Source organism: Microtus pennsylvanicus, chromosome 18 (assembly GCF_037038515.1).
Source record: "Microtus pennsylvanicus isolate mMicPen1 chromosome 18, mMicPen1.hap1, whole genome shotgun sequence".
NCBI classification, from domain to species: Eukaryota; Metazoa; Chordata; class Mammalia; order Rodentia; family Cricetidae; genus Microtus; species Microtus pennsylvanicus.
In genome coordinates this window covers 21,054,454-21,126,542 of record NC_134596.1, presented here as the reverse complement: position 1 = coordinate 21,126,542, position 72,089 = coordinate 21,054,454, and positions in this window count along the sequence as shown.

Below are 72,089 nucleotides of genomic sequence, written 5' to 3'. Positions count from 1 at the left end.
ACGCAGGAAATGCGAAAAGAGGGTGGAAAGATGTGTTTGTGAGGCGTTTAGGATGAAACTATTGAAAATAAATTCTCTTAATTATTAATCATTCCTTAATTAACTAATTCTTTCCAGGAAATATGGAAGCAGAAACATCTTTCGCTTAAAGTAAAATAAATTGCTTTGTGACTGAAGGTTAATAAAGCTGGGCTGTGTATGCTCTGGGATCGAGTACACTCTCTATTCCTAGGGAGCCCTTCAGAACTTATTTTTCTTAACAAGTGTGGTAGCTTCATCAAAGGGCAGATCTCCTAGGGATAGCAATCAAATGTGGCATATCAAGTTGCAATAAGACAAAGCACCTCCCTCCTATTAAGAGTGGACGAGGCAGCCCAGTAGGAGGAAAGGGGTCCCTGAAACCAGGCCAAAGAGCAGAGAAGAACAGAAGTGGGTCTGGGGGCAAGGTCAGGTGGTGGGGGAGACGTGGAGGAAAACATAGAGGAGAAACGCCGGTTGGGATGTAGTCGATGAGAGAAGGATACATTTTTTTAAAAAAATTGTGATAACTGTCAAATGATCAAAATCATATGCAAAAATCTTTCCAAATTCAAGCTTAACTCTGGTTCAGGGTTACAGGCATAGCCATCTGAAGTCCTCAAATCCCCAATACATGTCTCCAAGGAACCAAAATATACCTAAGTCTCCAAAGCTTAGGCCGTTAGAGATCAGGAGATTCTTTTTTCCCCCTTATTTTTAAAAGCAGAAACTCTTTAGGAGACTTGGGGGTTGTTTGATGGGCAGACACTATTATTGCCACCAATGCTATATATGGTTAGAGAGGTTTTACATCTCCCTATCTATCCCATTTTTCTGTCTGCCAACCTCCCTATGAGATAGGAAACAAACATGGACAGGAATCCCTTACGATTGTATTTCAACAGCCTGTGCTCAATACACAGGAACTGAGATAAATTATAAAATTACATTTGTATTCCCTGTGAAGAAGTGGGGGATGGGAAGAAGCTAAGAAACGAGGGAGGGTGTTGGAAAGTAAGGCAATATTGCAAAGGAAGACTATGTTTTAGTCGCTATAAAGTATTCTAGTTACTGCTGGTGTTTGTCAGAGTCCCTTGACACCTGACCCTGTCTTGTGACCGAGCAGAACAGTAACTAGAGAGCAGCTGAATGGGATTCTCTCCTCTGCCCTCTTGAACTCCATGGCCTTAAGCAAGTGCCTTAACCTTGCCTGCTTCCTTTCCCGACTTAAAAATCTTAATCGAGAGGCAAGCCAGCTGACATCCCTACACATGGCAGAATGTGGCCCTCTGAGAAACAACCAAAGAGAGTCAAAGGACTGGACAGACTGGGGAAAAGCTTACAAGAGGCCACATGTCTTTCTTCTCAATCTCTGACCTGCAGGCACACACCTGGACTCGGTCAGGTTACACCCGGCTCCTTCCCGCCTTCAGGTCAAGCCCTGGTAGACAGATGATAGACCCGCGACCCTTCTTAATTAAGCATACCAATCACCTAAAGCAACAAAAGGGTATTAGGGAATATTGAATGTCATTCGGTTTCTCCTAAGACTTCCTTTCCCTTTAATTATTTCAGAAGAGAAATGCTGTTATTTTTTAAGAAAAAAACATAAAAACAAAACAAAAAAAACCACACACACACAAAAAAAGCCAAAGTTTCTTAAAGGGGTAGACGTCTGTGAAGATAAAGTAATAGCTTCCCGGATTGTGGACTGCCCTGTATTTGCTGCTAAGTTTGACTAGAGGCTGAATGGAGGCAAGTACTGGGTTTTCTTTTCCTACTCACTGGCACCCACAATGCTGTCCTTTGGAAGAACGCAATAGTCAGTCACCGTTTGGCTCCTGAATGCTTTGGCAAATGATTGATTCTTCCTCGCTGAGCATTATCTTGTTCGTGTTGCCATCACTTCCACTTCATTAACACCACTTTCTCATTCAAGGAAAGATTCCTGCAGAAATGTCCTTAAACCACAAAAACAAACAGGAAGGGCAGACATCTCCTGTTGCCTAAAGGGATCCCAGGTGTGTGGCATGGGCTTCCTCCAGCTACAGCTGAGACAAACCAGCCACAAACTTAGAGTCTTTTTCAAGTGAAATGGGTCCAGAAGACCTAAACATATCTGATATTTTCCATCCACATTCAAAAGATAAACTTGTGCAATTTTATTTCTGTGTGTGTGTGTTGTGCATGCATGTGCATGTGCATAATTGCCTTTGAACATGTGTGCACATAGTGAAACCATAGGTTGATTTATGAAGTCTTCCGCTATTTTTCTCTATTTTATTCAAGACAGGGTCTCACACAAATTCTGGAGCTTATAGATTAGTGTAGGCCACCTTGCTAGCAAACCCTAGACGTCCTCTTGACTCTACTTCCCTGTGGACTTACAGATGTGCCATCATGGCAAGCTGGGAATGTTGATGATGAAGATTCAAACTCAAATCCTTATGCGTTCACAACAAACACTCTATCTGAGAAGTCTCCAGCACAGCTAGGATTTTCTTTATATAATATGGTTACTCAGTATTGTTCTCTATGAACTCTTTTGTCCATTTTCTTGGTAAGGAGGGTAATTCTATAAAAAAATTTCTGAGTGGTGTCTATATATCAGCCTAAGATTACCACATAACATGTCAGCACATCTTTTTTTTTTTATTTCTATCTTCCTAAGGTAATTGCTCTCTACTTTTAAATAGTAAATCATACCTTCACTACAATGTGACCACAGTATGCTCACTCTAGGAGTTTTAAGGTATTTGATCCCCATAAACTCCTAAGGAGTGGCACTATTAGGAGATGTGGCCTTGTTGGAGGAGGCTGATGACACACACCTTAATCCAGAGCTTGAGTCTGGAGGGCATACCTTTCAACTGGGCCACACCTTCTGTCAGAAGAATGTCATGGTAGGGGTGGACTTTGACGTCTTTTTAATCAAACTTTACTCAGTGTGACAGTCAGTCAACTTCCTGTTGCCTTTGAGTCAAGATGTAAGCACTTTTACCTCCAGCATCATGTCTGCCTGCAGGCTGCCTTGCTCCCTGCCATGATGGATTGAACCTTTGAACTCCAAGTAAGACACCACAATTAAATGTTTCCTTTATAAGAGCTGCCATAGATCCAGGCAGTGGTGGTACACACCTTTAATCCCAGCACTGAGACAGAGGCAGTGGATCTCTGTGAGTTCAAGGCCAGCCTGGTCTACAAAGCAAGTTCCACAACAGCCAGAACTATTACACATAGAAACCTAGTTTTCAAAAACAAAAACAAAATAGAACAAAACAATCCAAACAAACAAACAACAAAAAGAGGTACCATAGTCATAGTGTCTCCTCATAACATAAAAAAATGCTAACTGAGATACTCACCTAAGTCACATTGTGAATCTTTGTGATTTCTTCTAAATGGAATCAGCCCCGTGAGCTCACTTTTAAGTATTTGGTTTAATCCTAATATGAGCCACTCTGCCAGTGCAAAGAACTCCAATCAAACCAGATTAGACCGAATTAAAATGCTCATGTTTAATAAATGCTGCACTCTCAGCTGGACAGCATGGAGGGAAGAGGAGCCACATAAAGATGGAATATACACAGAAAGTCTGAATTACATATATTATTTTGTTTTCTTTGAATTTTTTGACTATGAAGGAGCTAAGTAACTGACATATATACTTTAAAGGTACTTTGTCTTCAAAATTTGGGTCTAAGGATATGTTGCTCTGGAAAAGATGTTCTTCTTTTGTTTCCACAGAGGATGAGCACCTGTGGAATCCTTCTAGACTAATGTGGTTTGATGGACCAAGACCCCCAAAAGGTTGCTGCGAACACCCCAAAAATACTTTATCCAACAATAAGCAGGAAGCAGTTTGGGGAGAACTACGCCCATATTCCCAAATATTGTTTATAAATGTTTATTTACATTTAAAGGGAGATATGATATAGAGATGAATACTTTTCTATGGTATAGATCTTGGTCTATTAATATAAATTTAAGGTCAATTTTGTTTTATGTATATTTCTGCTCTTGATTAAGGTATTGTTTTGTGCAGCTCATTTAAAAATGCAATGTATAATTAAGAAATATGGGTTAATAGATAATCATCTATAATAGTAAAGCTTGTAGTGATGTTAGTTAAGTTTTCTAGATATCTAGAGATGTATTTCAGTTAGATAGGTATTCTTCAAATCTTTCAGAGACCTTCAGAATATGGTATTTAAAATGTTTTAAGAACTTAGGACTTTTCATGACAGTGAGACACATCTGTTCCTCGCAGCACCAATTACTTCAAGAGGATGACAGGCACTGAAGAAGCTCCTTATGGTATTGGTTTGCCATTTGGGCAAGAAATTGCTCTTGGCTATACTGCTTGATATTATGCTGTGTGAGCTGGACATGCAGGACCCATGGAGAGATGACTGTTGAATCTGCCTAAAGAAGGTGATATAGTCCTTAGGGATCCTGCTTCATGAAGAATCTGCTAGACATTCAGCAGGACACAGAAGAAAGTGGCTGATGAGCTGCCAATATAGGTGAAACTGTCTTTGAAATTTCCTGCTTCATGAAAAAGTCTGCTGGATACTATGGGCATGTAAGCTGAAGATGGATGTCCTAATGTTACAGAAGACCTATGGGTGACTATCCAGGCAGTAAGATGTCTCTGTTAATTCTACAGTTTTGGAAGCTGCTTACAATGCACTTCCTGTTTACTTAGGTAATATTATATCCTTCTAGAGTTTTTGATGAAGTTGAAGAGTATATAATTATACTTTTCCTTAGCTATGATAAAAGATAAAGTAGATATAAATATTGTAACTATATTTCTTACTTGATACCTGTTTTGTTATATGAAATTTTTCAATGTTAAAGTTAAAAACGTCCTTTTTATTTAAACAGAAAAGGAAAGGTGATGTGGGATTTTTTTCTGTATGCTGTGATTACCATTGATATAAAGAAATTGCCTTGGACCTATAGCAGGGCAGAACTTAGCTAGGTGGGGAAACCTAAGCTGAATCCTGGGAGGAAGAAGGCAGAGTCAGGAGAAGCCATGTAGCCCCACTGGAGACAGACACCGGAACTTTACTCAGTAAGCCACAGTCTTGTGGTGATACACAGATTAATAAAAATGGGTTAGATTAACATGTAAGAGTTAGCCAATAAGAAGTTAGAGGTAATGGGCCAAGCCGTGATTTAATTAATACAGTTTCTATGTGATTATTTCGGGAGTCTGGGCAGCTGGAAAACAAACAAGTGGCCTCCCACTACACATGTCCAGTAGACAAAGATGTATCTGAAGAGATGAAAGCCATAAGGAATGCACTGAGGGCCATGGTCATGTCTGGGCCTAGGTGATGCCAGGACCCATGTCTAGCTCCATGGCCCTATTGCAACCATTTATTTGTGTTGATGTCCCTGGCTTCTGATACCACTGAAAGATGAGAGGAAAGGGTTGTACAGTGTTGGCCCAGCCCCCTCACTGACTGCAACACTAGGAAGAACTGGTTGTTTCCTTAACCACCTGCAGCACTCAGGAGAGTGGGTCCTACACCTCACCTGGGCAGCATAATAGAGCCGACCCTGTTGGCAGGGGAATGGATGAATTGGCCCCGAGTGATGAGAATTGTCCTGTTCCCCTCATCTGCTGTGAGGAGGTGTGGGTAAGGAAAAGATGCCTTCTTCCCTCTTCACCTTTGCTGCCTGCTCAGGAATGGGGGTGGGGGGCAAGGGGGGAGCTGGCCCAACACCTCACCAACTGCAGCACTCAGGAGAACGAGTCCTGCACCTTGCCTGGGCAGCAGAGTAGAACTGACCTTGTAGAAAGGGGTGCCCTGACCTGAGGGCATGAGAGGGGAAGAGATGATACTGTCCCCATTTCTGAGGAGGGGTGGTTTGGGTAAAGGAAAGATACCCTCCCCGCTTCACTCCAGTCAGTTGCAGTCAGGAAGGCAGCCCCACATCTCCACGTCTAGGCTGGGCAGCATAGGAGAGCTGACCCTGCTGAAGAGCTGGCCCTGAGAATTTGAGTGCAGATTTGGTTCTGCCCCTCATCTGCCTTATGGTGGCAGGGAGGAAGGAGAGCGCCTTCCCTTTGCCACTTGCCTTCCCCTTGCTGCTTAGGGCTTGTGTTGGGTGGAAGAGCCATGTTTGCCTCTCACCTGCATCAGTGATTGCAAACACTGGATAGCACACTCTGCTGCACTTCACCTGGGCATCACGGTAACGCCAACCCTGTCAGTGAGGGGCGGCAGAAGGAGCACAGGTGAGTCAGTCCAAAAAGTGTGACCATGAGAGATCTGGCCCCACTACTGTACCAAGAGAGAGAAGCCTCCCTTGTCTCTAGTCCTTCAAGGCCTGAACAGATGAGGTGGTGCAAGAGAATTGTCTGTGTTCTGTCAATCATGTTATAAATAAACGCTGATTGGTCAGGCAGGGAGTATAGACGGGAAAACCAGAAAGGAAGTAGAATTGATGTCATGAGAACAGGAGAATTCTGGGAAGGAGGAAGCTCATTCCCCCACTCCTACCCAGACTCCAAAGAAGCAGCAGGATGTGATCTGCCCCACTGAAAAAGGTACTGAGCCACATGGCTAACATAGATCAGAAAAAATGGGTTAATCAAGATGTGAGAGTTAAGCAGTGAGAGGCTAGAGCTAATGGGCCAATCAGCTTATAATTTAGGGAGACCTATTTGTGATTTTCTTTGGGGCTAAACAGTTGGGGGGTACCGGGCCAGAATGTGAGCGGGGAAAATCTGACCCCACCTCTCAGCTACCATTTGGTGTTGTGGATGGAGAGATACCTCTCTCTCTCTCTCTCTCTCTCTCTCTCTCTCTCTCTCTCTCTCTCTCTCTCTTTCACACACACACACACACACACACACACACACACACACACACACACACACCTCATAGTCTGTGGCAGTTGGAAAAAGCTGGCCCTGAGGTCCTAAATACCAGAGAGCTGTCCCTGCCCCTTAGAGCTGCAGCACTTGGGAGAGTGGGCCCTGCACCTCACCCTGACAACACAATAGAACTGGCCCTAAAGGTGTAGGTGTGAGTGAGCCAAGCTTGAGGGTATTAAACTAGGAGAACCACCCTGCTCCTTACTCGTTGGTGCCTAGGATGAACTAGCCCTGACAGTGCCAGAGAACCCACCCTTGTGGTAAGAATGGTGTCAGCTGGTGGGCTAACAAACCCTGTAACTACCCAGACCCAGAATCAGGGTTATGAGTTGGCCCACCTCAACATCCACTGCGTCTCTGATCTGCTGGCGCTTGTGATGGGGTACATCCTACAGATACAAAGCTGCAATATCTCCCTGACACAGGAGCAGGATACCCATGAGGAGCCCCAGTGAAGGCCGAGTATAGATGGTGAGGCAGAAACCAGAGGTCTTGAAACAGACCAATGACTCACAGCAATGGACATTTGCAAGTAAAGATAGATAGATAATGGGATATACTGTGTGACTCAGTGTGTAACCCTACAAATTACACAATAAGGTTTTTCTTTTCTCTTTTTTCTTCTTATATATATATGATCAGGTGTGAGGTTAGCAGCAAGTTCCAGGGGTATAAGATCAGCTTAGGCCACATAGTGAGAGCCTCTCAAAAAGCAGAAAAGCAAGAGAAGAAGGCAGAGGAGAGGATGAGGGGAGTAACAGGGAAGGAGAGGGAGGAGGAAGGAAAAAGGGGAGAAGGGGAGGAGAAATGACTTATAATCTTGAAAATGTTCAAACTTTCCATGTTGTGTGTCCTCCATGTAGGCAGTTTGAATTAAACACCGAGCATTAGCAGACATTGAGTTCGGCAAGGCAGAGGCTACAAGTGTAGTCTAGAAGACAGAGCTTTTCTCTAGAGCAAGTCTTTTCATAGGCTGACAGTGATGAAAATGAGCTAACACCACTCTTCAGGAGAGATACGGGGCTCTTTGTCTCAAGAACTACCACTGCAAATTCAAATTGAGCTTGCCACATGTCAAGCAAACTTGACTTTAAACCTTTGTAACCCTTATAATGAAAGTTACAGATTCAGTGAAGGAGTTGTGTCTATTAAACACTGAACTTCACTGGCATAATTAAGACTCATTTAGAACAGAATTACTCTGACATTCAGCAGGAGAAGCAGCAGCTAATTCCTGTTCTTTATTAGCTCATAACCTTGTCTGTACTGGGATCTTGCAGCTGATGGAGGAAGCCTGATACTCCCTACCTACGGTCTTACTGTGTTCTGTGGTACTGTAACAGAATAACTGAGGCTGGACACGTTATAAACTCTAGTTTATTTGGTTCATGGTTCTAAAGGCTAGGATGGTTGAAATCATGTATTATATATTTTTGTTTGATTGTTTTATTTTACTATAATAGGTCATATGGGCAAGCTCACTCATGAAACAAGAGGCTCTGTTTTGTCTCTGCTCTGGAAGTAGCAGAATTCCATGAAAGCACAAGGCACCAACTGCAGCAGAGAAAAAAAGCAGAACTGTTGGTCACTCCATAAGTCTCTCTTGTTTTGTAGGGCTAGCAGGGTTTATTTATTGAGGGTTGACCCTGTGACCTCATTTGATCCTAACTGCCTCTGAAAAACCCCATGCCTAAACACCATATCTGTTAATTTCTATACTGCTCAGATTTTGTAAAGGGATTTAGATTTTAGTCTAGTCAAGCTGTATCAAACCCTAGCATAGACATTATCTGACTTTTTTTTTTTCATTGAAAGTGATATACTTCAGTCTCAATGCTATCTAATATTGCGAAGATGGGCACTTACAAATTGTATGTTATCCAGCAGAAGAGGAGTTTATCTCCTAATTTCTGCAATGGTAAGGCTCTATAGCAATTGAGAGATGAGTTGTCTAACTAAGCATAGACAATTAGATACACATTTCACGACTAGGGACAGAGTTAGGTCCCTTTCTCCTCTGACACATGTAAAAAAATTATGAAAAATTATATTTGGTGGGAAGATTAAAATACAAAAGAATTCTTAAAATTAATGAAAGCATTAAACAAAATTCAATTGGATTATACTTTTAAAATGTTTTTCTAATACTAATATTAAATATTCATGAAATTGGAAAAATATTTCCAACTTTTAAGTAGCCAATATATAAACATGTGTCTTTGGGTTTTGCTTGTTTGTTTTATTTTATTTCATTTTTTGAGGCAGAATATTTGGTTACAGCACTGGCTCTTTGGGAACTCAGTATGTAGTCCAGGTTGGTCTTGAACTCATAGAGATCTGCCTGCCTCAGCTTGCCAAGTGCTGGGGATAAAGGTGTGCACCACTATATCAAAAATGTTGTGTGTAAATATAAGTGATTTATAAAAATAACTACACACACACACATACACGGAGAATCACTAACCTCACCTCTTCATTTTATCAGAAATAATTAACTTCAGAGGCAGTCAAAGAAATATATGCCACTATTGATTTGTTTTTCTTCAGATTTGATTTCTACATAAGAATGTACGTGTGTGCCTGTGTGTGTGTTTGTGTGGTGTGGTGTGTGTGCATGTGTGTGTGTGATTTGTGTGTACTTTGTTTCAGTCATACAGTTTGTTTTGTGAGGTTGTTCCTCCCATTTTATTCAGTTTTAAATACTTTCAATGATGAGACTATGGTTAGGTGTATATAGGACTGGCCTCATTTGCTCAGATCAAAAACTATAAATTTGGGCCGGGCGGTGGTGGTGCATGCCTTTAATCCCAGCCCTCAGGAGGCAGAGGCAGGCAGATCTCTGGGAGTTCGAGGCCAGCCTGGTCTACAAGAGCTAGTTCCAGGACAGGCACCAAGGCTACAAAGAAACCCTGTCTTGAAAAACCAAAACCAAAACCAAAAACAAAACAAAACCCTATAAATTTGGGTGACATGAAAGATAAGCATTTCTGCACATAAGTAAATTTGCCAGTTTACTTTTTTAATTCTTCACAATTTTCTTGTCAGCTATGGTGGGTTACATTCAAGTGCTGTTGGCTGTGGTCACTACACTTGGTCTGTGACTCAGCCTCATGGGACCAGCAACCAAAGACATGTGCTCTGCTGTGGACGGCAGAATAAAAGCGTATGGCCAGCAGGAAAATCACATTTCAGTGCCTCTTACTTGGTTGGTCTTTGTTGAATCTGCCCAAAGAACCAAAGTTTAAAAGGTAGGTAAGAAAAAACATCTATCATAAGAGTATACTTCAAGCATCTGTAACACAGATATGGCAGTAGATGAAATGAATAATTGGGATTAAGAAGCCTTATGTGTATATGTGCATGTATGCATTCATGTATGCGTGCACAAGCATGTGTGTGGGTATGTGTGATGTGTAAATATGTCAGTGTTACTGCATGTGAGTGCGTGTATGCATGCCCCTAAATTGTATATGTAACAACCAAAGGATGGCTTTGTATGTAGGTCTTCAACTCCCACATTGCACGAGTCTCACCTTGGTTGCTTTCTATTGTGTATGTTAGATCAACTGGCCCATGAGATTCTGGGATTCTGCTGTCTCCACCTGCCATCTCACCCTAGGATTACAGAAAACTACTACTGTGTTTGGCTTTTACATGGACTCGAGATTTGAACTTACATTTTCAAGTGCAGCAATGCACAATGTCTCTTGTCCTGGCTCACTTATTGCCATGAAATGACTTTTCAAGTCTTACAGAGGTATTCAAAACTTTATGTCTATGTCTGCTTATTGAAGTATTGCCAATAATAGAGAAAAACTGTAAGTAATCCACTCTTACTCTGAGATAGCCCTTTTTTTTCTTACTTCATTTAATCTGAACTATGATTATCAATGTTTATTATTGTCTGTAATTTCTTAGAACTTTGGCCAAACAAAAAAATTATTTTTATATGAAATCAAGTATAACAACCTACGTTTGATAATTAAAAAATCATTTGAGTTTTAATAATAAAAAGTCAGGCATTTTATTTCTTATCTGGAGTTCTTCAATAGATAGCAGGCATCTGGAGATACAATGTTTATAAAAGCCACAATAGACTGTTAGAAGTTCAGTTATGAATAAACATGTGTTCTGGATATCAAGGGGAACAGACTTCAGGCAACTCTTGTTTGTTCGTTTTTATCTCTTCTGGGATATCAGGGTAAAACTTTCAAATAAAGAAGCTGAAAATCTTGGCTCTTGGTCTACATGTATATAGAAATGATAAACTTTGAACAGGAGGTAATTGGGTTCTCAAGAGATATCTCAGGTGATAAAGTATTTGTCATACAAGCATCAGTACCCAAATTCAGATTCTCTGCCTTCATGTTAGAGGAAAGTGTGGTGGTACTGAGTGCGGTGCATACCCGGCACTGGACAGGACACTCCTCAAGGGTGGCTGACGCACTAGTCTTCCCAAATTGTATAGCTCCAGGTACAGTCAAAGATGCTGTGTCTCAAAGGAAGGTGAAGAGAGATGGGGGGGGGAATGCTTGATATCCATATCTGGCCTACGCACACACACACACACACACACACACACACACACACACACACACACACACAGAGAGAGAGAGAGAGAGAGAGAGAGAGAGAGAGAGAGAGAATGAAGACATTTTGAAATGCTTATAGATTAAGATATTCTCATCTCTTCCCATGATGACTGTCCTTGAACTCACAGAGATCTGCCTGCCTCTGCCTCCCAAGTGTTGGGATTAAAGGGACGTGCCACCACACCCAACTACTCTCTTTTTTAATTTAAGGTCTTTAGCCTTTTTCTTTTCTCTCACAAGCCTACATATATTTTTAAACACACTGTAAACCATTTAGAGGTTTTCTTCATCAGAATCTATCTTTACTGTACATCTCTCTTTTTCAGACCACATGAGTCTTTAATTTGCTAAACAATATAGCTAGGATTAAAGCCGTGGCTTTGTCAGCTGGACCAACCCAATCCTTAGCTTTCTGAGAGCCTAGCTTCATGACAGAAGTACTGGCTGGAGCCATGTTTATTGCTACAAGTCTAGGGAGTTTGAAGGTCCCTGACACCACCAAGAAGCATGCTGTTGGCAATTCATAAACACCACTTAAGTGTTTGGTGGCAGGACCTCTTAAAAGAGCTGCAAAGTTTTGCAGCTTAAAGCTCAGTCAGGAAGCCTCTCTTAAATGAGATGTACTTGCCTCTAGCCAAGAGAGCAAACTCGAGAAATTTCTGCTACCAAGAAGCCATGCTTAATGCTGTTATTTTGTGTCTAGAATTACTTCCCAAGCTCTTTCGGTTTTTTTGTGGATGCAGTTGTCCACACATTGGGCATCATTCCACTTCTGGGGAGGGAAGAGGGTGCATTTTCTCCATTTAGAACCTTGACAAATGGGCAGTTACTTTGGTCGAGTGATCCTGAAAGGGGATAGGAATAGATTCTACCGACCTAACTGATGATGATAAAGTTGCAAATTTGCTTCTTATTCCAGCTTCCAACTCAGCACTTACTTTGGTTTCTTGTTTAGAGTTCCAAATAAAGTTCTGTAGTGAGGACAATGTTCACTTGTCAGGAAAAGAAGCTAATCACAGTTTAAGACTTTTCTCTTGTTAACATCCAAACTGTGAGCTCATGGAAACCCTACTTTATGAGAGTCCACTGTTGATGGGGGAGGCTATGCCCAAGGCACTGGGAAATTCACATGCTATGTGTTTTATTCTTTCTTTTGTTGATTCATGTGTTAATTTGTTTAGCAAATGTTGCCGAAATATTGGAAAGTTCAACTCTTTAGTTTCCTTGGCATGGTTTATAGTGTAAATATGTTCTTTAAAATCCAGTAATACCAAATACAGACAAGATGGCGAGCCATCTTCAAGCCAAGGTCCACTAATGCTTAGTATGTCAAGTTAGAAGTTTGTCACTTGGGTGAAAGGGGGTTGTCCTTCCAGCTCACACATGGGAGACTTGAAAGGCCCAATCAGAAATCATGCTTTGGAATTTTCTTCTGTCCTCAAAATATTAACCACTCACCAGTTACTCTGAGTAAAAGCAAACTTCGAACAGTGGGTTTAGGACCCTGATTTAAGCAGTATCAGCAAAAACAGGCTCTCTTCTTTATCTCAAATTAACTACAAATTCAATTAGAATAAAGATCTTCGCTCGCCCTGCAGAAGGGATTTTACACAAAGCAAAGCAGATGTTCCCACAACATTGAGAGCACTTTGCCCAGCAGTCTATGGGATTTTCCATCTTGCAAGTCCAATCAGTGGTGAAAGATACACAGAGGCAGCCTCTCCAGCTCTCAAAACAGCTTCCATTTCCTGTGCGCCTTTAATTAGATTTACTTCTTCAACCAAAATAATATGAGGCTGAAAGAATGAGAGGAGGGGGACCCTGCTTCATATTGGGTTAAACTCTGTAAAGCGCTTGCGGCAAAGCATCGTGACTGGAGTTCAAACCCCAGAACAAAGGTTAAAAAAAGGCAGGCTGTGGCAGTCCTAAGCATTGTAGAGACAGAGCCAGGAGGAGTCCTGCAGCTTTCTCACTAGCTACTCTGGTCTAATGGTGGAGTCCCAGGAGAGATGCCTAGGCAGTTTGGATGCTCACCTTACTAGAACTGGATGGAGGTGGGGGTTCCTTGGACTTCCCACAGGGCAGGGAACCCTGATTGCTCTTCGGGATGAAGGAGGGAGGGGGACATGATTGGGGGAGGGGGAAGGAAATGGGAGGCGGTGGCGAGGAAGAGACAGAAATCTCTAATAAATAAATAAAGTAAAAGAAAATTAAAAAAACTTAATTTGGATTTTAAAGGTATTAAAAAACCCTTTTTAAAAAGAAAAAGGAAAGTAGTATGAACGACTCCCTGGGAACAACACCTGAAGTTAAAGTCCAGCCTCCGAAGGCATGAACACACGTGTGTACACATCCCCCTCACACACATGTATATAATACTGGGTCAGCAAACACAGAAAATTTTAAAGATTTTCTTCTGAGGTGCTTTGACAGATGAAGCTTTTCTTATTTATTAAGGGTCTGTTCGGTTGGACAATATATCGTAATGACACTACCCACTGAAGATTGTAGTGAGATCATGGCTTAATTCAAGGCTGAGCTTTGAACAAATAGTGGAACACAAATGGAAATTAGAAGAGACCTACAATGGACTTGTACAGGTTTTCTAATATGTACAAAAGGAATAGCCCATGAGCCAAGATGCTCAGTGAAGAGACGGGGGCCACAGGTGGAGACAGCCGCATAAGTATTGAAGGGACATACACATAAACAGTCTGTCATGGTCTCTTTGGCTTCTGGAAACGTCTTAACTTTGCATATGTAAAGCTCATTTTCATCCATTGGATTATAAAGGGAACTTTAGTGGTAAATGTGAGATCATATTTTCAGTTTTACTAAGAAGAGGAATGAATTATTGAAATATCCCTCTTAGTAGTTGGACCCTCTTTATCACTATGCTTAGTAGTAAACAAAGAGCAAAACAGGCCCACATGATGCTGTTTCCACTTCTTCCCACAGGATGGTATTGACATGTGTCACACCTTTGTGCAGATTTCCTGTATCACATCCAGAAAAGTATTCTCACAGATCTTTCTATTCCAAGCCCTCATGAGTCTTTTTGAGACTGGTTTATTTCTTCAACTTGAACCAGTCTGGTTTTTCTGTCTACCTGTTTGGGAGCATCTCCACTTTAAGTGGCCAGGGATCATCTTCCTAAGGTCGTACCTCTCGATCCTATTTTCCCATGGTTCTTCTCTTTCCTAGGCCATTTCTCTTGCATGTCCCTATTCTTCAGCCACTTCCTTTGTAAGGGTCAGATGATTCTTCAATTCACATTGTCCTGGTAGTTTATTTTTAAAAGTCTATGTGCCAGAAAATGTTATAGACCCTGGGTAAAGACACAAATAATATAAGTAAAGTCTATCCAGCCTTTCCTAGTGCAGGGATATGGATTATATATGAATATATATTTATATTAAGCCAACAGCTGCAGGTGCTGATTGTAAACAGGACCGGGAAGAAAAGGAGTGAAGGGAGAGAAGATGAGGCAGTGCTGTTCACACAGATAAACCAGATCTACAGAGGTGACATTGCATTTAACTCAAGCAAGTGACATTGAGAGAATGACTGCCACCTGGGAACCGCCTTGGATCTCCAGAAATTTAGACTAGACTAGACCGCATTGATCGCATTAATCACATTGGTTAGAATAGTTCTTTGGGCACCCTACCATAGCAATTTGCTCATGCCTGGCTCTGTGGGCTCCTGCTATTGATACCTTCTATAGGTCTTCTGATGGGTCCACCCATGGTTCTATTATTATGTTTATCTCTCTGAATCAAAAGATTTTACTCATATTCCTATGCCTGGGATCTAGTGTACACCATTGGTGTTAGCAATAGTTGGGTTATTGTTGAATAAGTGATGAGAGGAATATATGCCTAGGCAAATGAATAAGTAAACAAACAAGTGCATTTAATAGCAATGGCTCTACTTGGGAGAAAACAGGAAAAAAATAAAATATTCATTCTTTTTCTAACTAAATATTTTCTAAGTATTTTAAATTAATAGAATTTTATGCTCTTGATATATTATTTATTAACATTTCTTCAATTATAAAATGGTGAGAATAATTGAAATATGTTTACATGGTATTAATAAGCTACATGTAAATAAATATATGATACATAATAAACAATAATGTGTGTCCTTCTGTACGTCAGCTGCACATTCTTTTGCATTCCTGAGTTTAGAGGCACAGTATCATGGAGGTACTTACTAAAAGAAGACAAGAAAACAGTGTAATAGAATGATTTTCTCCTGAAAAACTGGTAACACAGAAGAACTGCCCATCAGAGAGGCTAGATGCAGTGGTAGCTGGCTTGTTACTCTGGATGTAGGATGTAGCAAGCAAAGGCATGGAAGGCGAGAGAAAAAGATGGACAGAATGGATTAGCCTGGTTCAGGATGAAAGGATAAGGTGCTATCTGGAAACTCATGTGTTGAAGATGAGAGATTCTAATGAGTCAGTGTTGACCCTGAACTTGGAAACCCTGTAGTGATGACTGTTTAAATGTCCCATGCTCTACCATTCAGGCATAGGAACCAGGGCTGCTAAATATTTCACATAAATTATAACCAAATAACATAAAAAGATGCACTTAGTTTAGCTTGGAGCCAGGAAAATGGTGTTTACCAAAGGTTATCTCTTGATAGTGTCTCTTGTAGCACTGCAGGAGATATACACATTCATAAACATGATTTCAGTTTTCAACTCAGCTTGTAAAGCTAACAGCCTAGATCTTGTCAAGCCCACTTAGCTGCCAAGACAGTAGGCTCCAAACCACTGACTACATTCCTAATACTGCATATAATCCAAACGCCAGCCAAATTTACCTGATTGTGAAGTCCAGTGTGGTAGACCCTTTAGATTACTAGATACTGAATTAAATTTTAATCTTGAGATTATTATAGATTAATATGTATTTGTAAGACTGTTAAATAGTCCTTTACTCAGTTTCTCTAGTGCTATGCCTTGCATAACACATAGTATATCCATTGCTGACATTTATAGAGTCAACCGAAGAGATGTTTTGTCTGTAATATACCCACAGGGCCCTTCCCACTACCCTTTGATGTCCACAATTTCTTCCTCTTTAATCTTCGTGCTCTCAGTCTTTATAAAGTCATTGTCTCAATATTGTTAAATAGGAAGATCCATGTACCATGGAGCGTTGTAAAGCTAACATCTGCCATTTTTTTTTAACTCTGGGGTTCTTCATGCAAGTGGACACATCCATCTTTGGCTGTTGTTATTGGTATGCGTGCATTTGGTTTTTAGTTCTTAAAAAAGTTATTGGTGATGTGTTTTGGTATGGGTTCCTTGAACTCATCCTGTTAGAATTCACTCTGTGCTATAAATGTGATCTATATCTTTTTCCAAATTTAGAAAAATTTGCCCATCATTTATTAGGGAGCCTTTGCAAGCTCTTATCATTCTTTCCCAGGAGGATTTTGATAATGTAAATATCAGGTCTTTTGTATATTCAAAGGTCCTTGAAGCTCTGTTCATTTTTTTTCAGACTACATTCTGAAAAAAAAAATGTCTGTACTTTTTGAAGATCAGCAGTTCTCGTGCCTTCCAGTTCACTAATATTTTTCTGTCTCTTCCATTCTGATGCTGAGCTCAAAAACTGTGCTTTTATGCTGATTTTTGCATTTTTCAGTTCAAAATTTTCCAAGTGGCTTATCATTATGTCTATTATTTTCCTTAGGACAAAAAAAAATCCCATTTCCTATTTCCATCCTCCCTTCCTTTCTTCTTCTACCCTCTTTAATATATATTTAATATTATATATATATTAGTTTCAAGAGTGTTTGCATTGCTTATTGAGTCATTTACATGATAGTTGCTTTAAAATTTTGGTCAGATAATTCTAGCATTTATGTCATATGTCGCGCACCGCGCCCCTGTGTCTGTGCTCTGTGCGCTGGCACCCAGTTCGCGAGCTTCGGGCAAGGGGGCTGGAGTTTAAAATACACAGACACACACAGACAGAGAGACAGCAACACGGGTCATCCTTGAATTTCCCAAGAATGCCCCCTTTATTGTGTTCAGGGGCAGATTATATAGAGATAGCCACGCCCCAGCCAAACCCACCAGAAACCACTCTCCTGCCATCAGAAACTCCTGAAGGTCTCGTGCTCAGAGCAGCTGTAGGCACTCAGATCAGGGGATTACAAGAAATTCAGGATCTGGGGGTCTCTCTGCTCCCAACAATATATGTGTCCTATATTTGTTGCTTTGTTTCAGGTAGATTTTAGTCTTGTTCTAGACATGATGAGTTGACTATTATTTACAACTACTATTACTCAAATCTGGCCATTGAGAAGCTATGGAGGAGTTCTTTAAACTTTTTTCTTTACTTGTCTTCCGTTGACACCACTCTAGTTGGGGTGGGAATTAAAAGTTAGGGACAGAAGCCCAGGTCCTTCAGTCACTTCTATTGACAGATGGGAGAAAAGGAAGAGAAGGTGCCATTTGGGGTGAATCTCCAACAACGCTTCCCCATGTAGGAGGGACAGATGTGCCTGCTGTGAAATCACATGTGCATTCTTCCATGGGCCCAAGGTTAGGACTCTTTTCTGTCTTGCAGAAGTGAACATCCCTGCTCCCCATGTAAACTTCTGTGGCATCCTCCAGTTATTAATTTCATGGGTTTGCCTTGGTAAAGCAATGATTGTTTAAATGCTTTCTTTCTTCCTTGCCTTCCTGGTCCTTTGATTCCTGAAGAAGAGAGGATGGGAGGGTCAAGAGGAGAAGGGAGTTTAACACATGAGACTCTTGTCTATGTCCTTCATGATGCTAGGTTCCTTGACTTTTGTAGATCTAGCTCTCATAGGAAAATAAAGGAAAGGGAAAACTCAGGATCCTCCTTACTGTCCTTGTGCCCTGGTCAGTCCAATTTCTCCTCTCCACATTTCAAACCTTCTTTTGTGTGTTTCATACAAATTCCCAGCATGATGTCTGTCCACAGAAAAAGAAACAGGGGGAAAAACATTCTATTCCACCCTCCACAGGGCTGTTAATAAGAACACTGACAAAATCAGAGCTATAAATCACAATAATATTTGAGGATTTCAAGCATCTTTTTTGTCACAGTTTATTCTTCTTTTGGGGAAGAGGTGTCTCATTCTGTAGGGACTGCAGCTTTCCTGGGGGCCACGATCCTCTGTGAGTTCCAGACTTGCAGGCATGAGGCTCAGTCATTAGCTTTGTGACTATTTATTTTAGCAGAAAGTTAATTTTCCTTACTGATTTGTGTATGTCAACTTAATCAATATATCATTAAAAAAATACCTAACATCTCAGTTATGGCAAATGGAGAATTCCACTTGAAATCCCAAAATGTAATTCCTTGAGGCCCCCATGATTAGCATTGAAGTCCAAATCACAGCCATCACCCCAGGAACTCTTACTGAAGAGAGACCCCAAGCAGCCCTTTTTAATCTTTAATTTCCCTCTTCTGGCAATTCCACATCACTCACGTGAGAAGCTGGGGTAATTCATATTTCACAAGCCCCATTCTCTTCACTATAGGAAAGATATTTACATTAACCACCGAAATAACATCAGTGCAGAGATGGGTTTTTTTACCTCTCTTGGTTTGGGTTTTTACTGCTGGGAAAAAACACCAGGACCACAGCAACACTTAGAAAGAAAACATTTAATGAAGGAGGCCAATCTTACAGTTTCAGAGGTTCGGTCCACTCATGGGGAGCATGGCAGCATGCAGGCAGATGTGCTGGAGCTGTGAGTTTAACAGATGTCAAGACTGACTCAGAAACAACAGGAAGTTGACCGACTTACTGGGCAGTATCTTGAATATATGAAACCTCAAAGTCCACCCTCAGAGTGACACATTTCCTCCAGAAGGTGCGGTCCAGATGAAAGGTGTGCCCTCCAGCATCAAGGTCTGGATTAAAGGCTTGCATCATCCAACTGCTCCCAATAGGACTACACCTCCTCCAACATGGCCACACCTCCTGATAAGGCCACTCCCTATGAGTTTATGGAGGTCAAAGACATTCAAACTACCACACTACCCAAGATGGTCATTCCAACCATACTATCAAATATCTTGGTTTATTCTATAATTTATGTTCCCAAGGTTTGACATGGTCATTTTTTACAGCACAGCAAAAGGATCCACTACAGATTGAATCCTGAGTGTTGGAAAGAGGGACCAATATTGATAGTAGAAGTTTGTCACTCAGTGGGTTGGTATGTCCTCATATGGCGTGCCCAAATTATTTCAAATTGTTTTCCACACAAGTTTGTATCTTAGCCACAGACCCATATAGTTAATATCCACTAATATACTGGTTGAAGTGGAGCTGGTAAGCTAATTCACAGAGTTGGAGTTTAATCTTTGACTTATAGTTTTGGCTTTATGTACACACTCATAACACCATGGACCCAAATAACAATGCACTTACTATAGCAGCAGAAATTAGGTGTAAGGGCTGGCAAGATGGCTCAATGGATAAAAGAGCCTGCTGGAAACCTCCATGAACTGAACTCAATCTGCAGAACTCACGTGGTAGTTCGCCTTCAACTTACAAAATGTCCATTCCAAATTCACCTGGGTAGCACTGAGAGAAAGTCTAAGTATCAGGAGAAGGCAGCAGAATGAGCATAGGAAACAGCGTTCTAGACAAATTGGACATGGCGCACCTCCGGTTTTATAATCTCAATATCCCTTTTGCAGATCCTGATGACAGGAAGGTATTACAGTTTTGCTGGCTTCAGTGACCTAGCATCTCTGAATTATCCCCTGCTTCGGTTTACAGAGGAATAAACTGGTAATTAATTATATATCAGAACACACGAATCGACCTGGCAATAAGGTACAGGCTAAGAACGCTCTATTTACATATGTAGGTTATTTAAAATATGCCTTGTTAAATAAATATTTAAAATATCTCCTTATTCAGATTATAAAGTGTTCGACCAGAGGCTGCAGTTTGACTTTGCAGGATGTTCAAAAGTGAGAGACTTGACATCGACCATCATCCCTACCCGATCACCCTCATCTCTGTCCTTGCATGGCAGGACACACACACAAAAAATGTCCTTATTGAAACAACATCAATTATTTACATCAGCACTGAGATATATAATAATGGGGAAAGTTGGTCTTCGGGAATTCATAAACTTTATAGAATACACACACACACACACACACACACACACACACACACACACACACACACGGAGCCTAGGCATTAATTTTCCACAGTCTCAATGTCTGCCTCAGGGTGAGGACTCAGAAGTGGACAGGGAGTAAGGAAAACAAGTTGTGTCAGAATAAAATGCCCCCTTGTAAATAAATGTCCAGAATTACTCTATAAAACAATATCGAGACCTTAAAGATAGCTTTCCATGCTTGCCACATCAACAGGACACCGGTAAGAAAAACAGACAGGGGAGGGGACAAGTGGGAAGATAAAGTTTCAGTGATGCTCAGGAGGAATCGTGCTCCCAACTGATGAAGGCAGAGCACCCTGAAGTTTACTTTTCTCTAGAGGGTTCCCCTATACCTGCATCTTAGGTCCCCGCAGAATGATTCTGTGAATATGGCGGCTGCGGATCCACCAGGGGGAGCAGTTCACCAGCACAAAAACGAACCCTCCCGAAGGAAGTCGCTGAAGGCGCCTCTTCCTCTCAATTTACACAGCTGACAGGACCCCGATTTTATCAGGTCTCCTAGACGCAGCACGCATATACCTGGCGCTGATTCCCCTCCAGCCAGTCTCCTGCTACTGGGATACGTGTCGCAAACTCAGGGTCCCAGGCAGGCTTTTCTGAGCTAGGCAGCCCTTGTAATTTACTGAAATTCCTCGCTTTATTATAGGAAGTTATTTTGGCTCTGCTTCCACTACCAGCTTTTAAGGGCAGAATGGATAGGTTTATCAAACTAGTTGTTTGGTTGTTTGGTGTGGCATAGGGGTGTGTGAGAGTCTTTCTCAGGTCTTGAAGGCGGGCATCTACTGGAGTTTACTGATAACCCGGTTTCTCTTCAGTGATTTTCCCCCCTTTTTTTCTTTTTCTTCTTCCTTTAACCAAAGCCCTGGGGCTGGGAAAGAAAACAGCTGTCAGAGAAAGGCTGGTGTCGGTGATAAGCCTTTTGTGTGCAAGCTCAAACTTTGAGACCAGCCTGTCCAAACAAAACAGCTGTGGTCTTCAGTGTGACGGCAGAGTACACCAAGGCTGTTCACGGAGGGGGGATGGGGAGAAGCATCCAGAAAATATGCCGGTCCCTGAAGCGTTCTGCACACGGTTGCACAATCCACGAAGGAATTCCCAAGGGGAGCCAAGTTTTATTTTTAGTAGAGGTCAGTCCTTTGGTCTCCTTATCCTAATCCTCCATTGTGGCCCTTTAGCACATTGTTAGTGCAATAACCCTTGATGCTGGAGGCGGAGAGCCTGGCCCCGCAGCTCTGGCACGAGGAAAACACAGGAGCCTCAGGGCTCATTGCTAGACTCTGGAATCCGCAATGACGCTACTCTTAGAGACCCTCGCCTCTGGATCCTTCTATTACACAGTGCAGAGGGTGAGCCAAGAGTCTCTAAGGCAGGATGCAAAGGATGCCAAGGTTACTTCGTTAGCCTCCTCGTATGCTCACCCAGCTCTTAAAACAACAACATAAAAGCCAGACTCATTCTTGGGGAAAAAACCAGACCGTGTTTGGAACTTACCTGCTTTCTGCTGCCTCATTTCTCCTTCACAGGCCTCATTTAACTGTTTGGAAAGTCAGCCTGGAGTCGACATTCAGAAACCAGCTGATGTCTCCTCCCTGAGGGCTTAGTGTCCCGTCTAAGAATGTTAACCAGGGGCTCACTTAGGATCATGTTCCTTCAAACTTTCTGGTACTCTACTTGTTGCTATTTTTTAAATTGACTTCTGAGTAAACCATGGAGGAAGAAATCAGAATCCTCAAATGATCTTAGTTATCGGACATTTCAGTTATGGTGAGCAGCTTGGAAGAGGAACACGCTAAAACAGCTAAAGTCATCGGGGCAAATTTTTGAGTTTTGAAATCCCAGGATCATCATTAATACTACTATCTCAAAGGAATTCATTCTCGAGACAGGACTGAAAATGATCCACTTACAATTATCTAATAATGGGGGCCAGGGATCGTGGCACACACCAGCAATCTCCACACTCAGGAGGCAGAGGCAGGGCCGAAACAAAGTCAGGACCTAACACTGTGACCAACCTGATGCTACCATAGGCACCTGCCTGTCAATCCGAGCTATCTGCTGCTTGGCAAAGGAGTCTGAGGGACAGTGTGTTGCCTGGTTCATTTTCTTTCTGGTCTTTACATTGTGCTTCCATGGATAGCATAAGCTCTGTTCTGAATCCTGGCATCAATTTATGAGAAGTTAAACTAAGATGAATTTTAGGTGCTTAGTCACCAGGTTAAAGAAACTGAGTCATGTCAAAATATACCAAGGGTGTACACCTGACAGGTTAACAGAGGGCTGTCTCTCCCTGTCCCCTCTCTCCCTATCCCCCTTCTTTTCCCATTCCCTTGCCTCATTTGCTTCTCTGGGATGCTTCAGCTTAAGGCCTTGTACATGCTAAGCAAGCTCTCTACTGCTGGGCCACATGTCAGACCCTTGAGTAGAGATTTAGCATGGCAAGCAAGAGAAACTCTTTTGTCACCCTGATGGCAAATTTTTACCCACATCTTAACTCTTAACCACTTCCTTAATTCTCCACATGACAGAAAGACACCCCCGCCCACCTCCGGTCCCAACCCCAGAGCCCTCTGGTAACACTTGGGTGAGTCTAGGAGAGATACTGAGCATGCAATCCAGTGTGAACTGTTTGTAAAGAGAGCTCTTTCTGTTTTCCGTAGAGCTTTGTGGCAACTTCTGCCCTCCCAGGTAACATCCTTGTACCATTTCCTTTCCTTGAGTCTCCCATTCCACACTGAAAAGAAATATCTACCTTCCAAGACTTGAAAGAGAAGATATTTATCTAATTGTTACTCCAGGCCCACGTCAAAGTTTCTTCTATATGGAACAAAATGTAAGCAGTTTGGTTTTCCACTCCCTGCTCCTAAACTAAACTCACTGTTTCCTTCTGCAGCCCAATTCCTTTCAGTACATATCAGTACATACTTATCCCATTCCGTTTCATCGCTCTGAACTTCCAGAATGTCCTGTACACTTTCCCCTAATTTTAATTTACATTACACACTTCTGTGGGGATGCTGAGTAATGCCCAGAACTTCTAGTTGGGTAGAATCTCACCTTCAATAGAAAGGAAGAATACAGTCATTGAGGGAGAAGGGAACTCCCATTTTAATGGAAGCACACTGCCAGACCCCAAAGAGTGAGAACCATGGGCCAGGCAAGAGGGACAGGTCACACCCAGACTGACCCAGGTCTGTGTCCATCAGACACCAGCGAAGGTGAGCTCTCCATGATCAGTTTGCTCCCGATGGCCTAAAGGAATGAGCTCTGCAGTCTGCAAACTTCCTCTTTGCACAAGTCCTCACTTTCCACTCTCTCAGTGTTTCCTCATTTTATAACCAGAATCAAAGAAGAAAAAGTTCTTCCTCTTGTCAAACATTAATACACAAACTGAATAATTAACATGACTTATCACTGCTCTTGATGTAAGCCATGTAGCCACATTCACAAATAGCAAAGTAATTGGCAAGATGAAAACAACCCAGACAAGGAGGAGTGAAGTATTGCCAGCATCGACGAGAGAAAATAAAATATCTTTCATTCCTTCGCTGGACTTTTTTTTTTCTTTTGAGAGAGAGAGAGAAAGAGGCTTACTGGAATGGAGTAAAATATGAAGTTTGAATAAGATCCATAACTCTTTAATTTGTGTCCTTTTTAGCCTTCTTAAGAAAGCCTCCAAATATTTAGAGGGCTTTGGGACTAAGCCCTTCCATTTTCTCATTTTTTTTAAGTGTTCCCAATCTGAATAGGAAAAAATCTAATCAGAAGAGAGAAAGTATCTCAGGAGCTGGGGAGATGCCTCAGTGATTCAAGTGTTTACTGTGCCTGAGAACCCGAGTTCAGACTCCAAGCCCCCACATAAAAAACTAAGTGAGGCAGTTTGTAATGCTGGAGCTGGGAGCCCAGAACAGGCAGATCCTGGGGGCTTGCTGGCCAGCCAATGTAGCTGAGCCTGTGAGAGAGAGACTCAGAGAAAGAAAAACTCAATCTGCAGAACAAGTAGGAAAGTGACCAGGGAAGATACCAGACTTATACTTCTGGTTTTCACATGCACACACATGGGTAAATGCACCAGCACACACACACACACACACACACACACACACACACAGAGAGAGAGAGAGAGAGAGAGAGAGAGAGAGAGAGAGAGAGAGAGAGAGACAGAGAGAGAGAGAGAGAGACAGAGAGAGAGAGACAGAGACAGAGACAGAGGCAAAGACAGAATCCGAAATTTTAAGAATAGCTTGCAGTGAAAACAGAACTTTCTATGGTTTTTCATACACCTGATTTCCAATTTGTTTGTAAGCAACAGTATGTCTTTTTATTCGTAAATAAGTAAAGTTTTAGGGAAACAATGGACATTTGGGAAGAACCCAAACATGTATTCTCAGGAAGTCAGAGCAGTAGACTTTCCCAGTTCTGGAAGAGACTCCTTCGCCAATCTTACTCTGAAGTCCTCACTACGTAGCACAGCAACAGGGAATGTCCTTGCTGAACCCCTGCAGATGGTTCATGTAACATGTAAAACTACTTAAAAATCAAAGGTCCTAGATTCCAGAGAGAAACTCCCCAGTATTTAATAAAGGCTTCAAAGGAGTGATCATCTTACTCTTCTAAATATCTCACTTTCCAGTCTTTGTTTCTCAAGTTTTGTTATTGGATTTTACTTTACTTTGTGTATGTGTATATGTGTAAGCGTATATGTTCATCATGGTCAGGTATATATATGTTCATGCCTTTGTGATTAGGTACGTATATATTCATGTATGTGTGGTCAGATGTGTATATATGCATGTGTATGGGGTCAGGAATGTATATGTTCATGTGTTCTGGCACATGGGGGCTACATGCCGCTGTCAGGTGTCTTTGTTGCATCCATCTTATCATTTTGAGACAAAAATCTTTCACACAAGCTCAGGGATTTGGCTAGAGCGGCTGACTAGCAAGCTTCAGAAGTCCACCTGTCTCTGCTTTCCCGGGCACCAGGGCTACAGGTGAATGTTGCTGTGCCAGGCTTTGGTGTCCACACTCAGGTCCTCATGATTGTCCAGAGAACGTTTGACCAACACAGTCATCCTCCGGTGCTAGTTCCTGTGTTTTTAGGCAAACCAAACATTGATGTGTGTAGACAACCACACACCTTCCCCTCCTAGGAACTCTTGACTCTTAAGGCTTGATCTTCTTCCTTGTAGGGGACCGTGTTGTCCATCATGGGCTGTCACCAGCATCCCAAACCTCTGTGCACTACGTACAACAGCACCCTCCCTGTTCCCAGTCTGTGATAGCAGAAAATGCTTTCGGATAGTGGCAGATGCCTCTGAGGGCAAAATTACTCCCCTTTGCGAACCACTGCTGTGGCTCATTTGCTTGAGATAAAAAGCATCTGTGGCGAAGGGTTGTTCTGTGGACTGTTTGAATAACAACTCTTGGCTTCTCAAAGTTCTTCACTTACTTTTCCACGCTGAGACGAAGCTGGCCATCTATCAGAACTTGTGTTTTTATTAGACTCGGTCCGCTCTTTACAGACAGACCCCACCAGGCTCTGAAGAAATTTGCTGCCAGCTTTGGGAAGCTTTGCATCCAGGAGATGTAGGTCAGGTGATTAGCTCACTTCTACTACATAGTAAGTAAAAACAATTCGTCAAAATAACAGGTTAAACGTGCTGACATAAATGAGCTATAGCAATGAACTATGCTGTAACACAGCCACTGCAAAAGAATTTGAGAGTTCACAAAAATAATAACCACTGCTATTAGCATATGCAGTTCATTGTATGCTTTTAACGAACGGGTTAAAACACATCCTTAGTCATCGTAAAACTGGGAACATAATTATATGAGCCGCATCTCAATAAGTATCTGTTAGCTGGGGTGCACAAAGTTCTCAACTCGGTTTCAAAACCAAAATTTGACTCCACTCATAAAATGACCTTAGTAAACACTGGAAGGGGATTTTGGAATTCATTCACCACAGACGATTTAAGCCTGCCCATTGCGGGAGTTCAGACACCCTATGAAGAACAGTAGAGTCAAGTAATAAAGGTGAGGTTGGGACAGCTGGAGGTTTTTGAGCAAGGCCAGTGGAGGCTGCTTGGAAGCAGTCCTAAAGACAGCACCCAGCTCGTTCAAGTGTGCCCAGGCAGCTCGAAGACCATAGAGGGTGCCCTGTGATGTTTAACGTGCGATAGAGCTAGTAGGGCAGGAGTTGGGAACTGAACACCAACCCTGTGTCTCTGTGTTTATTAGGTTGTATCACATGACATTCACCTCCCTAAACGGTGGCTTGGCGTGACACCGAATACCGCGATGTGTAAAAGAAGGTAACCCAGGCAGATCCAATCACTCCCAGCAACAAAAGCTGCTTTCTTAAGCCCTTTGAAAGGGTCTTTGGACACAATTTCCTTGTGTAACAATCACTAAATCCTATTCTCTCGGAATTGTGCTATGTCCTTGCTCCTGGCTAGCCTTTGGCAGACGGCTCTCCTTACACTTGTGGTAGGTGACCTATTTTACAGGGCTTCACCAAACACCGCCCCAGTTACCTCCCACATTAATTTGAACAAAGGCAACCCCATCATTTGAGACCAGAAGAACCTGTGCCACTTCCCAGGAAGCTTTCTGCAGAGTTGTCCCTACTTAAGACAAGCTATGTGCCCTGTCATTTTTCACATCTTTTAGAGGATCTTTTGCTTAAAGAACCACTTTCTGGGGAAAACAAAACCAACCCGCCAACTAAACTGAAAAGAAAAACTGCTGCCAAGGGCAAGAACTGGTTTCTGAGTAGGTTCTGAGAAGTTCGAGAATAGCTAACTGTTTAGTGGCGGGTCACACAGATTCGTGAAAATTGGCTGTGAGTTCCGTTTATTTCATAATTTATATTTCCGTTGTGTTTTTTTTGTTTGTTTGTTTATCCCAAATGTTGTTTCACTTGACCCTACCTTTAACTTTATGCGGAAAGATCTGGAGTTCTCTCTTGGAGGGTTGAATCCATGCTTTGGTTTGGTTGGTGTCTTAGTTTTGTTTCGTGTCTGTATTAACATAGCGAACAAAAGCAAACTGATGAGGAGCAGGTTTATTTGGCTAACACTTCAGTTCACTATCCGTCATTGAGAGAAATCCCGGCAGGAACTCAAAGCAGTTAACTGAAGTAGAAATTCTGGGAAAATACTGCTTGCTGGTTCCTTCTTTGGCTTGCTCCCTCTCTTACTTAGCTAGTAATTTACACATCACAGGGCCGACCTGCCTAGGAAGTAGCACCAGCCACAGTGGGCTGGGCTTTCCTATGTCAATTTTTAACACTTGGGACTTTTCCTTTCTTGACAACTGGATTCTTGAGATGAGTCTAGGCTATGTCAAGTTTACAACTGGTGTAGAAGATAAAGTCAATTGCTACCTGCAGTGTCTTCACAAAAGAAATCTTTGCCAATAAAAGCACACTAGTATGAACATTAGGGACATTGGTCTTTCAAATTAACTCTTGCTTTTATGGTTCACTCTGAGGCTTATTTTAAATTTCAAATCAAAATTGAAAACCAAATAAATATTCCGTTATTGATTAGGGAAATGGACAAAATACAGTCAGCAAAGCAACATGTGGTCCATTTATGTAGTAACGGCCACAACACCAGAGAGAACTCTTGTCACGGTTACATTTCCTTTGCCAACTGTAAGAAAGAATTGTTTTAAGAAGCTAGCAATTCTGTCTTTGGCCTCTGTCTTGCCTGTGCTTGTCATGGATCAAAAGAGGGGCCAGGTGATAACTCATGGCGAGACCAATCTATCATTTCTCTTGGCTAAATCAACGTGAGTGGTTTCTAGAGTGGTATGGGTAGCCCCTAAGATTGATGCTCCCTCAAAACACCATCTTAAAGTGAGGAAATTTGTTGTTGATACACCAATGAACTTTCTCCTTATTCCAATTGAATCCGTCACCGTGGGTGTATTGATTTCACTTCCCGTGCCTCAGCATGCTTTTTCTTTCCTTTTGAAGTAACCTCCATTGAAATTTGTAGTAAAAAATGGAATTCATCTTGCTCCTTCATTGGATCCAATTGTCTTGGGCCTAAGCTTTGCTTGAGCACTGATATCCCTGGGGCTTCAGCATTTGAACTTCTTTTCCTGGACTGGGGACAGTCATATTCTCAGACTCAGGGTTTGAGGAATCTTTCTTTTTCCTTTTAAAACTAACCTCAAAGCAAAACTCCATGGTCAGGTTCTTGTCAGTAGCTGGCTCAATTTGTTCTTTCAGAAAAACTTTCCTTTCCTTTCTTGGCCAGCTGCAGCCTCTGGACTCGAACATCCCACCGTGGATCACCCTTGGAATTCAGTCTGGCCCCCAAATTGCAGCTGACTTTATAATTCAAATATAATTGCCGACACATTTTTTAAAAAGCTTCCAGGGAACTGTAAATGCTTATTTTAGCTTATTACAAGCAGCGGTATCTTATATTTGAAGAATGTGAGCATGGCTGCTAGAAATATTCATATCTCTCATTTATAATCTAGGAGTCCATTAGCAGGTTTAGTCTGTAGAGAAAGCCTCAGAAAAAGCGGCATGCCTAAAGTGCCAAGCCAGAGCAGTATGACGGGGGAAAAGAGGATCCAGAAGTCTTTTCTAACCCAGAATTTATCTTCAACTAATAAAGTAGCCTTCGTTGCTCATTGTTTTCTCATCTCCCTGTGGCTGTGAGATGCAACAGTATGTAAAGGAGGTGAGCATTTTGAATAGAGAAATGGGAAGAGATGTTCTTGGGAAGGTAAGGTGCAGCGCCTGAGAAGGGTCTAGCCAAGGTTAGGAAGCAGGAAGAAGATATTGAGATCACATGATATAAAGTAATGAGGCAGGAGGGACATGGAAACATCCTTACACAGACATCCATGCGGCCAAAACACCAACACGCATAAAATAAAATGATCAAATTAGTAAAAAAAAAAATCAGCATGCTAAAATCTGATAGCCAGCTTCTCATAAGTATTAAGGATTTCAAAGGAGAATCTACTTTGCAAACTCTCATGATTAGGCCAGCCCCCCCCCAAAAAAAAATGAGTCCCTGTTGGAAATTTCTCCTATTGGTTTTATCATTTATTCTAATTTATAGTGAAGCCCTGTCACTCTAACTATCAAAACCTCTGGTGTCGTTACCGAATCAAATGTGCACTAAGTGGGAAATGCAAAAGAAACTACGTTTAAATCAGGGTTTCTTATGCTTTGCTCAGCTCAGGAAGGCTCTGGGCACTCAGTCTTCCGGGTATTACTGTATGGAGGTCCTATGTAAATAGATCCAGTTGTACTTCATTTCCAGCTGCTGGTGCTTAACAAAACTAAGATGCTCTTGAGAGCGCCAGATGGTCCAATCATGGAAGTTTAAAGAGTGGATCTCCTTTGGGGGTTTTAGTGCCCATTAGAAGTTTACCTAGCCCTCTCTCGTATGCTGAATTTTTATCACTATAACATGTTCTAAATGAGATCTGCATTGCTTCTCATGGGTAGACTTCAAGAAAGAGCAATATGTCTCAATGCTTCTTTGTAATGAACTATTATGCCTTTTATAGGGGGCCCTTTTTTTCCCCTTTGGAAATGTAGTCTTTGAGAAAGTCTTTGAGTTCTCCCATTTAAAACAAACAAACAAAAAAAGATTGTCGCTTAAGGCATCTTTAGATCGAATGATTTTTTTTGATGAATTCATGAGACAACAGTTTAGACTATATATTAGAAAAATATTCCAGCTGGAAAACAACACCTCGAGGGAAGAGGGAATCTCCTGGGACTTGAGACAGACTACACTGGATAAAACTCCACGGAAGGGGGGTGGGGATGGGCCAGGAAAACTAAGCCAAAGGAAACCAGGTCACTCTAACAGATCATGGTTTTTCCATATCTAATTTCTCAGTTTGTGACTCTTGTGGGAATTTTAAAACCCATAAAATGTGCCCTTTCTCTGTCCCTGGTAATGGCCTAATGAAATAAACACTCATAAATATATGGTGTTCTCAGAGATAAGATCTGAACATCAGATGCCTTTTTACCTGTCACTGGATGTTTTATTGGCAGTGTATTGGTCATGTGATCTCTTCCAGTTATTTACCAGGCTCCAGCCCTGAAGGTCAGTCAGTTCCCTAGTCAATGAGTTCTTTTAAAGGTTCTGATGCCCAATGCTTAGTAATTAAATGAACTAAAATTCATACACAGCCTAAAGGTCTACAGATAGATTATTGGACTTTGCCAGATGCTTATGAGCTTTATCTGAATCTCAGAAAGTCTGGCCTAGGACAGATAACCCTCTGTGTGAAAACTTAGATGATCTGACTCAGCAGGCAGAGAACATAGAACTACTTTGCCCATTACATTGGATTTAAATGAAAGGAATGCCTGAGTGGATGGAAGGATGGATGGATGGATGGATGGATGGATGGATGGACGGACGGATGGATCTGTTGACAGTGATGGCATCACAAAGATTTGCTTCTATGGAAACAGTTGGCTTTACTTTAGAGTTTCTGGGTTGAGCCCATAGTATTTTATCAATAGGGAAAGAGGGTAGCAGCTATTCTCTTCTCCCTCCTTTCTCCTCCATAAGGCAACCAGGAAATAGACCAGGCTTTATTTTGTATTCTCCTTTCTTGGAGTTTGAGAACTTATCTAGACACCCTAGGCTCATCAAACCTGTAGAGACGCCAGTTGTTCCTTGTGATAAGTGAAGCCAGGAACTCCAAGCGGCCCCTACCAAGTTGAGAGTTACAAACTTCTGAAACACAGAGTGAAGCAGGACTTCCTTTGCCGACATCCTGCTGCCTCTGCCCAGCTGCCTTTTCCTAAGCCCTTGTTTACTTACCATAAAGAAGGATTTTACTCCCTAGAGCTCTTATCTTTGCTGCTTCTGCTTGAAGATGAAGCTGTCTCCCTTGCCCACATTAGAAAGGCAACGGCAATGCCTGAGGAAATGTGGAGAAATTGGACAGATCCACTGTGGATTTTTTTAATTCCTGGCTTTATTCTTATGCTCTATGATATCCTGTCATCCACAGAAGTCTACACCTTCAGCAATGCATGCACCTTCGAGAATTCAAATCTGTAAAAGTGTGTTTGTTAACTGTGTGTTCTACGAGTGATCCAAGTACATGGAATTCCTGCCCCAGCCTGAGGCAGCGCCATGAAACCACTAAACGGGGGATCCATATATCTGATTCTCTTTGAGCCCTTGTTCATTTATAGGACTTTTTTTGGGAAATATTTAGCCTCTTCAGACACTTTGGTTTTGGATGGAGACCGGAGGTCACAATGCCATCTTTAGTGCAGTCATGAAACTAGCTCCATGGGATAATGTCAGCTCAAGTGTTTGACATATATTTTTTTATGAAAAGATTACTAATGAAAAATCAGTTTATAGGTGGAGTAGGCATAAGGTATCATTTCACATTTCCAGGCTTGGTCATAACATAAATAAATAATAAAAGGATTGCATATCGGTATCATCAGAAAACTGTGTTAAAAGAAAGAAGACTGACGGAGTTTGAACCATGAGAAAGGACTGGGATGGGAGTTCCCACTGGATTCAGACAGCAGGAGCTGAGGACCAACAGCTTGAGAACGTCTCTGGGACATCGTTTATTGCCCTGGATTTAGACTCTTCATTCCCATGATCAAAACTCAAATTTGAACTTCTGGGCTTGAGTTCCTTTAATGAGTTTTATGTCTCTAGTGCCTGGTACAGCTCTTGCCATAGCAGGTCATATATCTTAAGATTCCATGGCCATAAACTTTGCTCAGCACATGAGGAACCAAGTGACCGGATGTGCTTCTGAGTTTCTCCCTCTCCAGTCTCTCTGGGAGACTTCTCTTGAGCCACATTTCTCTTTCTCGCTCCTGGCATCTCTTTGGACACACGTCCACTCACCCTGACCTCCCTTCTCCAATTTCCAACTTTCTGGTCTGTTTCCAGTTACCGTATGCGCCTCCTTTGTGGTCAGACACTGGGGTGATAGCATTTCTGAGGTCCAGGCTTTTCAAATTCTGAGTTGAGCCGTTAACACACTTCTTCACCTGACACTCTGGCTGCCTGCCCATCCTGGATTGAAGGTGGCAACCACTGCCATTTCTCTTAACACCACATTCAAGCGTTCCTGGTTCACAGTCCCACAGTACCTCTGAGTCTCTGTACCACTGTACCTCAACAGCCTCCCTTAGTATAAGAAGGAGACCTCACTGTTATTTATCGGGATGACAACTTCCTCATTATACTGTTTTTGTTTTGTTTTGTTTTCCAGTGTTTGGCTCTGCTGGTCCTCAAAAGTCCTTTTAATCCCCACTTATTTATTTTTGACCCAAAGTCCTGCTCCTTATCCTCAAAGACCCCCCCACACACACACACACTTTTCTGATGCCTTCATATGATCTTCGGTTCTCTTTGACCCATGAAGCTTCCTGCCTTCTCCAACATTTCATGCTTACTCCATCTTCGTCAGTTCTTTGATCCCTAGCAATTCTGCTTTCAAAAGATGTCCCCAATCTGGATTCCATGGCCACATCCACTTAAGACCTACAATATGCTGGGTGTTTCTCCTTTCTGATCTAATTAAAAATGGCGAAGAACCTGCTCTTCTTAGTTTTTACTCTGCTCCACTAAATGTGCCCAAACAGAAACCCCTTTTCTCCACCCCTGCTGAGTAACACCCATTAGAACTCTGCAAAATTTCTCAGATGCACGGCTTATTTTGGAATAGTGCCTAGGGAAAAATTGCATTTAAATCCCTGTTATTAAAAGAGTGAAGAAACAAATAAAACTTTTATGGTGTTGATAACCTTCTTCTTTTGCTTTTGCAATGCAGTCAGCCATGGGTCTTTCTTGGTTGACTTTACAGAAGTGGTTATCTGTATTTGCCTTCCTGCGATTCTCCTCACTGCAGCTACGGAGCAGATGGGGAGACCTCATCTGTATCTCTAGGCATAAACCTACCTCCAAGTGCTGTAATGTTGACTGTGTTCCTGTCATCATCATCTGACCTCTTATAGCCCGAGCTGCACTTGTTTATGACCCAATTCATGAATGCTGCCAGCTCTAGTTCCAAGCCAGCTCTCTGCAGCTGATACCCCAATCTGCAATGTCCAAGTATCAGCCATTAGAGTTGAGTTCAGCAAAGTTAGAATGAATATTTTTCTATCCAGTCAGGTATGCCTGGGGTTCAGTTCTAGCTATGTCATTGGTGAATGGGTCTGAGGGTTCTCCTCTACATAAGAATAAATAAGAATATCACTTATTTATATATATTATATAAATATAATTAATATATATTATATTTATTATATAGGTGCTGTGAGCTTACAGGTTCCTCCTAATTTGGACTCTCATCTCCTAACTCCATCGCTTCTCTCATTTGTCTTTCATCCCTCCAGTTTAGGCTCTGCTACTGGAAGAACTTTGATGCTTGCTTTTAGGACTCTAATATCATTCCCCTGTCTAGAATAACTATTCATAGACATGTAATTGTGAGCAAATATGTTGTGTATATCACAAAACTTCCCAAATTGTATGTATATTCTATATAATATTTTCATCATGTGCTAAAAAATCAGACTTTGTGACTTCAAGTCTAACGGTGTTTGGATCAATGTGAGTGTCCATAAATGGGATTCTGTTGCTATTACTTTCCCATGGTCTGGTCTGTAGTACTGGTTGCTTTACCAATGGGTCCTGTAGAGACATGTCAACATCCAGAACAGAGCAGAGAACAAAGCGACAGTCCCTGAGGGGTGAAAACTATTCCCCCCTAGCTTTATTAACATGTTTATAACTTACCTAAATAAACAATGAGATAATGGGACCTATTCAGACAGCTTGGCCTGGACACAGTGATGGGTCACTCTCCAATATCTACGGTTCAAGTTCAGTCTGGGTCCCTACCAAGGCCATAGATAAATGAAGTTTTCCCAAGTTCTGGAGACAGGAACCATAAGCTTGAAACTGCTTGCTCCTTCACAGTAATTTTGATATTTTATGATTTGGGCAGAAATGAACCATGAAGTTTTAAGTGCAGCCCTTGGGATTACTAAATTGGTGACTAGCTAAATATGGAGTTCACATAGAGATAGTCTTTCAACATGCGTCTTTACAAAGTTCACAGCCATTTGTATGGAATAGTCTTCATTATTGGTGGAAGTCTACCTTTCGGTTGTCAATGGTGAATGAACATGAACTGTTGAACAAGTACTCTCTCTAGCACTTGTTTGGCTACAACTTCCAATGCTCAGAAGTGGCTTTAAATGCATTTCCACCGTGTCCTTTCTTGCCTTCCTAGGTTTAGAAGCAAAACCACAATTTTCTCAGCTCTTTGGTGTTAACATCCTGGTCCTATCAAGAGGGAAATCACACTTCATTTGGTTCAGGTGCATTAAAGCTTAGTCCATACAACCAGAAGTGAAATGGAGCAAGACTGGAAAATATAGTTACACTGATTTCCCAGAAAATGTGGGTGCAGAATGTCAGGGTACTAGCTGGGATTCCCTTCTAGGTCCATGTGACTTACTGTGGAAATGAAGTAATGAACTGTAGCAAGTGAAAAGCAACTGGCATTCCTTTTAAATTTGCTTGGCATTGGCTAAGATTGCAAAAACATACACTGTAAGACTTTCTGTCATTAAAATAACCAGGATGTTTATTTGATTGGCTCCAAAGAAGTGAAAACGCGATCAGCTCCAAAAGGTACTTTGTGATATTCTTACCTACTCTCTATCTGTGATAAGTCGGAGAGTACGTATAACAGCTTGGGGATTTGTTGTTGACACAATGAGAATGTGGTTTTGTTAAAGTAGAACAAGTTTGGGAAAAAAACCACACCCATGGCTTAACGATCAACGTGTGGACTACTTTGTAACTATCCCTTTAACCTACTAGCCACAGCTATTCCTTGCAAATCAGTATGTATACCCTTGCAAATATTCATTGAATTTAATGAATTTCTTATGTGTGTATAGTATATTGGTATGTGTGTGTTCTATTCACAATTATATGAGTAAAAACATGTGGGAACACGGCTGTGCACGTGTGTAAGATACGTGTGGAGGCATAAAGATGACATTGCATGTCTCCTTCAATGGCTTTCCACATTAACTATAAAACAGCGTCTCTCTAGGAATCATGGATTCCAGCTACCCTAGCTTGCTCAGGAGATCTCTGTTTCTTCCTATACTGGGATTACAGGCTGCACCCCTCACTAGTCCTTTTAAATGTGTTCTGGGGGTTCTCATTTGTGTGATAACTTCTTTGCCCAGTGAGACATATCCCCAGACTCCTGTATCTCTCGGGTAGCATAATTCAGACTTGTAAAGAAGAAGAGAAATAAAAATGCCAAGGTGAAATCACACAGATTGATTATTTTGGTATTTCTCAATCCAAATACTTACATACAACAATGGAGCCTTGGAGATCCTAAGACAAGAGAAGAATTCAGGCTGGCAACATCGGAAACATTATACTGAAGACCTGAGTGGTTCCTTGCAGCCATTTGCAGAAACTCTTACATAAACAGTTCTTGCTGCAGGCAACCTTCCAGGCTCTTCAAAGAGACACATGCTATACAGAGCTTTAGAAATCAATGAGCTAGCAAGAGAGAGAGCACCCAGAACCCAGGCTTGATATTATTATATTGGTACTGCCAAGGTATCTGTATATCCGATGTTGTGTTGTCTTCAAATCTGCTGTCTTGAGATCGCTGTAGAAACTAGACTCCATGCGGAGTAGGTGGGAGCCAGGCTTGCAGATGTAAGGAGAACAGTTTCTCTCTTGTAGACATTCCTTATGTGATAGAACCGAAGGCATGTAATTCATTGCAGAAGTGTGTTAAGATTTTTCATAGGGGTACAAACATCTTCCCAGAGAAGTCAGGAAGTGTTTGAAATTGGCCTAGAGAAGCTGGAGAGCAAAATACTCTGGATGTTTATGTGAGGGTCAAGTGGGACAAAGAAAGTGAAACATTTTATAAACCATAGCACCGATGTAAATATTTTTGCACATCAATGCATTTGAGCATGTGTGTATATTTCTTCATATTTTGTATATCTTATACACAGCTAAGAATGTTTTACGTTTTCATTATTTAAAACAAGTAAAAACTAATCTCAACGTTATTGAGAAACGATAGTGCAAAGTGAAACCATTAGCATTATATTAATATTTATATGATAAGCATAATCATGCTTTCCCCAAATGTCTATTTTTTCAATTGGTTTGTATGCATGTAATTTTTTCTCTTTTCCTTGTTCTCTTTTGGCAAATTGTTTTGCTATTGCTTATGTATTTGCTTTCCTCCATGACATGTGGACAAAACATCACTGGATATGTCTAATAATCAATACAACATATATTAGCATCCGCTATTTAGAAGTCTTCACAATTTTTCTTTCCTGTGCGGTTAATATGCCAGCAACACATCCCCTAGTCTTTTAAACTCCTTAATTTATATTTTGTTCAGTTTCTCTATAATAATCTATAATTAGAAATCCACATGAGAACATGAGAAGCAGGTATTTGGGCAGCCTCTGAGTGCCCCCAGTGAAGGTTCTGACCCACCCTGCACGCACAGCACCATTTGCAGAAGGATGACAGCATCATAAACACAGGAGCTTTGGACTCTAAATCACTGTTGGGGGCCCTCTTGCTCTTGGAATCTGCATTTCGACATTTTCATTCCCAAGTCGATGACTCTTAATGTAAACATGAGGGATCCTGCAAAGACTCCCCTGAGCCTCCCTGCTGGAAGCTTCTTTCTGGCTAGAGAAGGAGGCATCTAACTGCGCCTCTCTCTAGCTCTGTCCCAGTCTCTGAGACTCATCAGAGCCTGGCATCTCACTGCAAACTGTGCACTTTGATACGGAGTGCGAGTAAATGATTTTCTTTGATGGGGTCCAGAATCCAGTGTGTTTCCAGGCAAAGCCTTCTATCCTATCTGCGGGGAACTTTCACAAGTTCATTTAGGCAAGACCTTCCCCATAAATCTAGCAGTCAGCTTTGCAAGGTGCTCTTTTAGCTGACGTCTCCTGCAAAATGCCCAGGATTTCCTGCCACACCTGACTTCTTCCCAGAGTCCATGAACTCTGCAACTGGAAAGTCATACTTGAAAAATAATTTAATGTCACCATTCTCCTAGCTGTCAGTCCCAAGGCCTGAGATCCTTTGGGGGCATTTGAGGATGCCTTGCTTGGAATCCTTATTAGCAGATGTAACTGTTAATTTGGACTCCTGGGTTTGGGAGGAAGAGCAGTCTTGGGCTTCATTCTGACACTGTCACTAGAGACATCTGGACATCTGGACATATTACTATGGAGTTAGAGTTAGAAGGACTAAAGAGTAGATAGCAAATACCTGAACATATAAAACCTTCCATTGAAGATGTATAAAACAAGTTACCTGGTCTGTTTGCACAAGCCCACATTCACAATACTCAGAAGACTAAATGCTGTGAATTTGAGGCTAGCCTGGGCTATTTATCATGGCACTGCCTTTGCTCCCTGCCTCCATAAAAAAGAAAGAAAGAAAGAAAGAAAGAAAGAAAGAAAGAAAGAAAGAAAGAAAGAAAGATACAAAACAGAAAAGTACTGGGAAAAGTTGAAACATTTTATTTTGAAAATAAGTCTCTTCAGTGGTGTTTGCTGTGTTTGTGTAGGCTTTGGGCTTCTGGAAATTTCCATGAAGTTGAAAAGCACCTCTCCTCTCAGCAGTCTGAAACAATAGAAGGAGTGCACTGAGAACCGGACCATCTGATTCTCGGGATGACAATTCTCAACGGTTAGAATTGGAGAGGGCTTGACCGACCAAGGTGGATTATTTAAAGTCTTCTTGTGAAATGTGGACCCTCTGGCTAGTTCTTATTTGCTTTATTTGAGCCGGGTTTTTTTTTTTTTGTCTTCTTTCCAATAATTTTTGTATTTACTAAAAATAAGACTACCCTAAACTTAAACCCTACTGGCCTCTGGTTTTCCATCTCTCTGTTCCTCTGTCTTCTAGCTGCCCGTGCTCGGTGCCAGAATGTTATAGAGAAGGCGTTTTGTTTATTTGAACTAAGCCAGTGACCTTTGCCAGCATTCGAATCATGAGCCACAAATTACATGAAGTACCTTCCCTGCATGATGAACAAATGGGATCGGGTTCCAGGGCCTTCTGGAATGAAGCTGCCTTTGCTCTCAGACCCTCAACTTTTTAATGAGAGATCCTGGACAACAGATAAAGTTGACATGGTATGACAAAGCTCCACGGTGGCAGGGAAGCTTTTGTCGGAATAGTGATGTGCAAGCTTCAAGATTTAGCCCTCAAGTTTGGACACACTGCCAAGAATGTGGATTCCTTTTTAAAGTGTCCAGATGTCTCATGTCTGTGGGACTGTGCTTTCTGAGACAATCTCTTTATTTGTTGGTTTAGATCAGAACAAGAAAGTACATTGCCTTCTTGAATTTAGTTCAAGTCACTTCCAGAGTCAGAGAAGCATACCATACCTTCAGATACCTATTTTTATCATTTAATATATTATGTTGGATTTTTTATTGACTGTGTCAAAGCTAGACTTATTTTAGAACACACATATTTCATCTCAAGCAAAGTCAACATGTGAAAAAGCCACTGTAGAAAAACTAGGGAATGCGATGGAAGACTTGGAGACTATCAGAAAGGAATTTTAAAAAAATTTCCCCCACAAACATCAAAAGAAAAGCAGATGGACCTTTGATAGCTTTGCTCCATTGAGTGTTCTGACATAGCACAAGATAGGATGGACTTGGCCATCTCCACATGGTAGCTAGGCTACCTCTGTTTACAGATCGTGGCTGTGACTATCAAGGAGAGAAGATTGCCGACGAGCAAGTTGTTTATTTCTTAATTAAATTTTCCATCCAGTTGTTTAAAGCAGATACAACAGCAAGGATTTAGGGTCTCACAGATGGCCGTGTGAATCCCTTTACTCTCTTACCTCAGTTCTGAAGAGAGTCTGCCAGTTCTCCATTTAGCGTAGACTGAACTCTCTCATGGGTTCGCTGGAACTTCAAGCGTGTTAGGACAGAAATTTTTGACCTCTTTGCTCACTGTAGTGTCCGTAATCAGCAGCGAAACAACACTGGTTCTGTTTGCTGTTTATGCACCCAATGAGTCCACGACTTGGGACTTCAGAACAATGCTACAAACTGTAGCGAGCTGCGTGGAGTCACACCTGATGGAGATGTATAATCAACTCCTGAGATGGCTAAGGCCTGACCTGTGCTATGATCACGCAATGATTATCAGCTGCCTGCATATGCGTGAACCTATGGGCAGTGCCCACCTGGCAGTTCGGGGTTGGCAGCCCATGCCTACTTAAGGGCTGGGAGAGGTTTGCCCGGAGAGAGAGGAGAGAGAGAAAGAGAAGAAGGAGATAGATTGCTGTAAATAAAGTCCTGAAAACTTCTGCAAGAAGAGCTCCGGTGGTTGCGTCATCCTTGCTGGATGAGGGTGGACGCAACAACAAACAGCTCTCTCTCTCTCTCTCTCTCTCTCTCTCTCTCTCTCTCTCTCTCTCTCTCTCTCTCATTTTGAACATAATAAGACAACCCTGATGACCTCAATCATAGATTTAGTGTTCATTGATATTTGTTCAAGAGGAAGGATGAGCCTTCCCACAATGCAGAAAGAATTTTTCATGGACATGGTATCATTCCACTGAGAATGGTCCTTTACTTTCTTCAAGTTGGTGGCCAGAGTTAGAACAAATCTCACTGCCGTGTTTGCTGCGTGATGCAATGAAGTGATGGTCCTTCGTATATTGGAATTTGTTCATGCATTCATAATGAGCTCCTATCCAAACGTTTTAAGCTCTTACGATTTTCATAATCCTAAATCCTGCTCTTCACTGCTGTGATCCAGCATTGAGCATAAGAATTATGTAAACCTTAACGAACCTGTGGACATTCTCTCCCATGTACTTTTAGAAAGCAAAATGATAATAGCTACAGAGTACCTTAAGCAGAATCCACTCCTTCAGTACCAGTGCTGTGATTAAACTGCTGAGACTGAAGGCTGGAAAGGGAGAAGAGGAATCAGGGTACAGGTTGGTATGTGTAGGATATAGGTCTGACTTCAAGTTCTCTTTTGTTGTTGCTTTTCAGCCAGCGATGTTTTAAAAAATTTGTAGACTCCTAGGAAAACGCAATTCTGAAATGTATAATGTTCTCCTTGGATAATTGGAAGAGTGCACAAATAAAGAAGTAGGAGAGATATTCAGAGACCTGGCTAATCTGCCTTGTATAATAATTATACCAAAAGAGAGGAAAAAGTCGAGGAATAAACTGTCTTGTTCAGATATATACTATGTAAGCAGTAGACAGCATATTCTGGGAGGAATTCGAGAGATATATTTGGAGCACTTACATAGTACCCCACTCGCTATCACTTTACTTCTTCCTCTAAGCCATGCTCCCTAGTGAAGTTTCTTTCTGTTTATTTTTATATCAAAGAGTCAGCTACTTTCCTCACAAAAGATTAAATGAGATAATGCATATGAAAGCGTTACCTGAGCCATAATGTGTCCCGCTAATGATACACATTGTCAGGGTCCATGAATTTGGTTAAAAAGCAAAAAAACTCTAGTTCTTAGGGATAAACAGTTACTGAGTAGGGATCATAGGCTGCTGAGTCCTTGCAAGGTCTGAGTGACATCCCCCATGAGGAAAGAAAAACAAAATGAAGAGGAAGTGTTATTAGTTCTTAAAATAGTTGAATTTCATCTCTAGGTTCATAAATGACAAGTTTGTTGTTATGGGCTTCTTAGCTTTCTGAAACTTAGAATTCAATGATCCAGCATGACAGAATTGAATTCAGTAGAAAAAAAAAAAGTTGGTTCCTTGGTCCCCAATCTGGACATGTTGTAGTAGGGCAAGAGGATATGAGGATGCTGGAGAAAGCTCATCTTGAATCTGTAGGCTGAACGAAGACTTTAACTGTTTATAGTATCTAGAAAGAGCCATAGTAAAGTGTACATTTGGGTTCCCAGAAACCAAAGCATATAGAGATGCTAGGATGGGAGGATGTGGCTTCTGTGAACAAGAGACAACCACTCCAGATTGTATAAATCAAGCAACTGATAAGTTCAGACTTCAGAAAAACACCCTTAGCATTGAAGGCTCACAGATTCGAGCTCATGTCTTAGTGCCACAGATTAAGACCTTAGAGAAAAGTGTGACTTAGATAAGAGTGTGGTGGTTCAGAGAAGAAAGTTTGAGTCACCCCAGCAGCTTGAAAAACTGGGGTAGATAATCCTTTCTGGGTTCCCATTGCTCAGTAAATCTCTTCAAGTTATATCATCTTGCCCACTCCTACCACAGGTCAATTACACTAAAATTTCCAATTGGGGGGTACTTGGTCTTCTCTGCATGGTTTAAGTTTCCTAAAATGTTCTAGTACAAGCTTAGAAACCATTTGTTTACAAGTTTTAAGATTAAAAAACTGTGTAAAGAGGTTTACGCTCAATCACTTTTTCTATTTTGACTCCACCGTCAGTGATTTCAAATGGCATCCGGAAATGCGTCCAAGGGCAGTTGCTAGCAAGAGTCAAGCAGTGCAAATTGGCACCACGGAGGTGGCGTCAACAAGGTAAATCCTGAATCCAATCCTTCGCGGTCTTTTCCACATTAAAAGTAAAGAAGAAATAAATTAGGAACCAACTGTAGTCTGCGTCCTAGGGCTCATGTGAGCCTCATCTTGGCATTATGCAAAGGAGACTCAAGAAAAAGACTTTCCCGTTCTTCTCCATAGCGTCCTCCTCCCACACCGATCACTGCAAATAGCTACTGAACCTCTATTCTGTTCACTGATGCTTCTTATTTTGTGTACTGTTGATAAAGCTGGTATGCAGGCTGGAAGTAGAATACAGTGGAATGCTGGGAACAAAGTCTCTGTGGCTTTGTTGACCCAGTGACTGCTGTCACGAGAGAAGACTAGGTAGTTCCAATGGGATCTAAGCCTTAGGAGATGATTGACAGGGCTGAGCACAGGGGAGGTGAGTGTGCAAGCCCACTGAAGAGCCCAGTAATCTTGACTCCGGCACTTTCTTTTCATCTGTCTTTACATCTTGGGTCATGATCTCTACCCAGTTCAATAAGGTAGAACGGAACTGGCCAGTGTCTGCCTAGTGGACAGAGCCCCGGAGGAGTTCATTTAAACCTTAGGACTTACCAAGATATCAAAGAGTAACTGCCTGGTGGATATCTAAGCAATATGCAAAATGGGGCATCATAGCAATAAGCCCAGAAAGGGGTAAAAGATGTCAGACCATACAGCATTTAGTGAATACTACAGTTGGTATCCAACTCAAGTCTTGAGTCCTATAAAGCTGTGGGTCCGTGTCAGGTACTTGGAGAGCATATTATCAGATGCTCTCAATAGGGGCTTCTTGTTGAAAAGCAAGACACTGAGTTATATTTGGGCACCGGGGCTGGATTAAGTACACTGTAGTAAACTAAGAGTTCAAGGCCTGGGACGTAGAACAAACTTAGACCACATCTCTAGAAATGGAACCAAGTTTCTCTGGGCGCCAAGGGGACTTCATGCTTGGCTAATGAACATCTATCTAGGCTGTGACTCCCTGAATTCCTCACCTGGGGTCAAGAGGGTTTCCAGGCATTTGGAGACTGGATCTGGAGGTTAAGTGGTTCCAGCTTCTATATAGAGGCAGAAAGCCGAAGAGGTCGTCACTATGATAGCTCTCAATTTTCAGCTAGTTTCTTCAGGGAACTAGTTTTTAGTATGTATATATAGTTTATCTAGTAGCATGCCCAAAGAAAGGAGGTTAAATAAGCTATTTCAGCCTGAACAAAGTTAGGTACCACTGCACTATGCCCCAAATGACAAAATATAAAGACCACAAAAGTATTTATCTGAGAGAATGACTATGTGTATTTGATAGCCAATCAAAGTCTAGAAGATCTGGTATTGTGGAACATGAGTCTACTTTAAGTATGAATTGATATACACAAGAAAGCCATAGCTACCATATCTGTACATTATGGATCACGTATGATTTTCAAAAGAGCAACTGCTATCCCTTTTCAAAATTAAAACGGGATTTGTTTTTTTTTCAAATATCGGATAAATATTTCTCTTGTTCTCTTGCTTTAAAAGAACAAATATTAGCTGTTAGAAGATACCGTGTAGCCATATAGTATGACACACACACTCAACACTAAAACAAGCCCTAAGGGAACTGCAAGAGGATTGTGTTACCCCCACATATCGCTGAGCTAGCAGCTAGGCAGCCATCCTTACTCTCCTTTTCTTGTAAGATCACATAGTGCGCATTCTTAAAGCGATAATGGAACTAAATTTGGAGAGAACGGGCCCTTAAGTTTCAATTTATTTGTTTCGCAATCACAGCCTCAAACTGAAGGGAAAATTACGCAGCAGTTTGATAAATAAAGCCCTATACATTCAAACACAAAATGCAAAATGAAAACTTTTAGAACTTGAAATAATCAAGGACCCTAGATTAATTCCATCAGTGGCTGGGAGGTTTTTTTTGTTGTTGCGAATTTGCTGGAGAATTCGGTATGAAAGCACTCTAACTAGTGCCTGATTATATCAGTGTCTCCATTTCCTTTTAGAACACACATCTGTTGTTGTGGAGTGGGGGGTGGGTGGAGGGAGAGTGTGGTTGTGGTTATTATGGAAATACAGCAAAACCAAATATTTTAAAGCAGATGAGAAGAAACCCACAAACAGTTGGCTCGCAAATGGTGCACCGTTTTCTACACACCCCTGCACAAAGGCGGCAGCGGCTTGGGCCACAGCAGCGTGCATGGTGGCCTGGGGTTTATCTGTTTCAAACACGGGACTGCCCTTGGTAGTTAACGGGCAGGAGATTGTTTTTTTCCTCTTTATCCCCGCTCTCTTTTTTTAATTGTTGTTACTCTGTTTTGCCTGAAAGCTGCAGCATCTCCCTGTTCATTATTCCCTGCTCAGTCAAATCCTGTCCGAAATTAACTCCTTGTGCTCTGCTCTGCTTTTCTACCTTGCATGTTTACAAGAAGCCCGGGAAGGAGCTCGCTGTAACACTTTCAGATATTTCCACGCAGGTTAGAAGGCTAACTGTTTGTCAAATTAACTCAATGCTGGTTTTACCGGTCTGTTTCTTCGATATTTAAATTTCTTAAAGAAAAGTAGTACTAATTATTGATAAATTGTCCCCCACATGCCTGAGTTTCCTGCTAAGGATTTTCTCTATTTGCAGCACCCTGTTCCTCAGAGCCTGGGCTGAATCGCTGACTTGCTTTACCTTTTTCTACCTTAACTTGAAATGACTGTAAAAGTATTCTCAGACTTCACACTGAAGCTGGGAGACCTGGGTGAGGGGAGAAGCCAACAGCCAGTACCCCTGGGGAACAGGGTTACTCCTAACAGCCTTGTAGTCCCAGAGTCTTCAACTTGAATTAAGGGCGACCATCCGACACACCATAGAGATGGAGAAGTCGCTGTTATAAATGAATGATTATTTGCTGTGCAGGGAAGTGCCTGTTTGTACCACATTTTATTGTGATGTGTTATTCGTATTCAGTGCAACAGTAATTGGGTCTTAAACATGATAAAGTATCTTTAAGGCTGCATTGGTAGCTCAGCTGCCTCCTGCAGGTTTTTAACTCTAGTTAAAGAAGGTTAATCAAAGCTAATGAATCTGTTTTATCCATTGCCACAAGTTTGTCAAAAAAAAAAAATTGTGCCAGGAGATGACTGAACTAAAATCCGGATTGTTCAGCTGTGAAGGCAAATACACTTTTAGCATAATAATTTTGCAAGTGCCTTTGATGGCCTCGGATCTGGGGATAGCTACTACCTGCAAGCTCTGGGTTTTCTTATCTTTCTGCTGCCCATTCTCCTGCCTTTAAAAAAATTAGAGGCCTTTTGCAAGCACAGGGAAGAGAATGCAATCTCCCACTACAGCCTTCGGCAGGCGAATATCACGAGACTGTTGCATTCAGAAGTTTAGAATAGCACTGCTCTTTATGAAAGAAGATGGGGACCCCCCCACTAATAAAGCCAATTCATTAGAACAAGTGTTTGTTACTAAATCCCCCCACGCAGGACCACAGGCAATCGGAGCCAGAACATGAAGCAATTAAAGTTGCCTGTGCCCCAACTGTCACCCACCAGCTCTGTTTTGTTTTCTTCTTAGAAATGTGTTTGAAGTACTGAAATTCATAATTTGTCAGGCAACAGAGGTCCGGTCCATGCCTCCACCCTGTTTGGAACAGGTTAAGAATACAATATAAGGTAACACTGCCCCGTCATTGTGTGTCCCTTGCCAAGGTTCCGGAGTAAGCAGCTGGGCTACCATCCACCTTTAAAGCCTCAAAAACCTTGCCTTGCTGCATTTGAATAAAATAAAAAGAAAAAAAACCAAAATCCAAAACAAAACAAACAAACAAACAAACAGAAAAAAGTCCACACCTCTCAATAAGAGATCAGCCTCCAAAAATCTAAATTCGCAATGGGGGAAAGCCTTTGTGTGCAGCCCAGCCTTTATAGCAAACACCCTCACAAGCACACTCAAGCAGGCAGGCATCCTGAGGTGACACCCCTCCCTAAAACCCCTGGTGCTCTGCATCAGGCTGGAAGGAGTTGCTTAGCATTTCTGCTCTGTGGCTGGCAAGGGGGGACGATGCCTCTGAAACAGAGAACAGCCTGGAGAGGAGCCCCCATTGTGGCCTTCTCTCCTGCTCTTCCCCCCTTTTAAATATCCAGATAATATTTGTATTTGGTGAAGATAGATGTAAAAAAAAAGGGGGGGGGAGATATGAAGCAAGGCAGACCCACAAAAGCAGAGCCAGGGGGAGCACAAAGCAAAACAAACAGACAAAAAAAAAAAAAAGCCCGGAGGACCATGGCTGGCTTTGGTCGGAAGAAGGCCTCCATCACAGGTTCCAAAGCATCGTTTTCAGATTCACAGGCACAGCCCCCTTGATGAAAACTAGTTGCTAAATTCAGGGCCCTGTTAGGCCTCAGCTAATTAGAAAAAATGGGCTTTTAAATTTTTTTTTTCTTTTCCTTTCTTTCTTCAGCACCTTTTCTTTCAAGCATTTAGTCTCAGGAGGGGGATCCCGGCTCTTGGCCGGCTGTTTTGAAAACACGCCTTTGAATGCCTCTCCCTAATTCACGCCTTTTGTTTTTGAGCTTTTGTGTTTGCCAGTTTGACCATATAACGTTATACATCTGGTGTATAGCTTGTTGGGGCTTTTTTCTCCCAGGGTTCCTATGCATTCCCTATAGGACCCTCCTGAGCTTCAATTTGAGCGATCGTGTAACATAAAGGGGCGAAGGAGGGCCTAGGAGGCTGGGGGAGGCCGCGAGGCTGGAGGGGGCAGCAGAGGGGAGGAGGCCTGGAGGAGACACAGAGAGAAATGAGAAGTTGAAAAGAATTCTTTCGCTGTCTTCTTTTCTTCTCACTGTAGCGACTGGACCCTGAGTCAGCCGGCGACAAGGCCTCGGTGGGAAAATGACGGGGCGCAGAATAGATAACTCATTGGAATTCTGGCAACATATTCGTAAATAAAACAAAAGTGGGGAGGCGGGCTGGGGGAGGCCGTGTGTTCCAGTGGAAGCGCGGAACCGCGCCAGGGCGAGGAGGACATTACAGAGCCAGCCAGTTCCCTGCCTCGCCTCTTGCAGGCAAAACCCTAAGATGGTCAGATGGGAAGGGATGCTGGCTGCTGGGTCCGTGCTTGTGAGTCAGGCTGCTGGGAGCTGGTTCTTCCTGCAGGCTGGCGGATGCTTTTACATCACACTTTGCAGCCTGAAGCGAGCTCAAACTGCCTGTGCTGTTTCTTCCGCAGAGCTTGTCTGATCTGTGCTCACAAAGGATGGCTATCAGATGGACCTAGGAAAACGGGCTTAGTTCTTATTGTCAATCTCATCCCTAGCTCCAAGCTTTCATGTATATTTAAGTTTCCCAAGCATCATCTCTCGTGTCCACGGTCGACAGGGCAGCCTCAGTATCGGAGATTATGATATTTTTGCCTGTTTCCTGATGTTCTAAGTGCCCAGTCCTTTCAGCTGACTTTTCTTGTAGCTGAATATTGATGGCTCTGCTCCTGGAGACAGTCTCCTCTCAATTTTCCCATCTGAAAAATGGACATAGCCTAACCCTGGAATCACAGTGTTTAGTGTTGACAAGCCTTGAGCACAATGGGTTTGTCTTGCACACGGCACATTTCTTGTACCTGACCCATTATAAATGCGTAGTGTAGCTGATGGCTCTGGGGCTTTACAATACTTAGCTGCCTAAGATTCACTCTGCAAGTCTGACCTGGGGTGCATTAAAGCTTAGAATTCGTGGGATGACAGTACTTTTGTAGCTGTTGTTTAAAGGTAACACCAGCAGCTTGTGTCCCCCCCCCCCCTTCCCCGCTGCTTTTCTTTTCTGCTGAGCAAATTAAAATGCAATACGAGGTATGAAAACCAAACAAACTCGTATCAGGCAAAGCTTATGAACTATTTCTCCTTCCCCAAGTTCAAATTGTGGAGGGCAGGGTATGGAAGGGATATTTGTTTTAAATATAGAAAATGGGGCGAGGGGGGGGAATCCAACTAACATCTTTAGAAAATGTCTTTGGAAAGGTTCTGCAGTTTTACACACACTTTATTACAGATGTGTTAAAAAAAAAACTTGTGGGATAGCATTTTTAAAATAGCTTCAGAATCTCCATGGTGGGAAATCCTGCGGAACTCCCCCCAGCCACCCCTCCCCCGCCCCCGTGTATTTGTAAATCAAGTTGCTTACTGATTAATCCTTGATAAATTTCTCCAGGTGGGAACCCATACCCTTGCCTGTCCTTAATCAATCCAGCCACCTGGCAGATAAAGTGGCTCCGAGGGTTAACACAATTAAATTAGCAAATGTTTGCGAGGAAATGGTAAAATCGGTTCCTTTTTTTTTTTTCTTTTTAACAAGATGTTGAACTAAGAGGCTTTGCTGTTCCAATCAGACACATCATTCTACAATAGGCTAATTTTGAAGAATCCCCTCCCTCCCCCCCGAACATTAATCAGAGAAGAAGAAAATGCGTGCTACTAGGTATGGAAGCACATCGTGGCTGCCCTGAGGAGCAGCTTTACCTCAGGAAGCTAAAAGCTGTAGTTACCGTGAACCCCTCTCCTTGAGAGTTTGGTGCCTGCTTTTCTCCTTTTGTTTAAACTAGTCACAGAACTTGGAAAATTAACATCCCACTGGCAACTGGAACAAACAAACAAACAAACAAAGCAAAACAAAAAACTCAGGGACTCAAGTTAAAATTCTTAGATGAATTGTTTAGTTTCAAAACATAAAACTGGCTAAGCAAGAATGTTGCCAGGCCATCCGCCCAGAAGCAGTCCCGCCACCAGGAGGACAATACCTAATGAATGCCCAACCCATACAAAAATGAGTGACCACCCCCAGTAACTGTTTTTATTATGTGTTCCAGTTAACCTAAGGAGTTGATACTGTTTTCTGGAAGACAGGCTCAGTGGTGTAGAGACTACTAAAACCCTCACCTCTCCTCCCAGGTCACAAGCGTATAAGTCCAAAGAAAATTGTTCCCTCAGCTTCCGTGCACACTGGCGTTCTTACTGATTCTAGATGAAGCAAAACTCTGAGATGAACTTGGTTGCAGGCAGCAGTAGCAAACCGAAAGAGACAAATGGCAGTTAGCCACTTAAGAAAATAATGTTGTGTTGATTGACAAACTACCTTTACATCCCAGCGACTAACAGCTCTTACAGAAACAGGGGGCTGCCAATAACAAACTTGATTTCGAAGGTCCCCAAGGTAATAATAATCCACTAATTTGACTGGCTCCCAGCTGGCCCTCCCTAGCAGTTTTCTATTTGGTTTTGCAGCCTGGAGAACTTCTCTTTCTTTGGAAAAAAAGGGGGGGGGAGGGGAGAGTGGGCAGTAAAGTTAAGAAGTAGTGGGGAGGGAAAACACATGGAAATTTAATGTGAAAGTTTCTTGTTGCAATAGAGCTGTTAGGCTTGGCAAGGCGACGGCTATCAGATGGCTCCTTTGACATTAGTTGAGCCTTCAGTAAGTAAGACAAGCCTGAAGGATTACGTTGTCAACTTCAGCCTGTCATCTTTGGAGGCAAGAAAAAAAAAGGTGCTGTTTTTTTTCCCCCTCTCTTTCTTTCCTTGCCTCTCCTCCCCCCCCCCCTTTTTTTTATTCTTTTCTTTTTGGTTTCTGATTGTATCTTCTCCACCAGTTGTGAGCTTTTCAGGCGAGGCCAAAGAGACAGTTAATAGGAGACAACCTCAGCCCCACACTGATCAGCAAAGTGTAGTCTTTAAAGCCCAGTGAGTCAAGCAGGCTGTAAGACTAATCGCCCCGCGCGAGTATGAATTTCTCTAAAGAGGACTTCATGTGGAACCCCCGGAGCCGGCCGCCAAACGGATGACTGCGCAGTTTAAGAAACTTAGTGGGACTCGTCCCAATCAACTGTCAGGCCACATAAAAGGTTTGGGGCGCGCTGACTTAAGCAAACAATATTTAGCCATCTAAGGATACCATAAGGCCTGAGATTGTGCTTTGTCGGCGCTGTCAGGAAATATTGATACGTATCAAGTAACACTCCTGGTGCAAAAGGAGGTGCGCCTCCTTGCAGGCTATCTCTGTTTACAAAAGGGGCCCCGGGGCTTCCAAAAGGCTGGGGGCAGGGAACGTGCCAAACCCAGCACTTCACAGGGGACTTTTCCTGCTTTCCCTGGAACCACAGTCTTGTGAGAAGTAAAAGAGAAAGAAGGGGAAAAAATGAAAGAAAGAAAGAAAGAAAGAAAGAAAGAAAGAAAGAAAGAAAGAAAGAAAGAAAGAAAAGGAAAAAAAGAAAGAAAAAGGAAAAAGAAGTGAGCTAAAAATCATCTCATTCTCATTCTGGACAAAAAAACTTAAATGTTATTTGAAATTATAAATTCCCTGAATGCCCAACTGAGACCCTTCCCATAACCCCCAAACTATCTGTTGTGGGATACTTTCTTATTTACATGTTTCTCGTTGTTTAGCATATTCTGAAGTATGTTCAAAGTGTCTGGCTCGCCAGTGTAAAATACAATCAGGAATACCAAGCTATATCAAGCATAGAGAGCCAGCACTCTAAAGAGGTCCCAGGAGGCAAAACTATTTTTGTTAGAAATTATCTCCTCAATTCTAAACGACTCATCCTTTTAGTGCTTTAAGTACACAGGAAACAAAAAAACAAACAAAACAAAACAAAAAAAAAAACATAATGTCTCCAGTTGGAAAATTGCATTGGGAACATTGAGCTGTTACTGTAGAATAACAGTCGCTTTGGAGAGTTTAATTTAAAAGCGAAAACAAACAAACAAAAAAGCCACAGAGAGCTTTATCAGAACATTCTAAACCTTCATTTGCCTTCAGTGACATTGTGCCCGAGGTGCCATCCTTGAAGATGTTTTTGGTAACAGCCTTGACGCAATACCCTTTGGCATTAGGCTGTATTCCTAGAATCCTGATCATGAACGTGAATTGCGTAACAGCGCAATAAACCAGAGAAGTTTAAACGGGAAGAACCTGCTTGTTCTGGAAGGAAGATTGCTCCCAGTTAAACAAAGAAATTTAGGGTCGCCTGCTTTTCATGGAAACCACATACATATGGCCTTTGAAATTTGTCACTGAAGACGGTTTTGCTCTAAGGTAAAATCCACCACTTTATAGCCTTTCAGCTGAAAGTCTCTGTTTTTTTTTTCCTCCCCCCTCTTGGCCTGCAGCCCAATATGAATGTATGATCACTAGCGTAGTAGTTAAACATCTGAGTCCTTTTGAAGTGCCTTCAATGTTACAATGATGTGATGGTTGATTGCCTAGCAGTCAGTTCCGAGAAGAACTGCCTTCTGCCCCCTAGTGGTAGAAATTAATAAGAGCGGCTTCGTCACACTCAATGCTCCCAGCCACCTCCGTTTCCAGTATTAATACTTAACGCGGCCTGGAATTTATTAACTAGTTCCTTAATCATCCATAATGTGTGCCTTTCCCTTTTTCCCCTCGAGAAATGGGAACTCACTACATTCTCGGACTAACCCGGAGCTCCTAATCTCCCAATCCCCCGTCTCTGCTTCCTGAATGGCTGAAACGTAAGGTGTCTTTTCTTGCCTTGGTCCAGGGTTCATTTTCAACAGTACATGCCTGCACTGAGTGGACTGCTTCTTGTGTTACAGCGTCATGTCTTGTATGTCCTCCACACTCTGTCCTTCTCTGTTAAACAAAATATACCACACTGTAAACAGACATTGTCACTAATGTAGCATTCGTCCTGGGAACATTCTGGACTGACTTAATGGGGGATATTAACCAAGTAGCGGACGGTGCTGCCAAATTTATGAACTAAGTACACTTACATTCAAAGAAAGCATCGCATGCTCTTGGGGATTGTGGGAACTTTATGTTCCTTCCCAGATGACAGTTTGGTTCTGTTTTTTTTTTCCCATCAGGCAATATAAACAATTTGCACTGATCAGCCCTGGGTGTGCCGCAGGTCACAATTCCTTGTGTTAAAGTTCATCTACTAAGCCACATACACCGAGATAGAGAAAGGGATTGTGATGTGCTGAGAAGAATTTGATGGAGCAGACATTGGTTAAACACATTTTCCTTTTTACTTGCTGGCACGCTATAAGGGATGTGTTTGAGTTTGCTCAGTGGGTTGTTGCTGTTGCCTTTTTTTTTTCCTGTACTGAGTTTCTGATTATTTGTTCATTTTCCTTCTTTCCCACGAGAGTCCAATCCCACACGCAGGCCGGCACTGGAGGGGCAGGTGGAATGAACACCGTGACATAGGCGCCTGCCAGTGTGTGTGTGTGCTTAGCAATGAATGCCCCCCAGACCAGGAGACGGAGAAGGAGGAGAAGGGGCCTGTGGGGAGGGGATGGGACAGCTGGGCCATGTGGAATGTGTCAGTTTGCTTCTGGGCCACTATTGTGCTGCGGTGTTGGAATGTGGGGAAGGCGTGAGGTTATTGAATAAGGAGCCATGTAGATTCCAGCTGTCAACATGTGATCAGCTCTTTGTACAAAGAGAAGTTTTCTCCGGACTCCAATTTGATTGTTAGTGACGGCTCCACATTTCTCTGGGCCCTTTATGCTACTGGCTTGCATTTGGGCAGTCTTTGCCTCTGTTCTCTTTTCAGCCTGGCCCTGGAAACTTAGTACCTGGCTTGTGAGGGTGTGTTGATTGACATGAAATGAGGGGTTCATCAGGACTAATTCTAGGGGGAATAATAGGGCCTTTGGTGAAAACACAAATAACCAGTGAGCTTTAAGAAGATAAAATGCTTGCTATTGTCTTATTTATTTAGGGTGTGTGTGTGTGTGTGTGTGTGTGTGTGTGTGTGTGTCTGTGTCTGTGTGTGTGTCTGTGTATGGGAGCTTATGGAAAACAGGGATTGAGAACACTTTCCAATTTTGTCTCAGCTTTGTTCTCCACCTTATTTTTTAGACAGGATCTCTTCACTGCCCCCAGAGCTCACTGTTCCAGCCATTAAGCCCCCTGGATCTTTCTGTCTCTGTTCCTACAACCCTAGGGGCTACAGTCCCCCACTTCCACACCAGCTTTTACATATGTACTGGGGATCTGAACTCAGGTCCTCTTGTTTGTACAGCAAGCACTATACCCATTAAAATCATCTCTCCAGCCCTGTAACAACTTTTTCTTTTGTTTTGCAAACATTTTAGTTCAAACGAATAGTCCTGGGGGAAAAGCATGGTATACTAGCTATCTTTGCTTGCCAGAGGCATGTCAATAGAACAGAAGCCTTTCTTCAGAACAGTTCCAGAGGATCACAGGGACCTCAGAGTGCTGAGCAGACATGCATGACTACTTTTGCTATCTTGCTACCAATCGCCCTTATTCTTTGCTTTTGACACCACTGAGATTTCTAGTGTGAGCTGGAACCCTCTAAACTTAAAGAGGAGGAGGAAGAGGAAGGCAAAGAAGAAGAGGAGGAGGAGTAAAAGAGAATAACCTTCTCTGTGTGAGCCCACTCAAGGCTGCTTGAATTCCTTGGGAGTTCAGAGAAAAAGGAAAAGAACTCATGTCTGCTCATGCAAAGCTATGCACATCTTGGAGATCTTGGATACCAATTATTATTATTTTTAATCACGGTAGATACAGAACACTTTGGGTGTGGGACAGGATCTCTCCCTTTCCTTCTCGTCGCTGCAGGCCTTCCTTCTCTGAAAGTCACTTGATGTGCCCTGAATTTGAATCAGTAAGCTTCCTCTTAGTCACCTCTTTCCTGGCCGCATGGCTCCCATGGCCATCCTTTGTGATTGGACATGGCAGATGGGACTCTGGAGATTTTCCTATATTTTTTTATGCATTGTTATCTATAGGTTATTTATATATGTATGATTATATAAATATCTTAGACTTAAATATATGTGTGTATTTATACACACAATTTCACCTTAAGTTAGTCAATATACATTTAGGATTGTCACGAAAATATTTTCTAGAAATATGTGGCGAATCATACAGCGTAATTGAGAGAACTTTGGCCTGGGGACCACCTAGGTTATCTCTCTTTACTTACAAATGTCATAATTTTCTTGAAACTTCATTATTTTATAAACGTTTAGCTGCTATATTAATTAGTTTCCTTATTGTTATGATCAAATATGTGACAGATGGCCATTTAACAGGGGGAAGTTTCATTTTGGCTCAGAGGTCACAGGGAAGACGGGCAGAGTCCTTAACGCTGGGCCCTGCACATGCAGGAGGTTGCATGTTCACATCTCAGTAGCAGGAATCAGATGAGCAAGGAGAAGCTGGCATAAGGTTGGTAGTTGAGGTGCCCCTGTGTTTTCCGTTCTCTCAGTGGAGGGCTCTAATACAAGGCCTGGCAAGGGAGCCTCTTCCCTTAGTTAAAATTCTCTGAAATCGCTCTCAGTGACACCCTCAAACATGTCCCTGAGTGATGCCATAGGAATTAATGCTTGAACCGATCAATTTTATACCCAGAGTTAGTTGTCATGGTTCTATAGCTCACCCTTGGGGTACTGGATACTGGACCCCACAAGAAACAAAAGTTGGTAGATGGTCCAGTCCATTACCTAACTTGACATAGTATACGGTTTTCATAGAATGTGTTCAAACCACTGGGTGGTGGTGGTGCATGCCTTTAATCCCAGCCCTTGGGAGGCAGAGGCAGGCGGATCTCTGTGAGTTCGAGACCAGCCTGGTCTACAAGAGCTAGTTCCAGGACAGGCTCCAAAACCACAGAGAAACCCTGTCTCAAAAAACCAAAAAAAAAAAAAAAAAAGAATGTGTGCAAACCCTCCTGATGCTGTAAAGGGTCTCTAGGTGGCAATTATGTAAATGATTATGACATCTGGTACAAAGCAAATGCTGTGTAAAATGTATTGCCGCTGTATCGTATGAGGAGTAAGCAGTGAGAGCAAATGCTTCCCCATCCCGTGTACTTTTTTAAGAGTGTTATCGGTCTAACATTTCGGGTTTTGAATTTCCATATGGAAAGTCAACTGCCCCGATTTTAGATGATGTAAAGACAGGTCACGTTTAAAAGTCATTCATTTATTTTAAAACATGACTGTTGGCCCTCACCTTCACCAGAGAGCCCGTGTTTTTTTCTGCCGACTCTCTGATGCTATGGGCAACAAGGCGAGTATGGATGCTTCCCTCTCTCTGGGTGGATTAGAGTAAAGCTGCTGAGCCCTGTTGCCATGTGTCAGAAAGAATCTATAAAACGGGCGCCTGGAAAGTACCGGTGATCCTGGAGCAGAAAGGAAATTTGATGTAAGAATTCGGCTTTCATTTAAAATCTGTATCTTTTGTTCATTTGAAGAGACAGCCTACTTCACTTGGATTCCTCTGCCTGATGCATTCAAAATAGCACATCTCCTGATTTCAGTGGCCCTGGACTTTGCACCCAAGGCAGTGGCCACTGTCCATTCTTGCTTAAGGAGCCTGAAAAGATGTTGGAACATTTCTGTTGTTTCTGTCAGGCCTAGAAAGCATGTTTTTCTGGAGTTACTAAGAACACACTCAAGCACAGTGCCTGTTGGCATGGCCTTGCACAGGTGTTCTTTGTGGGCTCCCAACCCATGTGACGATGCACGTTTGCTTTCTGTGTAGCCCCTAGATTTTCTCAAAGGTAAGGCAGAAAAAAAGCTGATGTCTCTGCTCCCCGCTTTGTTCCCTTATCCAAGCATTCCTGGAGGCTAGCCTTGAGTCCTTCTGCACATGCCCAGTTCCTGATCACACATGCTTCTCTGACCAGCTCTTTCAGGTAGCTCTCCATGCTCCCTCCTTTCTCCTCCGACACACTGTCCTCGTCTGAAATATGTCTTTCCCATGGGTGGTGGCTAACCATGCAGAGCGACTTAACGCTGTTCATCTTCAGAACCTTGTTTCAACCATCTGCTTCCAAGAATGCTGGGTGTGAGCTGCTTGAAACTTCTCCCTTGCTAAGTCAGCTTAGAGAGAGATTTTGTCTGCCCAGAGAACCACAGTGTTCCTGTGTTTGCAGGGCATCGAAACCCAGTTTTGATGTTACAAACTCCTCCGGTTGCATTGGATTTGGGGCTTGGGAGGGTAATGCAAGGAAGATCCCTGCAGCAGTGGGCTCTTTTGAGAAGATTGCACCTTGACCTAGGTAACTCTGAAAGACAAAGTAATAAGGAGAGAGGGGAAAGGAAGGTGAGAGGGAAAGAGAGAAGGGGGAAGGGAAGAAAGGGAAGGAGAGAGGAAAAGAGGGGGGAGGAGAGGGAGAGAGAGAACGTGGGAGAATATACATCTCTATTTGCACCATTTAGCTACAGAGGAAAAAATGCAGAAACCACCTCTCAAGTCAGGAGAATACTCCAACCAGCCAGCGTGTTATAAATTAGAGCCTGTCAGTATTACAATGTATATTAATAGTCACACCTCTTTTTAATGAGTTTGGCATTGGCAGCTGAGAGGAAATACAAGTCATCATGGTTCTGCTCATGCGAACCCCGACAAAGGAATCCGTAATAAATCTTCCTCGAACAGCACTCACCATAAATATGTATCACAGAAGACATCTGCTTTACATTCTGCATATAAATCAGCACGGCGCTGAATAGCAATGAATCAGCTTCTCAATGCCTGATTTGATAACAAATCGACTTGGATCTTAGGAGAGAGAATTTACAGCCCTCACCCTCAAGACAGAGAGTCAATACTTAAGACGAGTGCCAAGTTAACTTTTCCTCAGCAAGCAAGTTTACAAAATGAGAGTCTTGGTGCTCGGGTCAGGGTCAGGGTGAGGCAGCTCTAGAGAGGCTGCTTTCCTGAGGAGAGGAGGTTTGAAACAGGGGTTTTGAACCTAAGGACACTGGGTGATATATCTTTGTGGTTGACTATCTTTATCTATCTGTTTTTCCACTTCACTGGGTCTCCTTCAGATATACTTTTGTAGGCCCCAAGGATGACAAATACTGTCTTGATCATGTCACTTGAGGTGGAAGAGGAATTGAAACACCAGAAGCCTATCAGGCTGGGTGGGGGCTTCTCCATGTGCGATCTCTTGACTCGTCCCTGTTAGGCTTTGATCTCTTGACTCATCCCTGCTTGGCTTCGATGACCCCTAGGGCTGGGAAAGAAGCAAATCTCTGACCTCTTTCATTAGAAACCATTGATAATAAAGAGAAGCAAACAATATGGCATCATTCCAGCCACCCAGTGTGGCAGAATCAGATGGTAGAGGAGAACATTGATGGCTCTTGGATGCCAGGGCCATGCCTGGTGGAGATATGGTCAGCTCCATAGGGATCTATAATGCTTAAAGACTTGTGTGTGCAAGGCAGTATCAAATAGTCTCTTGTCAAGATAGAGCTGCCTGCTCTGGTTGGCTCAGGTTGGTAGAACATGGGATAGGGCCTCATTTCCCATCTAGGTAGAACCCGGGAAGGACTGATCCTCCTTTGTAATGGTATGCTCTTCTTGGGGTCATCACCCTTCTGGAAGCATCCACTCCTCCTGTGGCATGAAGCAGTCATTCAGCACACTGTGAAGTATGGCGTTCTTTGACTAGTTCCCTTCATCTCCTAAGGTTGTGATACTTACACAGGCTCAACTGCTGTGCCCATCCCAAAGAAATGCATGTCTTGACAGTCATGTCTCAACACTAAGGGACATTCAAAATTCCTCTGAAGACTGCTTTGCTCAATGCTCTCAGATCTGACTGCGGGAGAGTTGAAAAAAACCCTCCCTCACTGGGATGGAGTCAGAGTGTTTGGAAATCCTAGTCTACTGAAGATAATTAACCAAGAACTTCTTTATCCTTTATTCTAACAGAAGTCCACGATTGGGTTTGTAGGACATCTGACCCAGGGGAAGTGCTCTTCTGTAACAAAGCACAATGTAAATCTTTACCTCAAAGAGAGTTCTAGAATAATGATGATGATGATGATGATGATGATAACAAAATAAAAAGTATTTTGGAAGTCTCCCCTGTTCCCAGGCCTGACAACTGGTCAAGATTTTGCCTCAGTTTAAGCTAGTGCATGCTAAGGAGGGAGAAGTCCGCTTAGCTGAAATGAGGGTGGCTTTCTGTTCAAGAGACTGCAGAAAATAGCTTGGCTCGCACTCTGAAGCTGTTCCAATGGTTCCAAAGATAGGATGTATGAAGAGTTAAATGGACAGTACAAACGGAGGCTTGCACAGCACACTGCAGACCAGAATCCTCTCTTCATGCCCGAAGATTTGTGTTGGGGATTGGACCCAGGACCTTCTGAATGCTGAAGATGAACTTGACTGCTGAGCTGTGTCCTCAGCCTTTCTAGTCAAAGTCCGAGCAGTATTTCTTAGTTTTGTGACCTTGGGTACAGAGTTATCCTGCCTCAGCCTCAGCTTTACTCATCGATAAAATGGACCTCTTAAATTCATGGGCTCTGCAAATTCTACCTCTAAGATCTGTTGTCACAGTGTAAACGGTCATGTTGAGGATCTGCTTCCTTATAATAATGTAGACCAGCTTTCTTGAAGTTTGGGTTGTTGGATTTCACTAAAAGCCAAAATGGGAAAACAAACAACTGGAGCATGAATAAATGTTCACAGCCTCCAACATGCAGAGAGTAAGCTTCTGGGGACAAGTGTACAGAGAAAAGATGCTGTGTGCTGCTCACTCTGTTCTTAAGAAGTCACCATGCCCACTTACAGAGGAACTTCCATAGAGCTACAAACAGCCACTGATCCTCAGTTTGTGCTTCTCAAGGAGAGGAGGGAGTCATCCACACACTGACAGAAAGCCTCCTACATATACAGGGTTGGTTCCTAAATCCCCCACGTCCAGTGATAAACTGAATCGGCCTGATGTCCTTTAAAAACACTTTTTATTTGATTTGTTTCAAATCATTAATACATGCTCTTTATAATTTTTTATACTAAAAAGGCTAGGACCATGTGTAATAAATCAGAGCCGAAGGTTTTAAATGTTTGGACCTTAAATGGTGTGGATACAAACTTACTGGTGACCATTGATGCTGAAACCGTGTCTTGACATGCAAAAGGAAGGGAAACTTCAAAGGATGATGGTCCAAATGTAGACCCAGAGTTTTGCCTGCCTACACTCTCCCTGTAGCAAGAGTGTTTGCAGTCAGGGCATCCATGTTCCACCTCAGCTGTTGGGGGGGGCGAGGTTTTAGGAATAGTGATTTCTTTTCAGGGACCGTATAAAATGCTTAGCTAAACTTTTCTTTTTCTTAAGAGAATTTCTTCATGAAAACATTTTTCCTTTCTTCCTGGGCAGGAGTCTCATATATTCCAGGTTTTCACAAACTGACTCTCTAGACAAGGGTGGACTTGAACTCCTGACCTCCCTACATCTCCTCTGTGCTGAGATTAACGGAGTGCACTGTCATCCTTGGTTTATGTGGTGCCACAAAGAAACTCAAGGCTGCAAGCATGAGGGACAAGCACATTGTACCAACTGAGACACACCACAGCATCTCTCTTCTCCTCTCCTCTCCTCTCCTCTCCTCTCCTCTCCTCTCCTCTCCTCTCCTCTCCTCTCCTCTCTTCTCTTCTCTAACAGCCAAAAATACTTGGATCTAATTGTGAGAATACTCATCTAGATATCAGTATCTAAATTGTCAACTATTTAATCACACACACACACACACGAGAGAGAGAGAGAGAGACAGAGAGACAGAGAGACAGAGAGACAGAGAGAGACAGAGAGAAACAGAGAGAGAGACAGAGAGAGAGAGAGAGAGAGAGAGAGAGAGAGAGAGAGAGAGAGAGGAATAAAGCTAGTAGACAAATTCTGTTACTTGGAGGTATCAAATGTTCTCTTTGAATTTTCTAATGAGTCAGATTTAATGGATCCACTCCATTGTGCTGTGTGCTATGCCCAATCAGATTCATAAGGGCACATAGGGGTGAGCCAGCCAGGGACATGACCTCCACTTGCCTCCATAATTAGTGTGCATTGTTGGGCTGGAGAAAAGGAGGTGACTCAATGGGAAACAGACCAGCTATTTAGAAGACTGTCACAAACACTTTCTGTTTTCAAAACTTGCAGCAGATACAAGCCGTCAAAGGATGCAGAGGAGGAAGTTTTTGATGTTCTGGTTGTACCTCAAAATATTAAGGATGTGCCCCAGTCCCGCTCCAGGCTAAGAGGTATAAGGAAAGCTGATACTTAAGGAAATAATCAGAAGTAGATAATGGGTAAGCAGAAACTCCCTTTGGCCTCCAGACTAATCTGGAAGGGAAATACAGACTTTAAAAAAAAAAGCAAAGTTGTAACCTTAAATGTCACAGTCATACACATCACAGGACAGGGACAAACCAGGAAACATAGCTGGACAACAGGTAGGGTGGAGTAGGCAGTGTACCCTGGTGAGAGTACCAGGGTGGTTGATGGGGATTGCCCAGGAAAGTAAGGTGGGGCTTTGACTAAAGATGTGAACTTGGAGCCAACATTTCTGGGATTTGGTACCCTGAGGGATTTGCTTGTGAGTTGCACTCAAAATGGCCACTTTGACCTCGAGCCATCTTGGTATGAGCTGCTGAGGCCAAAACAAAAACAAGACGGAAGACCGTGGATGATCTGCTACACAAACTGAAAGATTTGATTAATTCAGATTTGGTTGATTTTTCAAAAGCTCCCTCCTCTCCCAAGGTGTCGACCAATTTTCATTCTTGCTCACTTTTATATAAAGCTATTTATGAAATCTTGAGATGCTGGCTGTTTGCAGATGTCTGTTGTTTACTTCATGGGAAAACGGATATGAGAAAAGCCTCAACTGTGTTTCACAGACACACCTCGCGTGGATGTAGCATTTTATGCCAGGCTGACATGGAACAGAGGCTCCCAATCTACACAAACAGCTCCCCGAAATGTTGTTCTGAAGTCCCCAAAGGTAACCTGGATGGCAGTCAGGGATTCAAGGGCTCCTTTCATCAGAGCTGAGTTTCAGGAGATGTGTGGGAAAGGGTTTGTTTCCAACTGAGACTCCAGAGTGCTTGGTCCTCTTCCTCTCCTTCATGTTTCCTGTTAGAGCAGTAACTAGGGGGTGATCACAACACCGGATATTTACTTCCTGGTTTGAGCTGACTAATAAGCATGTAGCAGATCCTGGTGACTTCTGTGGGCTTGCTCACGCTGTAGCCTGACTCTAAAATCCGTGGAAAGTGTGTTCCCTGTAGGTTGCAAACTGAAAGGAAGCACGAAATGAAAAAAAAAAAAAGTAGGGGTTTTCAAGGAGCAAAACGAGTACTTCCTCTTCTATAGCAATGTGGAGAGATGTCTTCCAAATCCTACTGGGTAAATTTTAAAGCAGGTTAGAAAGGGAGGAGACGAAAATAAAAATGCCAGAAACAGGTGTGATATATGAAAGTTGGTTGATAAACATAATACCCATCTCAGTGTCTCAGTCACAATTATAATGCTAAATGGCATATCTGAAAGGATCCCACCGAGACCCCTCCCTCTCCCGACCTCAGAGGATATCCCGTCTCCTGCAGAAACAAAACAGGGAAATGAATCAGCCGATAAAGGGTTTTCTCCCACTGAAGATGTTGGTGATTTTGTCTTGTGCTGGGGAAGTTGAACATAGAGATGGATATTCATAATCTGTGGAGACTACAGTCTGCCTTTCTCCTGTAGGATGCATTTGTGTATGTGTGTGTGTGTGTGTGTGTGTGAGAGAGAGAGAGAGAGAGAGAGAGAGAGAGAGAGAGAGAGAGAGAGAGAGAGAGAATGACAGACTAATGGTAAAATGTTTTATCTAAGCATAAGAAGTCACACCAGAGACTGACCTAAGTAATTAATTCTTTCTAACGTAGGTAGTTGTTATCTTTTTACAGATTTCCCAATTCACTGCCTCTCTTTCTTCTAGTAAACATCCAAATATTATCAATTTTATTTTTTCTTTGAGGGTACCTGGGAGGACAGTAAGCTAATAGCTGGGGGAGGTGAAGTGATGTCATACACAAAGACCATAGCAATGGCTTTATTGAGGATACATTTTGAAGTCATTCCAAAACTTTAACTACAAGATTTGTCCTTTCTAAAGGCTAAGATGCTCCTACACAACCGATATATTGATAAACTTACAGCTGAAAATGAATGAGATGAATGAGGAAGAAAACATTCCTTACATTTCGGAGACTGAGCTGACCTAGAAAAGAATTGTTCTAGAATCAGCTTTAGAATATTTCCTCCCTACTTTAAAAGAGCTTGAGCTTTGACTCTCTCCCAAAGATAAGCTTAGTATCACCCTTCTCCACTGTCTGCATCAGCATGGAGGCTTCTCCGGGATGCGAATATTTAAAAGAGGATGTTCCGGAAAGATGTGTGTCGTGCAATTCAGACAGTTTTCAAGGTTAACCCTGGTCCAGATTTCCACGGCCAGTTTCTCTTACCCAAAGACAACATGATCAGCTCGAAATAGCTGCTGCTGTCACCAGCCACTCGTGTGACGCCTTGGCAATAAAGTCGTAGTGAAGTGTGTGCTCTCTGCAGAGTATTTGGGAAACCTACAGGCAGGGGCTTATGGATTTAATGAGAGAGAGAGAGAGAGAGAGAGAGAGAGAGAGAGAGAGAGAGAGAGAGAGAGAGAACGAGCCACTCTAACTGGATATCCTGCCCAGGTTTCCAATGTGGGCATTCAAACAGGCCACCCAAACTGTTGACATCCTTCACTGACCCTTCCCAAACAATTGGGAACCTAATGGCTTTGTTTTAGATTTTTGGAACTGAACTTTTACAGGGATTGATTCCAACCCTGGGTGGTGCTGAGAAAATTCAGCCGTACCAGAACTTGGCTTAGACCACCAGATGTGTCTCATGTGAGGGCCTTTTCCCATAATCTGACCAGCATGGTTTATGAATGTTCTGGGGAGCAAAAACATGGTCCCAGAGGCTGAGAAAGGGCCATGCCCTTGCTCAGCTAGAAGACCACACAGCCATCCTCTTTCCCCTCTGAGTATTTATAGTTTGAAAAAAAAAATCACCTCTCTCCTTCGGAAGCTACGGGTGAAAGTGGGGTGGGGTGTGTGGGGTGGGGGGAGCCAGAAACACAAATTGCATCCTCCAGCTGGGAAAGCCTCCCTCTCGGAAAAGCTAGGAAATAAATAAATAAAGGGGGGAATCCAAATGGGATCGCTCTTCAAACACTCAAATGATCTTATGCTAACAGTTGGGATTAAACAGCTGTCTCGTGGTCGTGCGATCATAACAGATGCCGTGTGAGTGTTTCCTGCTAGCTTTGTTTGGGTTATTGCTGCCTGTGCAGTTCACTGGGCTGAATTCAGCTTAAAGGATACAGGTTTTTATGATGCTCCTGTGAGACACAAGCAGCTTCGTCATCTCTCGCAGAGGAGATGGGAGTTTGTGTGAGAGGGAAAAGTGGAGGGGGGGTAGGGTGGACACTTGTGTCACCCTGGGAATGATGTCATATTGATGAAATTCTAACACTCTGGTTTATGGCCACTTTGCCACGAAAGTGGTCCCCAGTCTTTGCTTTTATTTATTTATATTTGTGTAGAGGTGGTACCCTATCCTGTTATTCCGGGATAGTGTCTGCAGCATCTGCAGCTGAAAGAGAATTAAGGAACATTTCTAGAACAGAGAGGCTTTTTGGATGTTTGTTTGTGTGATGGATGGATTCAGCATGGCAACACTTCCTCTCTAGCGTCATGTCCTCCTGTCCCTCCAGGTCTAGTTTCCTAAACATGAGGTTCTTTCCTAAACATTTCATTCCACTCTAGGGACCTGGGGGGATGGCTCAGTGGTTAAAGTGCTTGCTGAGCAGGCATGGGTGCTCAAGTTCAGTACCCAGCAGCTCCAAAATTGACAGGCATGGTGGCACTTGTCTGCAGTACCAGCACTGTGGAGATGAACACTGATGAACCCGCAGATGTCGCTGAGCAGCCAGTCAAGCCAATTGGTGCGCTCCACTTTTAGTGAAAGGCACTACTGTGTCATGTAAGGAATCTAGGGGGACAGTTTCATGGGGAAGAAAGCAAGAAGACCCAGGCTTCAGTCTTCTGCATTCCATGGACAAGCTGCCAATGGCTGCGGGTGTGTGTCACCCCAATGTCACAGGAAGACAGGTCGACCCCAGGTGTTCGGTAGCCATCCAAGGTAGCGGAAACCGTGAGCCTAAAGTCCACTGAGAGAAACTCTGTTTCAAAAAAATATGGTTGAATTCTACAGAGGAAGACACCCAGACATTGTCTTCTTACCTCTGCATATGTGCACATGAGAGCACATACTTGCACATACATATGCATGTGCGCATGCACACACACACACACACAGCATGGTGTAAAGGAATAGAGAAATGATGCTCTGTTATTTTGGCCTCCAATTCGAACATACATGCAAATGTATGCATGTTCGCCCCACACGTAGGCACATGCTCACATTAACATATGCTAAGTGTACACACACCTATCCAACACACAAGAACTTTTACTCCCCTCTCAAAGTTGAGATCACTGCCTCCACATCAGTGAAGGAATGACCAATCACCATTTTATTTCCAGCTCCCGTTAGACGTTAACATGGAAGTCATTTTGGGGCTCTATCATATTACTTCTTCAAAACAAAGTTTCTCTTTGGAAAAGAGTCTTCAAGAAATTGCCAAGATTTATAATATGCTTTACTTAACAACAGAAGAAATGCTGATTCTTATATTGAAAATGTAAATACAAATAGTAGAAGATGTTTTAGGACCAAAATGCACTTGCTACCACTAACAGGTGGCCATGTTTAGCATATTTGGCCTCAGCGCTTATTGCCCATCTTTTCTCCACCAGGACACAGTGACCAGTTGGCGCTTTCCACTCAAGAATGAGTACCATGTATTGGATGCCCAGAAGCCATATCTGTGTCCATAAGGCCAGGACTCCTGTAGAGGATGGAAGGTAGAGACAGAAAGATCCGCTGAATCCTCCGGGCCCACTAACCTGCTCTACACAGTGACAAAGAGTAAGAGTTATCTCAAAGAAAGTGGAATATGACAATTGGCATTTGCGTTCCTCATATACATGGCGACCAATGTCACAACACAGCACACACGAGCACATTCCCAGGCACGTATGATTAAACAATAGAGATAAAAATCTGATAGGTTACAAGGATGACTCTTGAGAACATTGTTCTAAAAGAAATAAATCAGTCACGAAAGTAAATATTCTATGGTCTGACTTGTAAGGGAGCACCTAAGGTAGTCCAGGGCATAGCTGGAAGACAGAGTGGTGGTTTTTCAAGGTTCCGGGGAGGAAGGGAATGGAGAGTTTAAGTTTAATGCTTATGGATTGTGAAGGTTTGAACGAGTTGGCCCCCATAGGCACACATATTTGTGTGCCTGTTTCCTAGTTGGTAGGCTGTTGGGAAGCATAAGGAGCTGTGCCACTGGGGGTGGGATGTTATGCTTCAAATACCCCAGGCCCCAGTCTCTCTCTCTCCTCATCTCTCTCTCTCTCTCTCTCTCTCTCTCTCTCTCTCTCTCTCTCTCTCTCTCTCTCCCTGCCTGTGGCTCAGAATGAAAGCTCTCTGTTACCCCTGCAGCCCCATGCCTTCCTGCCGCCTCCATGCTCCCTGCCATGACGACAAAGGACTCACTCTCTAAAACTGTAAGCCATTCACCATTAAATGCTTTCCTTTCTAAGACTTCTCTTGGTCATGGTGTCTCTTCACAGTCATAGAACACTGACTAAGACACAGAGTTTCAAGCAGTGCTGAGCTGGGAGGTCTTTGTTTTAGTCACTGTTCTATGGTGGAGAAGAAACACCATGAGCACACCAACTCTTATAAAGGAAAAACATTTAATTGGGGCGGCTTACATTTTTAGAGATTTATTTAGTCCAATATCATCATGGCACGACAGGGTGGCATGCAGACAGACATGGTACGGTAGAAGCGGCTAGCACAGGCAACAGGAAGTGATCTGAGACACTGCACGTGGCTTGTGCCTATATGTACATGTAAGACCTGAAAGCCCGCCTCCATCGAGACACATTTCCTCTTACAAGGCCACACCCCTTATTAGTGCTGCGCTCTTTGGGCCATTTTCTTTCAAACCACCACAAAGCACCGTGAATGAACTCAACCCCACTCAGTCTCAATGCTGAAGTGGAAAGAGAGGAGTGCTGTGGTAGTGTACATTCTACCACAGTGAAAATAAATCGACAGAACAAAACAAAGAAGGGCTATGACTGGGATCCGGGACCTGGAAGCTCTCCTTGCCAACCTGCTCCTGCCTCTTCTCTTCGTGGTGAGTCTGAGAGTAACAGACGCTCCACGGGTCAGCTTTATTGGGTATCCAGGCTCTGTAGCATCCCCGCACCCCGCACCCTGCACCCGCGGGATGAGTGCATGCCAGACTATCTTAGTCGTTTGATAACCCTGCCTTGATGATTAGCGCTCTCCAGGATCGTCAGCTCTTTCTTCGCGAGCTCCACACTGAGTCAAATGAAAACCTTTCTACAAGAATACCTTTTAAGTATTCTCATCTTTTGAATTTCAGATCCTTTAATCTTCTGCCTCTTTTTCTAAAAATAAAGTTTTTTTTTCATTATGAAGGTAATAGAAAGCAAAAATTAGCAACGAATGCACACTGAGATCTTTTCCAGCCTTTCAGGATGGAGATCAATAGTGCAATAGAAGGAGGAGTCAGCCCCAAACCAGAAGACCGTCCAGATATCCCCCGAAGGAGCAGGAGATGAGAAAAAAATCATAGCAGAAAAAAATAAAGATATTAAAACTGTGATGAACATCTTCACCTCCACTGTCAGAAAATAACAAACAAAACACATTCATTGTGTTTGTCAGGGTTTCCTAGGGGACCAGATCTGATGCAAAGGGATTAAGTAGATTGTTTTGTATGGTACACACTGGATATCCTAACCATGGTCTTAACATGCCGAAGAGTCCGAGAACCCGGTAGCTGCTCAGTCAATGAGGATGGGTGCCTCAGCATTTACATCTATGCTACAGGCCTGCAGGATTCCTTGAAAGTCTCTGCTCTTCAGTTGGAAAGCTGAAGAAGCTAAATTTCGAGGTCAGTGAATGATGGCAGCACCGGCAACGGAGAAAGCAACAGAGTAGATGCATTCACCAGCAAGGCTGTAAGACGAGGAAGGACAACACTGTTTTTCTCTCAGGCCTCTCAACATCTGTGCTGCCAGGAGAGATGCTGCACATTCTGGAAAGAGTCTCCATCCTCAGTTAATCCCTCCAGGAAACACTGTCACAGATAACCTCCAAGGCATGTTTTTTAGTTGATTCCAGGTGTAAGCACCTGACAGGAAAGGTCAGCACCACCATCTCCACAAAATGATAAAATCTATTATAGGCAGGCATGTGCAGGGAAGGGCACATTCATACATAGCTGACTGAGGTGTTAGAAATTTTTCCCTCCTTTTGAAAATCAATATGATTGCATATTGAATACATAAATAGTCTTTTCCTCTTTAGTTCCACTCCCAGAAAGCTACCTCGAGGAAGGAAAGCAATCTTTCATTTAAGCATTGCAGAAACCTGTGTTTAAAGATGTTTTCTATAGCACTTTTCATATTTGAAAAAATAGCCAATTGACCATGGCACGGAATGTGATGTGACCACCGTTTCCGTTAGCGTTTCTACTGCAGTGAAGAGACTCCATGATCACTGCAACTCTTAAAAAGGAAAATGTTTACTTGAGGCTGGGTTACAGTTTCAGAGGCTTAGTCTATTATCATCATGACAGGAAGCATGGCAGCATGCAGATAGACATGGGGCTTGAGAGTAGCTGAGAGTTTTACACCCTAATTCACAGGCAATAGGAAGTAGGCTGTGACACTGGACAGAGCTTGAACATAGGGCATCTCAAAGCCCACCCTCATCATGACACACTTCCTCCAACAAGGCTGCACCTATTCCAACAAAGCCATACCTCCTTATAGTGCCACTCCCTTTGGGGACCATTTCCTTTCAAACCACCACAACCATTAAAAAAAAAATAAACTAAAGCTATATCTATTGAGTGATAAGTTCCATAAAGAATTGAGTGGGAGAACCCTATATAGGAAGCATAGATCATTTCAGGAAGGAAAACCAAAGCAAACCCAAAAAATAAGAGCAAAAAATAAAAACCTCAGATATGTGCCGCCTCTCCACATCCACCCATGGATAGGGTTATCTTTGCCTACAAACATCAACACTCAATGATCTCAACTAGTAGCCTTGAAGCATCTGTGAATGTTGGATCACCTGGGCCATTGTTCCCAGCAGGCACTTTCAGATGGTCTTGTTTGATCAAACCATATTAATCTGGAAGGAATCCACAGCCTCCTCTTTCCTCTAGAAACAAAAGAAAAACCACTTCTCAAAGCAACACATCTTTTAAGTTCCATTTTACATTTTTTTTATATTTTTTAAAGTTAAGATATTTTTAAAATATTTAGGTTGGTATATTTTATCAGTATCTCTTTCAATCTCATGTCTCTCAGCAGCCGTTTTTTGTTTTCCAGCAACCAAAAAATTTAAAATCAACATAGTACTATATAGTATCCAGGCTCCCTGTGTTTTTCCCATCTTTGCATATTTGTTTTTTGCATTACTTTAATGTCTCTTTAACGACTTTGTTTTATTTTTTAATTGAATTTCTTTCTTTCTATAACTGTTTATACCATTCTTCCTCCCAAGCCTATGTACATTTTTTTTTAAATACACCATGACCCACTTAGAGATTTCTTTTTGTCTGAATCTGTCTTTACTGTGTATCTTTAATCTTTCACTCATCACTGCTTTAAACTGGTAAACGGGCAGGGCTAGGACCAAAGCCATGGCTTTGGCTGTTGGCTCCACCCTATTTGGTTTCCCAACATGGCAGAGGTAACCAGCAAAGTCATGCTTACCCTCCCCCACCAACTCTGGAGTCCATGCTGCCACCAGGTAGCATATAGCCAGACCACAAACCTTTTTTTTTATTTGTATGAATAAAAGCTAAATCCGCCATGCAGTGAGCTGTGTGGGTTAGAAACACTTCTGTGTACCACAGTGGGAATTTTCTATGTTGTACTCAAGTCTGACTGTTGTGACATCTGTATATAGCAGCTCATATGAGAGACACAACTAGGAAGCTGTTGTAGGCTCTGTTTATGTGTTTTTGAACCTCCCACCCGTCTTAAAGTTTTCTTAGGTCTTATGTAGAAATTCTTGCCCCACGTTAGGAGCCACATGTAGCCAGAGGCTTTTCTGTGCCTGACCTGGTCTCACAGACATTTATAAAATAATCACTCCGAGGCTTAATATCAATTATAATTGTTTTGGTGATGGCTTAGGCTTATTACTGGCTAGCTCTTACATCAAAATTAACCCATCTCTATTAATCTGTGTATCACCATGTGGCCCATGGCTTACCGTAGATGCTCTGACATCTTTCTCCTCCAGAGGCTGTTGACATCCCTCTTGACTCTGCTTTCTTTCTCCCTGTATCTGTGCTTGGTTTTCCCACCTAGCTATATTTTGTTCTACCATAGGCAAAAGAGCTTTAGTCATCAACCAATGAAAGCAACACATATTTGCAGCATAAGGAAGGATATTCCATATCACTGGAAGGCTTATGCCTGGGCAGCTCACATCATTTATGAAAATGGGGTTTGCAGAAGAGAAGGAAAGGAAGAAGAGAGTTTATAAAATATAAGAGAAAGACAACAAGAAATAAATGGTGCCAACACATTGAATCACTTTTTATACTGTTTTTAAAAATATGTGTGAGAATAACTGTATAGAAATCTATTTTGGAAAATAGATCCCCATTGCTACCTGTATGAAAAATTGCCTGAGAAGAGCAGTTTAAAGAAAAGTTGGTTTGAGCTCAGGGCTTTGGGCTTGTAGCTGCACAGAATATTACAGAAGGAATATATGTGCAATGAAGGTGGCTGTTCATCTCATGGTAGCCAAAAAACTAAGCAATAGTAGGAGTGGGCAGGAGTCTCAAAGGCCTGCCACAAATGACCCAACCTATTTCACTAGGTCACATGTCTTAAGGTTCCATTACCTTCTAAATTTACAGCTAGTGGCCATTATTAAAGCTTGGGTCTTTGGGGATCATACAAGATCTAAATAATTCTTTTTTCAAATTTTTTTCTTTTTATAACTAAAATCCTGGTTGATCGAGACTTACAAATAATCTTCTCTCTCAGTTTTAGAATAATAATGATAAGTTTCCACTTAAAATTTATCACCACTGCACTACCCTCCTCAACTGATTTTTGGTTTTGGAGTTGACATTATCCTTGAAGATGTACACCAAGTAGCAAATGATAAACATTTCATTTCCAAGAAGCTTTTATTTAGGGTCAAGGCAGTGAGTGCAAGCCAGGTCATCATCAGATCGAGACAGGTTTCTGAGCCTGATGCACTGGCATCACCTACAAGAGGAACTGAAGACAATACTACTGGCTTTAATCTCACTCCAATCCAGGTAGTCAAACCACAGTACAGGACTCATGTCCTACCTCATGGCATTGATATAAAGGTCCCTAGAAACAGCAAAGGGCCAATGTCTATTTTCCAGTGATAAAAGACTCCTGATTCTGTTTCCTAATTTGCATTTCTAGAATGGGGTGTCAAGGTAGAAGTGAAGAAACAACTGTTTTATGGATGGAATCCTAAATCAACCATGACTGTTGTGGGAATTCATTCTGCCAATAGTTTGGGGGTACCGGTCTTAAGGCATGGCTTCTTGCCTGTGGATGTGATCTCTTAATTCCAGGGTGGCTGTTACAGCAAACCATTGTTTTAGGTTTTTACAGGATTCCATAGAGATACATTGTGCACTATACAGTAGGAAGCAAGTCTAAGAAAATGATGGTCCCTCTCCCAACAGATTTTGTGTTCATGGTTATGGATAATTGTTTTCTGTTGGGGATTGGTTATAGTTGCAATAGGGTGGGAGTAGAACAATGAAGTTTAGAATAGAGAAAAAGGAAATAGATAGGATAGGATAATAAGGTATATTAGTGTATCTTCATGTAAACCATTTTAGCAACTATTAGTTTTAGACAATTTACACTGGTATAGATTCTTGCTTATTGATATATATGTAAAATTAGTTTTGTATTCTTATCTAAGATAATTTGTATATTGATACAAATTCAAAATTATATTTGTCATATTGTATACGCTCCTATTTCTGTTTATAATGTTTTGTTACGTAAATGTAAAATTGCTTTTGTTATACTATATGTATTTTTCTACTTCTGCTTAAGATATTTGCATATTGATACAAGTTAAGGATTTTTTGTCATATTGTACTACACATTTCTACCTCTGATCAAGATATTTTTGTATATTGTAACAATTTTGTAGTCATTATCCACATGCTCCACATCTGTTTGAAGATTTCTTTTATAATTTGAAACTTTAGTCTTTAAGCTATATAGGTTATTAAGAATTACAGGTTGATAGTCACCCATGTTTGTCATACTTAGAGTTGTGTTAGTTAGGTTCTCTAGATGCACAGGGATGTACTCCACATATATATAGTTAATCTTGAAACACTTCAAAGACCTACCAAATATGGAATTTAAATGTTTCAATAATTTAGAATTCTGTTGACATGAGAAACAATAGCTCATGGCAGCATTGATCTACTCCCAAAAGAATGATGGGCACCAAAGAAACTCTATAGGGAGCTTGTTTTATTCTTGGAAAACTGGCCTATTGGGCAAAGAACTGCCCTTGCCTTGACTGCTGACAGTCAGCATGCTGCCCAATCTGCAAAAACAAGATACAAGGAAAAGCAACTGCTGAACCTTGCCCAGACAGGGTAGGACAGTCTTTTGAATCTTCCTGCTTCCTAAAATGGTCTTTCAGATATTCTAGGCTTATAACCAAAGTTCG